The following is a 53,829-nucleotide window of genomic DNA, read 5'->3' on the forward strand; positions in this document are numbered from 1 at the left end:
TTTATATGATATTTTTGTATAATAATATAATGTTGGACTAGGTGAGACAGCATATAGACCTATGTCTTACCGTGCACATAGTTATTAAGGATACCCTGATGTTAATGTTAAATAGTCGAAAATAAAGAAGACATGATAGATGTCCAGATCTGGGTATGTTGAAAGATGGTTAAAAAAACTGGGCCATGGTCGTTTGTTGGCTTGCCTAGGAATGAAAGAATTCTCCATTACTAAGTTGACTATGGTAGCTGAGTTGTAGATAAAGGCCCACCTATTTCAAAATCTTAATTAGTTGACCAAACCCCTCTAATCCCCAACCACTCACGGATTCTCCTGTAAGTCCCACCACACCATTCTCTTTCGGAACATACCCACATTACACAAATGGCATTACCGTAATTCCACCTTGCTTCACTTTTACCTTATTCCTCCTTCCCAAAGTCACATTTCATTCATCTTTAACGTCAAAAACAAGCAACCCCTCTCACTGCAACTTTTACCCTTTTTACGATTCCACCCTCAACCACTGCTCTCTCACTGCAAAACCATTTTCAAATAAAGGGTACTTTTGTGATTTCGATGTTATAAAGAGAGAGAGAAGAAGCAGAAGAGAGAAGGTATAAGCAGCCGTTTTTTCTGTTGGTATATGAAGGTGGTGAACAAAGAAGAACAAGAATGGTGTCCGACCAGGATATAGCTAAAGGGGTCGAGTCTCTATTGCGTCATTCTGACCCCAACTCCATAACCACTGTAAACGCCGTCGTACAGCAGCTCGAGGCTAAGCTAGGGTTAGACCTCTCTCACAAGGCCGCTTTCATCCGCGACCAGATCGATCTTCTTCTCCGCTCTCACCCACCGCGTGCATTTCTTCCTCACCCTCCTCCTCCTCTGCACAAAGACTACTTCGCCCCTCTCCCCCAACACCACTTCCCAACCACTCACTTTCCTTCCCATTTTGCCCTCCATGACGAGATCAACTTCCAGCACCCCAACCCTCCTCCGCCCTCCAAAGTTGATTCCTTTCCTGAAAATGCTGCCACTGTTGCCTCACCTCAAGCGCCCAAAGTAAGGTGCGGTTTTTCATATGCCCTTTTGTTTTGATCTTCAACTTCTTAACTGGGTCTTCCTGGGGCTTCTTGTTGTCGCTTAAATTAATTAGATCTTAGTTCCAAGTTTTTTTTTTTTTTCTGTTTGCTTCGATTTAGGGTTAGAGTTGTCTGCTTTCGCTTTCGTCCGAAGTACGGTTGCGATCTTGGGTTGATCTCCTACTGTATGTAGTTCGAGTACTGTTCCATTTCTGGAAACTCTTAATGGTTGGTTGGTTGGTTTTTGATACTATTTTCTTTATTATTGGTTACCGTGGTTTCCTTTCTTTGAAATTTGACGCCTTTTTTGGTAAAATAGTTGTAAACTTGTTCATGTCATGTCATTTCCATTTGATGGTTTTATTATGTTAAAATAATAATAATAATTTTTCTTATTAAAACACGCCGGTCCCAAATATCTCTTTCGTTAACTATTGTCCTCTTGTGTAGTCCTGTTTCTTAACCCTCTCTTACCCCTATTGTGTATTTATTCCCATTCCATTGACCTGGACGTGTTTCAGAATTTTAAATGCATTTTTAGTATACCGTTCAAAAATAGCTTATATATGTGTGTGTTTTTATTTTTCCACATATACATAATCAGCGTTTGCTAGCCCGTGCTATGTATGACTTTCTTCAAGTTTTCTGGTCTCATGTTCTGGTTAGCTTGGAATATGTAATATTTTTCTCCAATCTGTCTCTATCGTACTAAGAATGGGTTTATGGACTTAACATACGAGATGTTGTGTTGCCGTTCTTTATAAATGGTTTTCCAGTGTTCAAACTGGAGGCAAAAGAAGAGGTGGCGCTGGTGGTCTAAACAAAGTTTGTGGTGTTTCTCCTGAGCTTCAGGCAGTTGTTGGTGAGCCTGCATTGCCAAGAACTGAGGTAGTTTTCTTTTACCGAACTAAGTTAGATCCCTCGCATTTACTGTAAAAGCATGAATCTTCATTTATCTGGAATAAACCATTAATAAAAAAATTCATATGGAATCCAACCCTTTGGTATGCTCAATGCAGATTGTGAGGCAGCTTTGGGCATATATAAAGAAAAACAACCTCCAGGATCCTGGTAACAAAAGGAAGATAATCTGTGATGATGCACTGCGTTTGGTATTTGAGACAGACTGCACTGACATGTTCAAGATGAATCAGTTGCTAGCTAAACACATTATCCCACTTGGTCCCTCAAGTAAGTACTAAATAGCCAATGCCCTGTTTGGATAAACACGTTTCAAGAAAATAAGAAGGTGAAATGAATAAGTTTCTCCCATAAATTAAAAACAACTAATCCACTTTCAACTTTGATGCAATAAGTTATTTTTATTTAACCTTTCTAAAAGCTTTTTTTTTACCTTCTTAATTTTATCTCCTATAACTGCTTATCGAAAAATTTATCTTTCAGAACCCAAATAAAATGAGGATGCTGCATTACCATCTTTTCTACCAGTGGTTTTTGTTGTTTTTTTAGTAAAATAATCTTTAATATTCTTTCAATTTTGTCACTCCAGAGCAGTCACAAGCTAAGCGAGTGAAGGTGGACGTTGAAACTAAAATTGAATGTGCTGAACCTGCTTCATCCACCGTCGTGATATCTGAAGCACTTGCCAAATTTTTGGGTACTGAAGGAAAAGAGATGCAACAATCTGAAGCCATAAGACGTGTTTGGGAGTACATCAAGCATCACCATTTGGAGGTGTGTTGCATGTTCATCACATTATCCAATCTTTCACATGCTCAGACATTCTTTAACCTTCTGTTAAGAGCCAATACATACATGAAAAAAAAAGTATTTTTCTGATAGAGTTTAAACTGTTTCGGACAATGAAAGATTCTTGAAATCAAAATCTGATTGAAAGCTGAAAAGTAACAGAAATTGAAGAAAAGGCCTTATATTCTAATGATATTTGTTTCAAAAATTACTTTGGTGAGCTGTTGCTTTTATTTATGCGAATGTTCCTCCATATTGATTGCAGGACCCTTTAAACGCAATGGTGATATTATGTGATGCAAAGCTTCAAGAGCTACTTGGGTGTGAAAGCATTTCTGCTCTAGGAATACCAGAGATGTTAGCGCGCCATCATCTATTTAAACAGCCAGACACCCACGTAAGGTTAACATTTCCTTTCATCTTATGTTTACCTATTGTGCTAGCACTGTGTTTTTTCCTAATCTCTGGATCATTTCGTCAACAATCTTGTGTTTTTCTTTTCTTTTTTATCTCTTCCCTTCCTGACTCCCTGTCAACGTTCATAAGTTATTTTCTTACACTGACTTTTTAACGAGTCTTCTATTAAAGCCTACTAGGAAATTGACTGACAAATTGTTGTGGTTTTTCTTTATTGTTGTGCAGCGCATGAACCGCAGAGAGGCGTAGTTGTATGTTTCTGGCTGTTGCTAGATCATACAGGAACATTTTACTTATTCCTGTAACTTCCTTAATCTGTTTGTTCATTGACATATGTAAACTGAATGTTGTCTGACAGTTAGTAGGTTCGTTGTTTAGAATGACAATGGATACATTGAGCTAGGCAAGAAGTATATTATTGTATTTAAGATATGGCCCCCCTAGGTTGCCCCTGCATTTTCTTTTATCAATTCTCAATGTCTAACCTCAACTCACTCAAGGAAACTCAACTCCCATTTGGAATTACTATTACTTTTTGTACTTTGAGTTACACCAACTACTCTCAAACAATGCCACTTTTCTGACAGGCTTGCAATTAATCCTTTGTCTCCTTAGAAAAAAGTAAACAACAACTTGTTACATCGTACATTTCTATTTGAAGATGCACAGTTACAAGCATAACCGGGTTTATTGTGTATTTTCCTTTCTTTAAGGATCAATTCTTTACCCAAAATTACTAGTTACAAAGTTATTTCATAATTACTTCCTTCTCCCCCCAAAAATTGGACATGGTGCTACTTTTAGTCGAAAATTTCCAACTCAGAAGGTGTAATCTTTTTCAAGTATTAGGTAAAGCATACGTGTAAGCCATTATGATAGCCTGATCACTTTGGATATCATTACTGGTCCCCAACAAGGACAGAGCAGCCTTTGGAGCATTCAATTATTTGTTACTATGAACCAACATGAAAATACAAGGCTTCGCATCCCAATCTTCCATGTTCTCACCCTGAAGATTCACGAATCTCGATTAACTTGTTCCTACTAGAACAATCAGATAATAAAATATTGCGTAAAGATCAGAACGCGACGCATGTTTCTAAACCATTTTATATTTCTCCATTCCAATTAAAACCTTTTTTGGTTGTATGTTTCTAGTGGAGTTTATCGTATGGCATTATTAATAAAATAATAATATTTTGATAATATTTTTTAATATTTTAACATTATTTATGTGTTATTGAGTTACTGATTCAAAATTATAATATTAAGTGTTAAAACGTTGTCAAACTGTGAAAGTATAGGATAAAACATACTAATCGGGTAAGAACACACGCAGTGGTTCTTAGTACATGTTCGGATTGGAACTTGGACCTCCCCGCAGAGATTTAAGTGACTGAAACTTAATGTATTTAAAAATAGGACTGTTAAGTTTATCGAGGATAAAATTCATAATATAACATTGAGTTTAATTACATAAATGATTCATACGATTTTCTATCTAAAATTTTTAAATAATAAATTAATAGGTTTTTAATTATATATATTTTACTTTTCTTTTTATTTAATGTAACCCTTAAAATCAAATTTAAAATTATAATAATGATATAAGTAGTGGTACCTTCACATACGTGTCAACTACATTTATTTGACATGTCAGGAGCATTAAATTTTAGTACTGTGCTGAAAATTCAGTAAAGATAAGTCTAACAGTGTATCAAATGAATGTGTTAAAGTATTATTTTTGTAATAATATATATTAAAGATACTTTACTTTTTCATTTTTATTAAATATAACACTTAGACTCAGATTTAAAATTATAATAATGATATAAATTAAAAACATAAGTCAGAAAACATTGCTAAGTTCCAAGAAAGAAAGATCAAAGGAAAACGGTACTAAGCGTGTCCCTATGAACGATACTTTCACGACATATTTTTTTTTTTAATTTTAATATCATTTATATATTATTAAGTGATTAGTATATATTAATGTTTATGATTATTATTATTATAAAAAAAAAATCACGTCCATTTCAAGAAAAACATCCTAACATTCTTGAGATTATGTTTATTACCGTATGAACATTAGAGAATATTTTAGTAGTGTAAACATACAAAGGTCGAATTTAATATGTTACAGTGGTAATTTATTCATTTTTACATATATAAAGATAGACTTTTTCATTAAATATAAAATGAGACTTAAAGTGCTTTTTTGCTAAATTAAATTTCTCTTAATAAATTGATTAATATGTAGGAAATCGTAATGGTTAAATGTTTCTTTCCATTCATTATTATTATTATTATTTGTATAATTCATTAAACGACATGAATTTATCAATATCTAATATTTCCCTCAAGACACTACTGGGAAGATATTATCCTATAACTACAATTGAATTATTTAATATTATCAATCACTCAAATTTCAGCACTATGTTTAAAATATAAAGTTCAATTAATGTGTTTCATTAATGAGTGAACTTACAAAATTTATTAGTGTTGATGTAATCTTTTTTTGGCTCATCTAAGTACAGTAACATCCAAGTATATCAACTTTTAATATAGTTTTTTATTTCCACGTCTCTTACATTAATGGGTACAACAACATTCTTATGGAGAAATCTTTGTTAGACTTTTTATTAATATCTGTGGACAAACCTTCAATGCAATTAAATTTTTCTTATAATCATGAAATGAATATAAAAATAATTGAACTAATTCATTTTGATATATTATGAATTTTATTTTGCCTTATTTTTCATTTTATTTATTTTAAATGACAAAACACTGTACAAGATTTTTTTTTCAAATCAAGTTGTGTTTAATAATTTGTCAACTTTTCTATACTTTCCATGCATTGCATAAGGTGAAACTCCTCTATTAGCCCACACCAACTTGTAAAGATATAAAATATCTTCTGTTTGAATTAAATGAAAAGTTTATTACATTATTTTATAGTAATATAAAAATAATTAGTGTTTGGGATAAGGATTGAAATTCTTTATTCAAAACACTCAAAGTTATTCTAAAGACTAGATAAATTTCCTGATCATCCTCCATTATTTAAATTATGTTGTTTACTTTCTTTATTTTTAAGTTGTATGAAAAAAACATTCTGATACTCAAGTTAATAACTTTGTTTGTCAAACATATATTTATATAAATTAAAATGAATTTATAGTTAGGACTGATTCATTAAACTTTTATTATTTTATTAACTGTCATGAAACGACTTTTATTTATTCAATCCATTGAGTTGATAAGTAACCATCCATTACAATTAATTATGAAATCAATATGTTTCAGTTAAATTCTAAAATCAATATGTTTCAATTAAATTCTAAAAATAATTAGAATTGATATATGATCCACCCAAAAAGCTAAACTTGCTGAAGACCACTTATCTCTGCAAGAAGTTGATATCAACAACGCAAATCTAATATATTTGCATTATACACCTTTTTGTTAGAATTTTGAAAATAATAATATTATATTCACACCCAATAAAATTTTAAATATGTTTTACATCTATTATTTTATTTTTTTTAACTTTTACAATACGTGAATAAGATGAAATTAAACAGGAAAAGGAAGTGTACATGAAATTGATTGAGTGACAACATACAAAGAATAAAAAAATAGTCTGAATTTTATATAAATAGAATAATGCAAATAACAGCGGAGGAAAGTAATGAAAATAAGTAAAAGGGAAGTGTGTGACTAGATAAGTGATTGAATATAAAAATCCATAATAAAAAAATATGTTATAGTAATTATTAAAATAGAAAATTATAAATAAATATAAATAAATTTAAAACGTTAGTTGTAATAATTTTTATTTATTTTATAAATAATACGAATTATTATTAATATGTTGCTCATATAACATCTGTTCATCCATGATTTACAGTTTTACATGTGTTACACAATTATCTAATTGAACAATCATTATTATCATGTTTCAAAATAAGTGAAATAGTTAAATTTGAGTTGTTTTCATCTTGTACCTTTTATTTTTATCACTCCTTAAAAATGATTTATTTTTTTATTCTTCGAAAATATACCTATTTTAAAAAAAATCAAAATTTAAAAAATCAATAATCAAAGTTAAAAAAAAGTTATAATTGTATCTGGACAAAAATAACTGATATGTACTGTGCTATAGTTAACTATACTATATTATACTTAGAAAAACTGATCCACTTTTACTAAAAGTTCAGTATACTATTTTATGGTTTAGTTTTTAAAAACTTAACTTATAACAGTCTCAATTCATTTAACTGTGAGAACTGTATCTATTCTTTTCTCTTCTCTAGTTCCCATTCAATTGCTCCGTCTGGCTAAGAAAACGTCATTTAATATAAAATATTAATAAAAGAAACCGTTCAAATAAAAAATTAATAATGAATTTTTCAAGACAAAATTTTTTTATAAAATTTTTTTATATTTTTTTTATCAATAAACATATATTACTCTTTAAATAATATTATTTTAAGTAATAAAAGTAAAATATATTTTTTTAAATTTAATTTTATTAAATGATTAAGTAATATAAATCATAAAAAAATACTATCTAAAAAAATAATACTTTAAATATATTATATTCTTTAACATATTATTAAATATGTAAAAATATGTTAAAAAAACTTTTAATAATATTAAAATGTGTGTAAGCACACACACTAAAATAACTATTTATTTTAAAAATCAACTTACTTTAAAATAAATATCAATATTATTATTTTTAAATGATAGTATTTTATATACTAAAACTAAAATATATTTTTTAACATTAAATTTTATTAAATGAATATATAATGAAATATCATAAAAAAATAGTAACGTAGCAAAAATAATTAATATTATAGAAATATCAAATGACAAAAACATTAACAAACGTTTATTAAGAGTAATTTTTCTAGTATCATTTTTTATTATATTATAATAATTAATAAATATTAGTTTAATTTTTACATAATAAAATATAAATAATAAATAATTGATTAATAAAACAATTTTACGAGGGAATAAAATAAATATAAATAAAAAATTATTTTAAAATAAAATAAGTAGATGAAAAGATAAAATAAATTATATACACATATAAAACAAAAAAATATAAATAAAAAATTAAAAAAATAAATATAAAAGTAAAATAATATTCATGACAAAATAAATATAAATAAAAAAATAAAAAATAAAATAAAATAAAATAAATAAATAAATAAATAATAAAATAATTTTCATACACATATAATAATAAAAGAAATATAAATAAAATAGAAAATAATAATATCAAATAATTAAAAAGTTAATTTGTAAGACACTTATAAATAAAATAAAATAAATATTAAAATAAATTTCAATTAAAAAGAACATGTATTGTTATACTATTCAGTTTAAAAACTAGTATAATTTAGTTTAAAAACTAGTACAATTCAGTTTAAAATTAGTATAATTCAGTTTAAAAGTAATATAGTTAGTAGTTCAGTTTAATTTATATTGTAGTTTAGTACAATTTAGTATAGTTCAGTTCAGTCCAGTTTGATAAAACAAAAAACAGTTTAGTTCAATTTGTCTGAATTGTTTTGCCCACCCCTAATTGTATATAAATTCATTTGAATATTATATATATATATATATATATATATATATAATATCATTTTTTATGAGGAAATGTTATTTGTTATTTGTTAGTAAAAGAAATTGAACCCACGTCTCTCTCACCTTCCTTTCAAATCTATCAAAGCTCAGCAAATACTAATGAGACTTAATTGTCTCATTTTTCCTTTCAAATTTGCATATTTGAAAATTATTTTTATACGTTGATCAAATAATCCATATCAGGTTTCAATGTGACTACAGTAAAAAAATTACACGAGAAAATGTTGAGTTCAAAAATCAATATCAACATACATAATTTCTAACTTTATTTATATTATATTTTACAAATGAAATAGAGGTTTTCTTATTTTACAAAAAGTGCAGTGAACAACACTCTTTCTTCCTTTGTAAGTAACTTCTCAAATAGGATGGTGATATGATAAAATGTTTAAGCCCCTTAAAATGATTGGATTATGATTTTGATATTTGTAGACAATATTTTTTTTTTTATCTTTCTATAATAACTCATCAATTTTGTGTTAAACAGAAAATCGAATGACCATTCAAAGTAACTCAATATCAATTTTGTGAAATAATAAAAGTATGCCACACTTCAAAATAACTTAAAATACGTAAAATAAATGTGATTTATCTATCTAAAAAGGAATATTAGGAACTAATAAAGATAGATATATGATATTTTCCATAGATGAATATCAAAGAAAATATTTTACAGAAAATAAAATCAGAGAAAAATATCTTTTAAAGAAAATAAAATTACTGTAAAGAATTTCAAACATTAAAGATTAAGGATAGATTGACACTCTTAAAGATAATCTACCTTAATAAAATTATAGAATATATTAATATTTAAAGTTAAAAAATATTAAAATATTAATATTGAGTTGTTAAATGTAATTTTTTTTTGCTTATTATTAAAATATAACTTCTCTTTCTTTAAAAAGTGATTAAAAATAAAAGGAAATTTTCTCACACTAGTATAAAATTAGTCTTTCACATTGTATGGTTTAAGACAAACACAGAAAAAATAACGAAAAAAACAATATAAATTTAAGAATACTTTGTTTCTGTTTCCAGCTTCTTGTTTCTCTTTGCCTTTGTCTATTCTCTCTGTTTCGCTATTAACGTGACAACAAAAATATGCAGCAACTAAAGAGCCTAAAAATTTCATACACCTATATATCTTAAGGGATTAGAAGCAATGAAACCAAAACTTGTGACAAAGTAGTTACTATCTATCATAGCTAAACAATTGCATAGAATTCATAACATAATAATAATGACTTTAAAAAAATTAGTCGTTAGACTTGAATGTAATTTATAGATTAAGACAGATAACTTAAAAAGTTTGGTGTTTCTACTGAGGGAGGGAGCAAGCAGCAGGCCTTTAGGCCGTAACCCGATCCATCCTGAGCACTACCATCCTAAGTCCATGGCATCACAAAATAAGCTACTTACCACAATAGCAATGCTAAGATCACAAGTGAGATCAATATTCTTTCTTTAAACCCTGTTTTATTTCATACTTTATCCATATAAACATTTGATAAAGACCAATGCCACTGCAACCCTCCACTACTTTGGAAAATAGAGAACTGGTGAAATATGTCACAGTATCCAATTAGAGAACTGATGGGAACACTCATATAATCTGTACAACGACAATCTATGTGCAGTCAAAACCACTTTTATCCAGATTGAAGGTGTATTTGTTCACCAAGTACCAAAACTGCACCCAATGTGTTCTTGAGTGATGAGTTCGAGACGTTCTTTCATGACAGCCATAGATGAATAAGCCGGGAAACACAGCCGGAAAAAGCATGTGTGAGACGAAGGCAGGCGATCACCAGGTTCAAGGGATCTGTATATGTAGAGTCGTGAAGCCAAACCACGGAAACCTTCAACTGGTAAATATTTTACAGATGTCCAAAAGAATAGAAGAACCTTCCTTTGATCAGCTGTCATACTCCCAACAATCTGTTAAAAAGTGTTTTTCAACAGAAAAAAAAAGAAAAAACTAAGATCTCTCGACAAATCATAAAATACCGAGTTATTTGGAAAGCTTTCCAGAACTAATTGATAACCACCCATATTTACTTAAAAAGAGATCATTGACAAATTAAATGAAGTCGAGGAAGTTAATATTCAGACTAAACAAAAGATGAAATTATATGCTTGCACTACGAAAGATTCAAAAATATATATTGGTATGCTACCATTAGTCATAAAGAGGTGCATATTCAAAATGTATAAAGCTAGATGCTATCAGAAAAAGGGCCAAAACTGACAACCATAACAATTTTGACAGGGTTTCAAAGAAGGAACGCACGGCTACGGCAATGAACAGTCTGCTAGCAAATAAGGCATAATAAGATTTGAGGCTTCGGCAACAAAAATTAGAGAAAAAAGGTTCCGATAATAATGAGGCGCATCAAAGATTGAGCTTATCAGGACTTAAGGGAAGGAAAAATTTACAGTAACAAAGTTGAGGACTCTAGCAGACTAGCATGATTGTTGATCAGAGTAGTTAAAAAGTGGATTCCAATAGCAGTCAATAGAAAACAATTCCCTTAGGGAAATGGACACTTCAAAGTAACCACCATAGTGATGCTTTCCAAGAAGTACCAAGGCAATAAAACACATTTTGTTCAGTTGATAAAATGGAAGCAGAGACAGCCTTAAAGAACATCACATTGACCCACCAGAGGAGGCGTTAAAAAGGAGATAGAACTTAGAGACAAACTTTGCGAGATTTAATAATAGCAGCATGCACATACCTCCCAAAACCAAGAGATCTGAATATCTGTCTCACTGTAACCATTATACTCGGTGTGTGCTTTCCAATCCTCAACAGAAAGGGTGTCTTCACTCCCGTGCAGCATCCAATCAAGATCTTCAAGGTCTAAACTTTGGAAGAAGTACTGCTGGAGCTTGGAGTTTGAAAGAATATCAGCAAAACCTTTGGCAAAATGTGATACCTGCTCGGATATGGATGTTACAAAGCGATCCTGTATAAGAAGTTCAACATACTTATCCCTGTTCTTACTATTAACTACAACGTTTTTTCCCCCAGGGCAGAGCTCAACCACTTTCCTCTGTCCTAACTCCTCCACCTCTCTAACAAATGTCAGTCCTAATGCATCTGAATCAATGAAATCAGCATCCATATCCAATATTTTCTTGCAGCTAGTATACAGACAAGGGTCCGCGCTCCTGATATCCTCTAAAACAATAATATAGCTTCCCGCCAATTGCAAGAAAAACACACGATCAAAAACAATACCCACTTGCACCCTATGCATCAAAGCTAATGCAATTACTCGACCAGCAAAGCTGAAGTACTCAAGGTGCAGAGGATGTACCCTAGATGCTGCAAACAAGTAAACAAAAAATATAAGCTAAACTCGTTATCCATAAATGCTATAATGATTGTAATGAATAGAAGATATAAAACAACATATATCTTAGTCCCTATCTTAGGTGGGAACTAATATTTAGAACCAAAATATTTAGATGTGATAAACAAATATGAGTTTTGAGTAATAGACAAGAAGCTGTTGCGTCCTATTTCAAATTATGACAGAAGGATGCATAGGATTCTGCAAAAAACAAAGTTTATCCTACTAGGAGAGGTCAACTACATGGATCACACAATGTATTCGATTTTTATTAAAGATATTTGACAACTTCAAATATCCTTCTTGGTCTCCTCCTCCCATCACAGAACTAAAAATCATAATATTTATTCTTCTCGGCGATGCCTCCAGTGGATTTCACTGTAAGTTTACAAACCACAACCAATTGTGTATCATTTATACTTAATTGGGGCTACACCAAACATTACTTGTATAATCATTGCGTATTTTGTCTTCTTTTTTCTGTACAGTCACACATCCATCTTAACATTCTCATTTCTATCACTCCCACCCTTTTCTCTTGCAGTTCCGTTAAAGTTCAACATTCATTACCGCAAAGTATAGCCAGTCTATAACAGTATAATAAAATTTGCCTTGGAATTTAACTAATGGTCTCTTTCCCCATTTCAGTAATCCTAAGCAAGATATTTTCTCTCACTTTTACTTCCTAGTTCTATTCCTCGTTCCTCGTTAAAATTGTAATGCATATATTCCACCTTACTCCTACTTAAGTGAAAACAATTTGTTTAAAATGTCTGACTCCAAAGTTGTTCACGGTTGACTAATCCCCTCAATTCCTCAATCAAAACTATATCGCCTTTAGGGAAATACTTTGGTAAGTTCCTGGTAAGCACTTCCAAAGCTAGATTAAACAAGTAAAGATTACAGGCTTGACATAACCCTATCTGTTACGTGCCTGAGTACTTAAACTAGCCAAATACAACCGCTCACACTCTCACAGACAATGAACAATGGTAAATAGCTGAATAAACCTCTTTATTGAATTGAAATAACTGTATCAAAGAAAACAAACAATAACTGGGAGCAAGATCTCTGTCAATTACCTGAGAGCATAACCTCTCTTACAAAACTCACAAATCAAAAGCATGCCCTAAACCCTAGACTTCCCCCTTTATTTAAACTAATTATTTCCCGCCCAACTTGTACTGAATATTAGAAAATAATCTTTATTTGCTATAATTAACTTATTATGAATATATTTATCTTTATTTACTATAATTAACTTTTGCTGAATATCCGCTCACAATATCTCTCTCCTTAGTTTCCCGCCCATCCTAACCGCCATCCTAACCGCTGTGGCTGTTAGGATGCTTCCTCGCTGCTTCCAACCGTTCGGTCCGCACGCTCCCCGCCTCCTACCGATCGGCTTGGTCGCTCCCCGCCTTCCACCGTTCGGCCTGGTTGCTCCCCCTGGTCAACCGTTCGGCCTTTGTCCTCTACCGTTCAGTCCCCTTCTCTTTCTCCCCTATACCTTCTTCTCTCATATACTTGCCAGCCCCTAACACTATCCTTAAAGGAAAATCTGTCTCACCTATTGGAGTTCTCACGTCGGTCATTACTTCATCATTGTCTTGTATAGCCAAAATATATGTCACACAAACACCTTTCCTTCCACAACACACTACTTTTGGAACGCTCAAGTCAGTAAAAACCACAGGTAAGTTTCTTTACCATCCCATCAATCTTCGCCAAAGATAAATGACTTCCATATAGACCTCCTCACACAAAACCAAATAGATTCACTACAATCCTCATCTCAATTTTTAATCCATGCTCCCCTTTTTGCACAATTTCATGATGTGGTTCATAAGTTTTATTTATACCTATAATCCATGGTGTATTAGATAAGTTCTGAAAAATGATATGGCCCTAAAACACCCCCAAATGGTTGAATAGTTTAAAATGAACATAACAAAATTCATTTTCATATGTAAAGTAGTTTTTCAGCAACAACCTTCCTAGCGTAGCAGTAAGGTTGATGCTTCATGACCCAGAGATCACAATTGAAATCCAGGAAACACCCAACCCCCTTGTAGGGGTAAAGGCTAGCAGGCTTACATTTACCCTCACTGGAACCCCTCAAAATTAAATTTAAAGAGTTTTTATATCATGGAAGTATTCTACTAGAGCTTCCTGGAAAGGACGGTGATAGACATCACTTTTTCATCGAGATATGACGCAAGGACTACCTCTTGTTTGTGGTCATTGGTTGGTTCGTTCTCCCTTCTTCATAACACTGCGAAAAGCTATGACAGACATAGGTTCAATTATTTCAGCACCATCATCCTCAAAACCAGTGGGTAATTCTTCCATTGTCTTATAATTCCCCACCATTTTTTTAGAATGGACACATGAAATTCAGGATACCACCGAATTCTGTCCATGTTGCTTGAGCTTCAAAAATACCATTTCTCCTACATCAAAGCTTCTACCTGTTAGGTGTTTATTAGCTTGTGCCTTCATTCTACCTTGAGCTCTTAGCAAGTGATTCTTTAGTTGCCTTAGATCCTGAAAAATTATTTCCAAAACCCGCTCATAAATATTGAATCCCTGTCACTTACAATAGAATTTGGAATGCCATGGAGTCTCACCACCTCTCTTACAAAAATTTCTGCTATCACCCTAGCTATATAAGGGTGTTTCAGAGGCACAAAATGACTATACTTTGTTAATCTGTCCACAACTACCATAATGGCTTTGAACCCTCTTGACCTCGGTAAGCCTGTAAGTTCCTTATTTGCTGAACCTTGATATTCTACCTACATATCACAAAGAGACGCAAATAACAATTCTCCTCAAGGCATCCCTTTTAAAATTGTGGTTCCTTGAGATGTCTTCTTTATCTTCATGGTTTGTTTTTTCCAGTCAACAACCATTTCGCCAGAGAAACCAGCCATGGCATGCCCAAAATCATATCAATGTCCTCTAAGTCAAACAAATAGGCATCTACCATAAAGTCCAAACCTTCTATTTCAATTTTAATTTTACAACACACTCCAAACGTTTCTATTGTGCCCACCCCCCATCAATATTCGCATAGTTGGTGGTCTCCAACTGCCAACCTATTGCCTCTACCAATCCTCTAGAAATAAAGTTATGCGATGATACACAGTCGACCAAAATAAACAGAGGCAATTCATGTACCTTTTCCTTAAATTTAAGAGTTTGAGGTGATTATGTTTTCTCATCTCCTAGGCTGAGTAAAGTTGAGGCACTGCACTCACCACCGGTGTCTCCCTCTTCAACCACACATACATTTCCTGACACATTTTCTCCATCATCATATTCCATCTGGATTTCATCACCCATTAACATGAATCGTAGTTGTTTCACGGGGCATTGTTGCATGGGGTTGTACGATCCACCACATTTAAAATACAATCCTCTCTTTCACCTATCCAACAAATCCTAATAGGCTAAGTGCCTTGTTCCCCTATCTCTAGGCCCACTTCTACTATTTTCACTGAGTTCTTTTGTTGTGTTTGGGCCAGGCCCATTAATCCCTCTACCAGTCCCTTGGTTTTTGGGAATGATGCACCCTGAAATATTTGAGCTAGTCTTGTAACCCGAATAGCCTCCCAATTGTGTTTTTTCTTTCGCATGCCATCCTCTGTTCTTATTCGGAAACTTCATACAATGGCTCTTGCTCATTAATCATTTTTCCTCTCATAAGTGGACTAACAACATGCAAACTTCTGATTTGGGCCCTAATTTCTTCATGCAATCCATGAATAAAGTAAGCAAAGTATTGTTCGTCATGTAATTTGGGGACCTGCCACTAAACATTTAAATCTTTATATGCATTCTTCTATACTCCCTGTTAGTCACAGTGACGTCATGTGCTCGAATACACTTCCCTCACCCAAACCTCCATATCTTTCAATCAATTCTTTCACCAAATCCTCCCAAGTTAATTCATCATAATCATTTAATGGTGTGTTGAAGAAATGAATCGTAGCCCCCTCCATGCATAATTGAGAAAGATTCACCCTCATAGCCGAACTAGTTTCTTGGACCCTAAAATAGATCTCAGCTCTAGTGATCTAACTGACAGGATCTTCTCCATCGAACATAGGTAGTTCAACCTTTTTCATCGATTGTCTGAATTCATCCAGTTCTAGTGATCTAAGGACTTCAAGTCACTTCCACCACTAGATGACTCCTTATTCTTAGACCCAACAAAGCTCTCTCCCTCCATGTGAGGGATTTTCTCACAACTACAAGTCATTAATTCCACTAACTTTGATTGGTTTATCACAGCCTCTTTAAGCATCGTCTTTATCGCTGATTGGTTTTGGATTGCTTGGAGTCGTATCTTCTCCATGACAACTCTCATTCGCTCCAATTCTCCCTTGACAATCTCAACCCTAGCATCCATGACTATTGTATTTTCTAGCTCCCCTGTTTTCACCTCACTTCCCTTTTTCTTTGGTGGCATTCATTGGAAAAAAGGGATCCGAAAGGTGTCACCAAATGTTACAAACCCACACCTTAAAAGCTTAGAAGAAAAAGAAAGGAATGAAATGAACATTGTAGTTCGTATTATTCTATTTACAAAAATAGGATATAGAAGGATAACAAATCCCACCCAGAGCAACACAAGCAATTCCTCTCCTCTATCAACCAAAAACCTGTCCTCAACTCTCTGCAAAACCAAATACAAATAGAATCTCTCTATTCCCCTCCCCGATTTCTCTCTCCTCTAACTTCCTGCCACCTCAGCCCTTGGGTTCTTCTTTCTCACGTATATTTTTTTCCCACCATGTCTTGGTACCTTCGTGGGCTAGTGGTTGAGGAAGCCCAGTCATTCTTTGGGCCTCATCCGCCTCTCTATATTATTATTTGAGGTTCATTAACCATATAAAAAATGTAACTTGGCAGATTGTTTGGAGCAGCTGAATATACCTTTTGTGAAAGATACAATTCGACTTGTTTTGTGGTTTTCCTTGTAAGAGATAAAGTATTTCCATTGTAAAATATGTCTCCTAATAATATTGTGATGCCCATTGTCATAGGAAGAAGAAGAATGTAACTTGGCAGATTGTTTGGAGAAGTTGAACATACCTTTTGTGAGAGATATAATTCAACTTCTTGTTTAGTGGTTTTCCATATATGAGATAAAGTACTTGCATTGTAAAATGATGTCTCCTAAGAATATTGTGATGCCCATTGTCATAGGAAGAAGAATATACAAATCTTTATTCTGAGGTTAGATCTTCTGTTATACTACTCGTTAAATTTTCAGTTTGAGTTCCTCTCGTGCGTGTGTGTGCTTTCTTAGAGTCCTCTGTTTTAAGACATTAACTATGTCATGCCCAATGTATGGTACAAAAGTCCACATTTTTAAGTATAGTCCCCTGCACAATCAAATAAATTGAAGCATAGAGGGCCTACAAGACAATGGAGATCATCCAAGGATTTCACCAAATAGGGGCATATTTCATTTAAGAAAAACCAATGAGTAATGATTCACAAATAAAAGACATGACTTCCACTATGCGGAGGTTAACGAATGGAACATTATGTAAATAAAGATCATATTAAGCCTCAACATATTTTATAATCTTAATAAAGGTCATGTTGTAAATAACAAACATCCAAGTTATTAAAATAAAAAGAAAGAATTCAAAAATGCAGGAGAAACTTACCAGGATTAGGGAAAAATCTCCTTCTGTCAGTTGGGCATGCCACAAAAAGTGCATTTTGTGGATTGAATATTGCTTGGCATACCAGAAGAAACCACTCCCTTAGTACACCTGGGCCAGTAGCTTCCTCATTTTTGAATTCCATAAATAAACCAGCATGTAGAGATTCAGGCTCAGCACGCGCTATGTATTCAAAAGACTCAGCCAATAACTGAGACCTGTCAATAAGCATCTCGTGCAACTCCTCATAGTCTTCTTTGACCTCTGGGAACATCATCATGGCCAAATGCCTTCTAGACTCAAAATTGGTCACAAACCTATGCTCCAGAATCCACTGATGCTCATCAGTTCTCTTTGCATATCGAACAATCAACAGACACAGCACATTTCTATGTCGCCTCAAAACACTCCAAAGCTTTTCTTCAGCACCATCATAAAGCTTAGAAATTTGATACAACTCCTTCAAGATGGAAAGATAATGAGACCACCCAGGATAAGGATTATCCCCTTCCATCATTTCCTGGCCAGCCAAGTTCTGGTCCATTTTTTGAAGGCACTGGTCGATTTTGTTCAATAACTGCATGTACAAACAGTGAAGATATTCAATCTCTTTGGCGTGCAAGAGATCCTTATTACTTTTGTCTTGAGCCATAGAACCATTGACAGCTTGTTGCTCCTTGATTCCAGTTCTCAAAGGCACTAAGAAGGCAGTAAAATCCACAACATCATTAGACAAAGGCCCCACGGCTCTGTGGGATTCCATACTCGAGTCCAAGTCCATCAACAAGCAATTAACAAGCTCAAAAACAAAGGGGAAAATGTCCTTAATCAAAACTAACCCCTTAGCATTATCAGAACCAGCGTAGGAAACCCCAGCAGTTTCCAACAAGGACCCAAAGGTACTCCGGCAATAGAGATACAAAGGGTCATTAGTTCCAACTCTCCTAAGCAATTTACAGAACTCTAAGACCACACATGCACACTGCCCATGCAATGCCTTAGACAAGGTATTTCGGCAAGAACTCAAAAAGTGTCTAACAGAAGACTCAGCACAATCCTTGTTACCTGCATAAGGGGACACATAGAGCATAACAAGCACGTCAGGAGCAGAAGAAGACATGAAAATCTGAAAATACCCAGAAGCAGATTCGTTGTCAATCCTCGGAGTCATGTTCAAGTAACTGGTGATTAACCCCTTGATAGTCTTCAAGGAATCGTGAACAGTCTCACCACAGCAAAGTCGATACACGAGGGAAACCATGTCGTTGATAATTTGCCATGCCTGAGGGTGTTCAGTACTGCGCATGCGACCAACGAGTTGAAGATTGGCGTCGTTTTGAATGGAACATTCAGCGAGAGTCTGTTCCCACTGAAGCTGCTTCCCCCGATAAATTAATCTCTGTTCAAACACCGGAATTCCCTTCATGCTTTGGATACGCTCATGAATCGATTTCACGCTGTCTTCGGGGAAAGCCTGCATCACAATAGTGTTTCCGGCTGACATCATTCGCACAAAGAACTGGATGTGCGATCGCGGCTTCTGCGCGACAGCAGAGCAGCCGCTTCCGGCGGTGCCAGAGGCGCCGGAGGAGCTCGACCATGAATTCACAGCCTCCTCTTTCCGCATCCTCACACAGACTAAGTCCGAGAAATCTCCGTCATCTTCTTCGTCGAGTTTGCGTTTAGACGAGTGACGGTGATGATCGGTGGCGCCCCCGCTGAGGTGGTGGACGGCGGGGGTTTCAATCATAGACATTTAGGAGGCGCCGCCCCGAGTGGCTGTGTCAGACACAAGCCGAGTGAAAAGTCCAAAAAGCCATCCACGAACGAAGACGCACCCAGTGAGTCCTGCGGTGAGCCGAGCCGAGCCAAGCAAGCCAAGCCAGAAACAGAACTGTGTCTCTGCAAAGGAAATTGGGTTTTGCCTTTGATGTTTTACCGTCCTCAGTCTCTCCTTCTAATCCCTTCCTGCTTCTTTATATACTACCACTTTGTGTTGGCTTTTTCAATTGCCTCTCGAAACGGCGTGCTGAGGCGCAAATGCTTGGACTGCTCTCCCGAATAAACCCACTGTGGGACCCTCTGCCTTTTGGAAGCAGCGGATGCTTATTTGGAATTTTTTTAATATTAAACTTTACATTAATGATTTATCATTTTATATTAATATTTCAACCGGAGAGATAATGTATTTGCTGCATACTTAGCAGAGAAGCTGCCAGACTTTTTCTTCTCTCTTATTTTATTCTTAGGTTAAAAGAATAAAATATATCAACTTTTTCTTCTCCTTTTACTTTTTTTTTTATCTACTGTTTCTTTTCATATAATATATCACAAAATTAAAAATAGTATACTTATTTTAGTTGTACCTGATTTTATATGTATCTTAAACATAAACTAGGTGGTAAAATCCTAACGTTTAATTGTTTTTTTTGTCTTGAAAAAGTTTATTCTGTTACTTCGAAAAGATTTTTTGAAAAATCAGCAAGAAACTTAATGTCTTTGTAAATCGTGTGTATCAATTTCCGATTGTGTGTATCAATTTCCGAGGGAGAGGGAGCGTGCAAAAAGGGAATATTTATCAAATAATATTAATTATATTTAGAAAATAAATATTAATTATAGATTTATATTTTGATTAAAATAATATATAATAATATTATAATAAATAGTAGTAAAATAATCAACACATGATATTATCAAAATATAGTTATAATATATAAATAAGCTTAAATTTGAACTATTTGAACTATTTGATAATAAATAAGCTTAAATTTTTTTATTGAACCATACTTTTTAATATAATGTTAAGCTAAATAATACCAAAATAATTTCAAAATATTATATATTACAATATTTACCGGTTCTTCCTAATTAATATATAAAATGTTTTTTTTTCAAAAATTTACTAGAAATTTAGAAAAATATGAATATATAATATATAAATTTATTATTTTGGGTTGATATTTATTATTTAGTCATGATTTAATTTGGATCACTACATAAATAATTTTGAAACTTTATTATAAAGTTTTTATATATTGTATAAGTGGTTTTATAATTAAAAAATGGCTAAGTTTAATAAACGGTCAAACTACAAAATATAAAATTTAAAGCAAGAGTAAAATTAATAAAATAACTATTTTAATTTAATTTTTGTTTATTTAAATAATAAATTTAGAAAATAAATATGAACACGCAGAAAATCTCTTCTATATAATATAGATAAAATTGATACCGAATATTAAAATTATTATCTTAGTATAATTTAAATTATTAACAATAAATTTATTACATAATTAATTTAATATTAAATTAGCATTTATAGTCGTAACGTAAGTTATTAATTTAGACTATTCATAAAGTTTTCTCGTGTATTTTTTTTTATCTTATTATTATAACTTTAGTTACACATTAATTGCAAATTTCGTACCAATAATGAATTGCATTTAAGACACACAATTTTATTAAATCAGATGGTTTGCGTGACCTACAATTGATTATTTATATTTAGAGTTAATTATATTTTGGTTTAAATTAGTTCACTTTTTTCAATTCGGTTTTAGTTTTTTTATTTTTTAAATCAAGTTTAAATTTTTGTTAATTTTATTTAATTAAATATTTTTTTGTAATATTATTTAAATAATTAATAAAATATTAACCATATATGTCATGCACTACAAAACATGTGTCAGTCTATGAATTTTTGTTATTTTTTTTAATTTTTAATCTTTTAAAAATTATTTTAAATTTTATTTTTTTTCAATTCAAATCCTATATTTATTATTTTTATTTATTTTAATCTTATTTTTTTTAAATAATATTTTTATTATTAAAATTGATATTTTTATTGTTTAGTACTTCTGGTGTTATTTTTAAACCAAACTCTAATAATTATATTTTACCAATATAATTAGAGTAAATTTATAAATAATTTATAAATATTAAAAATGAAGTTGTTATAAGTGATAGATGTATTAAAAATAATTTAAGAAATATTAAAAGAAATACATGTGTGTTTTCTCTTTAAAATATCAACAACTTACATGTTATTTTTATCAATTTTGAGTTTGATCACTGATATGAAAATTTTAATAAAAAATATATATTCAATAAAACAAGATGTCGAAAAGCAGTAACCAAAACGACAATAAAACCATCTAAAAAAACACATTATAAGTTTATAAGTAGGTCATCCACATAATCACAGTTAATAAATAAGTCAAACTATGAAAACTAAAATGAGAAAAAAATTAAAAATAAAACTAATGTAAAAAAATTTTAACAACCAAATATAAAAAATATAACTCAAAATTAAAATTCAATTAAGAACTATTATAGGAGAAAATTTGTTAAGGATTATATGTTGTATTCATAATTAAAAATAACAAAATTCTTACTATTATTATAAAATTAAATATAAATAAGTTTATGATTTTGAAATAATTTTTATATAGTTTTATTTTAAAAAGGTAATTTATAATTATTGCTTTAGTCATTAATAATTGTTCTGAATTCTTAACAATAAATTTAACACATCATTAATTTCGATATTAAATTAACATTTACAGAATTAACTTAAGTAGTTTATTTAGATTTATTAATCAAATTTATGAATATCATTATAAATAATTATTCTTACAAGGATTTATTTTCACAATAATATTAGTTGCTCTTTGAACAAAATCTTTAAAATTTACAATTTCTTAATAATAACAAATTCTTTAAAGGGACAATAATAGACTACTTTTAATATTAACTATATTAAATGTGCATCTGTGCTACTTTTTTTATATGATAATAAAAAATAACAAAATTCTTATTATTATTATAAAATTAAATATAAATAATTTTATAATTTTATTAAAATAACTTTTACATATTTTATAGGTAATTATATATTAAAGAATTGTTAAGTTAAAAATTATAGTAAGATTTAATTTTTTTTAATAAAACAATTATTTTAATTTAGAAAACTTTTATTTAAAAGGTAAAATTAAAAAAGAAAAAGAAAAATCCTTTATATATAATATAGATAAAATAAGTAAATATAAATAATCCTTTAAATTTCATTGTAAATAACTTTTCATAGGTAGTTTTATGATTAAATTAATAGTTAAGTTTAAAACATGTCAAATTGTTAAATTTTAAAAAAATAAAATTTAATTTTAAAAAAAACTTTCATTTAAAGGATTATATTGGAAAAAAAATATAGATACTAAAAAGAGAAACCTATAGACAAAAATAAATATAATTAATTATCTATAATTTTACTGTAGATAATTATTTTAATTTAAAAATAAGTAGTTAAATGTAAAAAAGGGGAATAAAAAATACCAATTTTAAAAAATAATTATTTAAAGGATATAAATGAAAAACATGTACACCAAAATTCCATTTATATATATAATAGCATGATTTTACTACTAAATTTTAATAGATAGTAATAATAAATTTAAAGTGGTCTTGATATTAATAATTAATATATAATATTGAATTAATTTTAATATAATAATGAAGTAGTATTGTTGATTTATATTATTATATAATAATTTAAAATATTAATATTAACTTACAACTAATTTGCATTTATTATATCTATTTCAATATATTTTCAAATTTATTATTTTATAAACATTCTAAATTCATAAGAAGCCGGATTATAACTAGTTTTCAGAAATGGAGAGTAAAAATGAGATTTAGAGTTCATTCTCAAGGAAATTGAAAAAACTTAGATATAAACTAAATTAAAGTACAAAAAGAAATCCTAAGAGTAAAACATGTGATCCATAATTCTGTCTATAACGTGAAAAGAGTGTCCATATCTGTAGTTAAAATTCAGTAACTCTAAAAAACCAGATTACTTCAGTAATTCGTTCCTTGAGTTATCCAGGCAAGAAAATCCAAGTGTTCCGATTCCCTTCTCAATCGTGCGAACAAAACTCACTTTCTTCAAACAGAGCACTATCCATGTAAAACTGTACGTGAGATGTACCTATTAAAGTGGCTTGTATTGTATACGTGGGTAGCTTCAACCATTAAATACACAGATGCATACCCCTCACCCCATGGATCAGTGAACTCAAGTTTGTAGCACTGTGTGGTTAAACTTATTACAAACTTAACTGGCCATGGCGCATCTTCTTTATCCTTGTTGTACTTATGTACGGTTTTTCTTGATATTGAACATTCGGAATTTGGAGCACTTTGGTCCCTCTTCAAACCTGAGAAAAACAACATGAGAAAACTCGGGGCAGTAAAGGGAGGGAATTGAACGTCCCAGAAATTAGCATTAAAAAGAGTGGTTTTGTTACTGATCATTCCAAGTGTTTCCCATGAACCAGGGTGCCTAATCTCACAACAAGAGACAATTCAATTCACAGGACAAACCAGTTTCAGCTGTATACCGTGTCCTCTTCTTTTGCTCGAGCTCACAACGTCAATTTGAACCCCTTAGACAGGAAGTCATCCCTGCGAAAAAGATGAAGTAAGCACAACAACAACATCACAGGAAGACGAGGAGCGTTGAAAAATCAAAATTGGCCCACCGATCCATGTGTGAATCAGATTAAACTTTAGGCTAATTCACTATTACAAAAAGATCTCAGGACAATCCCGAGTTCTTTTTTTCTTTTTTTCTAAATAAGATTCAAACATACCGTGAATTTTTTATAGTCCAACCACGGAAAAAAGTTAATCTTAACAAAGAGAACAACACTATCATGCATGTAAAATTTAATTTCAGAAAAGTTACCCATAGTCATAAACATCAAATCTGACAACACTTAATAACTTTGTCAATGATTTCACCTGTCATGAGGGGTGGACTTGGTTCAAGTTATAGTCAACTCACTACTAGACAGAGCTAGCCACAAAACTAAAGAAAACTTGCATAGCCCCTTGTTTTAAATATGACAACAGAGAGTATAAATTTATTTTGTGGGAGACAAAAAGCAATTAGCATTGGTACCTTTTCTTCCTATTCTTCTGGTGGCCCAGTTCGTGCATCTCGCTCTCGTCACGGAGGTTCAGTAGAGTGGGTGGGAGAAGGCTTCCAGCGCAAACTGTGCCTTCGATGGAGTTTCCGATTCCGGGTATTTTAACGAAACTCACATCGCCACTACTGAGGTTATACCAACAGAGCTTACTACGGTTCTGTTCAAGCAAAACCCTGTCTCCGTCTATAAGCAAAGGCCTCACAGATTGTAATTTTGGCAATCCAATGTGAAGATGGTCCTGCGTTATGGTAAACAGTTTCTCCCACGAATCTGAGGATCCGTACACTCTCATAACCCAGAAGTCAAATCCGCTTCCCCTATTCTCCACCAGGCACAGACACCCTCCCAACAGAGCCACCTCCATATCGAAATTTCCCTTCACGGTTGCAGGGAGCTCAACTTCACGAAAGCTCTCGCGCGTGAGGTCAAAGGCGACTATGAGATCGGGTTGGTCAGGTTCGAGTTTGCGAGTGACGACCCAGTGAAGGGCACCGCCGACCAAGACGCCCATGGTCCGCGCGCAGCAGAGGGCGTAGGGCATGCTAGGGAGATTTTTCCAGGCGTCGGATTTGAGTGTGTAGAGTTGGACCTGGGAATCGAAGGTGCGGTTGTGGAGATCGACAAAGTAAGTAATGCTGACGAGCTTGTAGTCATTGGAGGCGGCATCGTGGCCGAAGCCGTGGACGCGGGCTGCGAAGAGGGAGGAGTCCGGGCGGTTGAAGCGGTCAGCGGGGAGAATCCGGTGCTTGCGGAGGTGAGGGTTCCAGAGGGCGATGTCGTCGGCGACGTTGGAGATACAGATGAGGCCGTTGCAGGAACCGAGAACCTTGATGCTGTTGCTGTAGCACATGAGAGGGTGAGTGATTTCGAGGGGTTTCTCGAGGGATTGAAGGTCGACGGTGTAGAGGTGGGAGCGGTGACGGAGAATGAGGGTGGTGTGGGATTTGCTGAGGTGGAATAGGATGAAGTGGGTGGTGTCGATGAGGGAGCGCCACCACTTACAGGTGGAGCGGAGCCGCAGCACTGACTTCACCGGCAGACGGGACAGGATTTCGGTGATTACTTCCACCGGAAGATTTGCCATCACTGGGATTGCATGCAACCGGAATTGATTCCTATTGCTGCCACTTGATTCTCAGGAATTGGGATTGATTTTCTGTCTTTTTGTTGATGCTAGGGTTTCCTTCTGAAGAAGAATCAGTGTTGCCAACAGCAGTCCTGTATCACACGCTTTACATCATTTTTTTTTTACATTATTATCCAAATTTAAAAGGCTGTTTATAAAAGAATTACAACAATTAGCCAGAATTCAAATTTATTTACAAAATAAGTATGATAAAATTATTTTTATATAAAATTAATAATACACATATAGATATAAATATGTTTTATTTAGAAACAAAATTGTAAATATATTATATTTTTAAGAAAAAAATTGTAAAAATGTAATAAATTTAAGTCATATTTTCATAAAACACGTGAGAAAATTTGGAGGTACTCATTGCCATGACACGTTTCAATTGTCCTAATTAGATGAAATTAGTTGGTATGTTGTCACCCATCTGTACTTGTTGTCTATTCACGTAATTCTACATAGTTCGTTTTCTTTTTTATTTGTTTTCATAGCTGAATTTAAATAAATAAATTATTCCACCTAATTCCACTAAAAAATTAAATAACTTTAAACCTTGTTTTCTTTTAATTTATTATTTTTACATTTGGTTTAATAATTAATTAAACTTAGACGGTGGGAATCATGTGAAGTTAGTTGGTGAAGGAATGCAAAATCTGACAAAACTCACTTCTAGAAATCATCGAAAAGCTTTCTCCATTTGAAGAAATCTCGTAGCTTGTCCTGATTCCTGGGTTACGTTAAGCATCTTTCGAAGTCTATCTTCTTCTTTTTTTCTTTATCTATTGACTATTGTTAGTTTGATATTACAATTTTTTTTCAATTTTATTATTAAGTAATTGTAATTTTAAATTAAAATAATTATTATTCTTTTAATTATTAATTCTAATTTAGTTATTTTATAAATTGAAATGATTATTTTATCTTTTTTTTTTCAAAAAAAATAAATAATTATTTATAATATAAAGTATACAGATTATTATTTTTAATTAATTATTTTATAGTTAAATAATTTTTTATTAGAATGTGAAAAAAATAAACACACATATATGTATTTCCACTAATTGATAAATTGAAAAATTATGTTTTGAATTATACAATTTAAAAATTATCATTTGTATAGAAAAAGATTTGGATAGTGTAATTTATAAAAAAAGACGAATTATATTTTCCAAAAGGTCTTCTATGAAAAACAATTTTTTTCGTTAAAAAGTTACTTTTGAAGTACATAATCTAAAAATTATAAATATCGGATAACATAATCTATAAATAAAATAATTTAGATTTTATAATTTGAAAAAAAAAACTGAAAGACATTTTTAACAATAAAATGAAAAGTTTTTATGTTTATGAAAGAGAAGAAAAAAACATATTAAATATGCAGGAAAAAATGGATACCAGAGTTTTTTAATTTCAAATTAATGTTATGTTTTTTTCTCTTTCTATGATAAAATAAGTAACAGTCTTTCAATTCAATTCATTATCTCACTTCATCAAAACCTCGTATAAAACAATACTTTATACCATCTAGATCTGTTAATTTGATCTCCTCGTATGATTTGGCATTGACCCAAATAAGTTTGGATTAAAAAAACTCACAAAAAAAACTCATTAAAAAAAAGCTTGGGAGATCAAAATATTCACAATAGGCCATAACCTTTATTTTTTTAAAAAAATATTTATTTTGAATATAATAAATAAATTGTAATTAACTCATAATACGTTATAAAAGTATTTTTAATTTGTCAAATAATTATATAGAAAGATTTTAATTAGATTAACATAGATTTTATAGGAAGTTTTAATAAATTTAATTGTTTGTTTATACAAGAAAATCATGCAATAACATTCACATCCTGAAATGACATATAAGATAATAATTTGATTTTCTTGTGAAAAAAAGTCATCTAGATCCTAATCAAAATTAAATAAAATATTTTAATTTGAAATTTAAAATAATGAATTTATTAATAAAAAGGATATGAATTTTTTTCTTGTATGTTATTTTTTTAATATGTATGACTTAAATTTATACTGAAATTATACCAATTATTTATTTATTTTTAATAATATATATATATATATATATATATATATATATATATATATATATATATATATATATATATATATATGTGGTTGTCAGCATGTATAAGATATTTTTTTAGTTTGTATATTTTAGTAATGTATATCTGGTTTTAGTAGACAAAAATGTCCTCATATATTGTGCATTATAAGTTTTAAGGTCAAGGATATTTGAATAATTTTCATTCTCAAAACTAAAAAAAAAACAAAAAACTCCAAAATCCTTACTCATCTCTCACACTCCTTTCAACATTTTCTCTTTCATCTCTCTCACTCCAACATTTTCTCTATCATCCCTAGTCTAGTCCCAACTGAAAAAATCAGAAACACTCAGCTAACCCTAATCCACATTTCTCACTTATCCAGTTTGTTTCTCTCTCATCTCCATCCTCTCTCACATCTACTCACAGCAACCCACGACACGGTAATTTATTACTCTTGCTATGTTCGTTCATTTGTTTTTCAATTTAATAACAAAATGATTGATGATGTTGATGTTGTTTTTTGATTAGAGGGTTGTGTTATATATTTTCCCTTCTGATTATAATTAAATTTGTAAAAAGCTAAAATCTACAATAATTTCAAAAATAAAATAAAAAACAAGAAACCTCCCACAAAAAAACGTTAGCATCAACCCATAATAGTTGCAAAATATTTAGTTTCTTAATACCAATTTTGATAAAATCATAGAAATGAAAGGAGTAGAAGTTAAACTATGAACGTGATTGGTAACAAATTTATTAAATTTTAATTTTAATTTGAAATTCATTACGTTTTGTTTTTCTTAATTTCACTTCTGCAGCAAATGATAAATGAGAATCACAACATCATGTTTATAATTTTGATAAAATCATAGAAATAAAAGGAGTAAAAGTTAAACTATGAGCTTAATGGTAACAAATTTATTAATTTCAATTTGAAATTCAGTGCATTTTATTTTTCTTGATTTAAGTTATGCGGCAAATGATAAATCATAATGACAACATCATGTTTATATTGACAAAAAAAGTTGGAGATGTGAATTGTTTAAAATAAACTTACATGATGTGATTTACTTTGGAATGTAGTCTTTTGGTCCGACCTATCAAGTTCATTATGACTAGTTTACTAATTTCTGGTTGATTTTTAATTAATTGGTATATCAATGTAATTCTTCTTGAAAACTACTCAATATTCTCCAATCTGCTCAAATATAGAAGATGTGTAATTTGTTATAATATTTTATTCTTTTTACAAAAATGAAATGAAAATATGCTTATCAATATGAAACATTCGAGATGGAACGAGTGGTGGTTTCTTTTTTGAACAAGGGGACAAAGTCAACAATAAAAATTTTCTTTCTTCATAACTTTCTTCAATAACTTGTTTCGGTTAAATAATTTAGTACGATGTGCAAGAGCTTTATTTTTGCTATGTTTTGAAGTTGGTTATATGCAGGAAGGTGAAAAGTATATTCTATTTTCTCGACAATGATTTACCCCTTCTGAAATCCCCTTTTCACATTACGGTTTTTCCCTTTTGAAAAATATTTTCGAACAACTTAATAGTCAAAATATAAAATCTTCCTTGAGATAAACTACTAATTTTAAAATTTAAAAACGAAATTTTATAACAATCAGAAGGAAAAAGATATAACACAACCCTTCAATTAAAAATCAACATCAACATCATCAATTATTTTGTTATTAAAGTGAAAAACAAATGAACAAACATAGAAAAGCAACAAATTGCGATATCGTGAGTTGTTGTGTGTGAGTGAGAGAGAGTATGGAGTTGAGAGAGAAACAATTAGGATAAGTGAGGAAGGTGGATTAGGGTTAGACGAGTGTTTTTGATTTTTTCCGTTGGAGCTACAATTGGGATGACATAGAAAAGGTCGGAGTGAGAGAAATGAAAGAGAAATGGTTAAGAGGAACGAGGGAGGTGAGTAAGGGAGTGAGGACTTTCTTGTTTTATTTAGTTTTGAGAATGAAAATTATTCAAATATCTTTGACCTTAAAACTTAGAATCCATAATATATGAGGGTATTTTTGTCTACTAAAACTCAGTACACATTGCTAAAATGTACCAACTAAAAAAACCTTACGCATGTTAGCAAATCCATATATATATATATATATATATATATATATATATATATATATATATATATATATATATAAAAGAATGATTTTTTTATCTACAGATAGAGCTGTCAAAACGGATAACTCGGCTCGACCCGGCCCGTCCCACCACGGGTTGGTCACTTAGTTAGTCAACCCAACCCGGCTCACTTATTAGCAAGCTGAAAAAATTCCAACCCGACTTGACCCACCACGGGTTGGTGGGTTAAACGGGTTGACTCATTAGCTCATTTAATTATAAGTTTTTTTTAAATAAAACAATTATTATTTTTTAATTCAAATCTAAATAAAGGTCACTCTAAAACAATGTTAAACTTCAAAGACAATTAAAAAAAATGATACAATCCAAGCTTAATCCAAAACATGTACAAAAGACGAACAAATAAGTTTTTAATATTGTTAATTTTTGTTTGAGTTGTCTATTTATAATATTAGAGTCTTAAATAGATAAATCTATAATATTTTTCTCTCTTTGAAACATCTTTTTATCATTATCTACTATATAATAAAAAAATGTCAACTAAACACAAAATAATAATTAAATTAAATTAGGTGGGTTGAAAACTTATATAAAAAAATACTAACTAAACACAAAATAATAAATATGGCTCACCACGGGTTCAACCCGATAAGCGAGGTTTTAAGTGAGTCAGATTGAAAACTGACCCGCATAAAAAAATTACATTATTTTTAAATTTAACCCAACTCACATCCGTAATGAGTCAGATTGATTCGCAGCATTACCTACGTATACGAAGGAATTAAGGATAGAAAATGATGAGTGATGATATGTGCAATATTATCCTATGACACCGCTTGCCTCCAATTACAAACAGTTGAAAAAAGAAACGGAAGTTATGATATGCGTTGGCAACCATTTTTAATTAGTATTATCTTTCTAAACTGAAAAACTAATGCAATAATTTCATTAGTTATTTTATTGAGATAATTTGAATAGTTTGTCCAATTTTGTGTTGGAAACGTATGGCAAGTTTTTGTCCTTGTCTTTTGAGCATTCTTATTGGCCAGTTGCAAACTTAGTTTTCCATTAGCATGCCAAAAACAATGTTTGCAGTTTCCAAGAGTCATTTTTTTCACTGTATATATACACTCCAAACACTCAAATATAAGAATAGTTAATTGATTAGTTTTTATGTTGATGAATAAAGTTTCTCGTGTTAATATTTAATTACATTTAAAAAAACTCTATAAAATGTCTTTCTCAAATAAAAATATGCATCACTAATTGTTAGTTACTTGAATAAAAAATTTGAGATGTTATGACTTATATTTAAATATATTTTGCTGTATAATTTATAAAAAAAGAATTTTTCTAGTGTACACCTTATCTTGTTCAATTTTATCTTTTATGTATTCATTTCTTTTAAATAAAATTAGTTTTAAAACTGGTACATAAGTATGGGTTGATGTATTTTTGTGTGTATTTTTTATGTTAGTAAATATATATTATAATAAAAAATATTTAGAGGTTGAAGAAAAAAATCATGTTTATAATTAAATTTTGAATAAAATCAACGTGAAAAATTATTCATAGTTTTTAAAAGTAGAAATGTAAAGAATAAATTTTGTAAAAATAAAAAATATATAATATGTGAAAAAAATATAGAATAAACTTTTTAAAATTATAAAGAATAGACTATAAAAAATTACGTTGAGAATATTTGTTATAAATATAAGTTAGTGTACAAATGTTATAATGTATTGATAAACTCATATATTCGACAAACTCATATAATAAAAAATTATATTATGTAATCTTATAAATTTTGTTTTCTATATTCTTTTAATTCATTTAGTAATGTAATTAGTTTATGAAATTTTAAATTTTCAAAACAATATCTAAAACATTAATTATATCTAATAGTTTAATTTAAGTAATAATAATAATGATAAATATATTTATAAATGTATGTCAAAATTAATATTACTTATTTTCACATACCAAAAGAGTAATATGTCAAGCTTAGATTATTTTTTCAATAGTTAATCATCATACAAAATATATATATATATATCTTATGTCAATTTCTCTTAAATAATAAATTGAAAATATATACTTTAATCCATATTGCATTCTTAAAATTTATTTTTAAAGTAAGTTGATTTTTAAAATAAATAAATTGTAAAAGCCTAAAAAATAATGTTTTAGAATTGATAATGTATTTAGAATTATGAGACTCGATTATTTTAATAATAAAAATTTAAATTATAAACTAGTTTTATTATTTTAAAAACACGTATTTTCTCTAAAACCCTTTTTTATGGAGTTTTCTCCTTTTTCTGTAGGTTGTTTTACCTTCTGTTAATTTATTTCAATATCAAAGATCGTTAGGGTGATCTTGTGACGAGTTATTCATTTTTGTCCGATCAATTTCTTCGATAGAGTAAGTTTATTTTCTGTCATTTTATTAGTTTGTTTTGTTCATTATTTCTTTGCATGTAACCCCTTTTGACTAGTATGTAACGTTTGACTTCTTTTAGTTAGTCTTTACTTATCCGTGAACATAGTGGTATGTCATAATTGTGTTTGTGTTGTTTATAAATTTTCTATGTGTTTAAAGGTGTTTTAAGAGTTATTGATTAGTCTATTCTATCACACGTAATGGAAGCTAAACCCGATAATGGATGAAATAACATGTTCAACAAACAACAAATTTCATTAGAAATAGACTCTAACAATGACTTTGATATCATATTAAGAAGTAAACTTTAAACTTATATCAAATTTTAAAGCTAAGTCAAACTCGTAAAATTAACTTATACTCTAAATTAACCTTATGAAACTTCAAACTCTTTCTTCTCGTATCACCAAAACTCACTTTAAGAGAAATCAATACTCCCTTCTTCACAATTTCACACACGCTGACAAATTGTAAAACAAAAATTAATAAAAGAAGTTATAACAAATTTCATTATTTTTATTTTTATTTTTGAGATGTTAACTTTTATGATGATCAACAAATCATTTTTGTTGCCAAATTTCTTTACTGTTTTTTATTTTCTAGTGAAAAGGGAAAAATAAAAGGCAGAGAAAAAGTCTATCAAGTTAGCCATAGATGTTCCTTATTCTCTCACGGAATGATGGCTATTACTTATGCTCATCATATATGTTCTATGTACAACACCTTGAGTTACTTGTGTTTGAAAAAAAAAACTAAATTATGTTAATATCTTTCAACGATGAAAACAATAGTAGGTAATTTTTGTTTTATGTACCGAAAAATATTAGTAATATTTATATTTCTAATTGTGTTCCAGTAATATAATGCAAATATAAGTAAAAAAATAAATATAATGAAGCTGCCACTGTTATTTATCAAAATCATTTATACTACATCCTCTCTAACCATTTCATCCGAACCATATCAGAAGATGAATTATTAACCCTCGAAATGGTATTTTGCAAGATATCACTGTGTTGAATGGATGCCAAAGGTAAATATTCAATTATTTCTTAATATATTTTATGTTAATGTCGTTTTATGATGTCACGTGTAAGCATTGTAAAATATGTTTTCAGTTTTTTTCTTCATTTCCTTCATATCCTTTTTTTTTTTCCATTTTCAGCATTTATCATATACATGCAAATCTAATTAAATTATGATAACGGTGTGGGGTTTGCATTATTTGTTCGATGGTGGTGTGAGAAATGACTAGGAAGGAGATGAAGGAGAAGTGTAAGAAAGAAAGAGAGGAGGAAATGGAAGGGTAACTAACATAAGAGAAAATAAAGAAAATGATGAAAGAATGAAAGAAAATAAACTTAGAAAGAAAACGAAAATAAAAACAAAAATTAGAGCTCTCAAAACGGGTAATCCGCCCGACCCACCACGGGTTGGTCATTTAGTGAGTCAACCCAACCCGACTTAAATTCTAAAGACAATTCAAAATAATAAAAAAAAGTATCATACAATCAAAGCGTAATCCAAAAACATGTACAAAAAACGAACAAATAAGTTTTTAATATTGTTAATTTTTGTCTCACTTATCCATTTATAATATTAGAGTCTTAAATAGATAAATCTATAATATTTTTCTCTCTTGAAACATCTTCTTTATCACTATCTACCATATAATAAAAAAATGCTAACTAATAATATTGAAATAACTAATAATTGAGTTCAACCCGGTGAGTCGGGTTTTAAGTGAGCCGGGTTGGCTCGTGGGTTACAACCCATTTTGACAGCACTAACAAAAATTAAAGATACTAATACCTACATATCATAAACATTAATCTCAATTTAACATAAAGGCTAACATTACACTTTAAACAAAATTGATAATCAATTAAGTTAAAAAAGATATTAAGATATAATTGAATATTTGTGTTTAATATTGACATCAAAATATTAATTAAATTTCTTTTTTTATATATATTAATGAAAAAACATAAGTTATTGTATTGAATGTGGAGTTGCAATTACAAACAAAACAGTTCTTCATATTTTTTTTTCTCCAATTTTTCTAACATCGTTTTCTATTTTCGGGTTCTCCTAAATCTTTAATATTTTAACTTGAAATTATATGGGTGAGTATATGTCAAAATAATTCATACTGAAGTCAATTATATGATTGATAAGTTGTTATACAGTAAAGTTTTAAATTTACAATAAATACAGTCACATAATTACATAGGTTAATACATTATATAAGTATTTATAGATTTTCAAATGAGATTTTTATGTTTTATCTATAAATAGACATTTATGCAAATAAGGATAATTAATTGTAAAATAAATGTATTTTTATTTCTTAAAAAATTTAAAATCTAAATTTAGCATGTATAAAACTTAATACGTATTTATTTAATTATTAATAGTAATGTTTCATTTTCATTAGAAACTACATAAAAATTTTAAACATATTATATATATATATATATATTAAATAATATATTTTGTTCACCTGTAAGAAATACGAGCCTTGTTATATAAGACAAGACTGTACACAATTGTTTGAATAATTCAATTCCTATTTTTCTTTTCGAATACTTGTACATGCATTTTATAAAAATTCATAAATCAGAGCATTATTAATGGTTTCAACTTAAATAACCTATTTAGAGTATTTATATGAAATATTTGGAACCAACTGTCATGTTATGTTTTATATGGGCTTTTATTCTTATGGGCCAAGCACATACAGTGTGATCCAACCCATAAAAACTATTCCCCTTCCTCGAGCTTCTGCTATAAATTAGAATCCTGAATTTTCAAGTTTCAAGTGAAAGAAAGAGAGAGAAGAAACAGTTACCAGTCACTATGAAACCTCTCCAGTGCCTTATTCTTCTGATGTTTGTTCTCTTTGCTTCTGCGGTTGCAAGGAAGGACAATATGAGCGGAGGGTGGAGTCCCATCACGAACATCAACGATCCTCACGTAAAGGAGATAGCAGATTACGCGGTTACGGAGTATGTTAAGCGATCGGGTCATAAATTGAAGTTGGAGAAGGTATTGAAGGGCGAGATTCAGGTAGTTGCAGGGCTCAACTACCGCCTTACCCTAGCGGCCGCCGACGGTTCTTCTTCCAACAACTACGAAGCAATTGTGTGGGAGAAAGCGTGGCAGCATTTCAGGAACCTCACTTCCTTTACCCCTGTACGTGTTTAATGGTTCTGTTGTCTTGTAGTGCCTATCTATCTTCTGTGTATTATTATTATATACACTAATAAAATCTTAAGTTAGGTAAACTAGATGTTCTGTGAATCTTATTTTATTATTCCTCTGCGTGTTAAGATGTTTCTAAAATTGAAGATTTGCGTTTTCAATGTTTTCTTTTCTTTGGGGAAAAATGTTGTAGGAGGTATGTTGAGGAGCCAAAATCTTAATTAAAAGGTTAAATTTGTAAATTCAATCTTCCAAATTGGTTTTAGAAGGCCGAATTAGTATAATTTAGTTAGGTCTTTTTGTACAAAGTGGGAAGGTTGACTGTGTAATGCATTTAAAGGTTTATTTTATTAAACGGGGATAAATTTATTTTAAAAAATATGCATATGGGTTAATTTATTTTAGAAATTACTCGTATGGGACTTGTTTAAAAAAAATTACAGAAGGAATTAAATTGTACTGGTTAATGATGACATTATTTGAAAGAATTCGTTAAAAGGATGCCTCGGTTTTGATCATCATGATACTTATATGCAAGTTTTTGTCAATTTTGATTTATGTGTAAGATTCTATCACTTTTTCTTCGTATAATTTGATTAGATATTTAATTAGATTAAACACTAATTAATTAGAAGGAATCGACGTTAAAATTTTTGCATAAAATAATTTCTATTAATTCATAACGATTTTAGTAAAATTTGCATTTTAACACCTTTCCCTTTAAGGATTTCAGTATTTTGAGCTGAATTTGAGCATAACATTAATGACTTAATAGGTATTGAACTAAAGGTGTCATAGTATAAATTGATTTTGAAATAAAATTATCATTCCCGTAACTTTAGTGTATTGATTTTGAATTGAAATTATGGTACCATTGACTTGAATATAATAAAAACTATTTTTATTATTTAAAATCCAATGATTAGTTATTTTATTTAACTGTTTATTATCTCTAATGCTATTCATTTTATACTTTAATTTACTTAAATAAAAGTAACAATTAAATTATATTACTATATATTATCAAAAAAATATCTATTGCATGTAAATTATCTATTACGTGAAGATTTATTTCCAAATTTTCTTAAAAATAATTTTAAAAAAATACTTATAATTTTTATTGTGAAATATTTTTCATAAAATATCTATAAATATTTTTAGAATTAGTTTTTCAAAAGATATTTACAAATAATTTTAAAAAATATTTGTAGAAAATCAATGTTAATAATTGTATATTTCTTAACAATAATAATGTTATATATATATATATATATATATATATATATATATATTCTACTGTGGACTTTAATAAAAAAATTAAATTACATTTTTTAATAAAAAAGTTAAATTACATTGAAGAGATAGTAACTTTAATTCCAAACTTATTGCACTAATAATTAATAATGAAGTTGTGAGACGATTTTAGTTTAAAATAATTTATACTGAAGTCATTAAAGGTAAGCACGATTTTACGAAATGTTAAAAGTTAAAATTATTAGGTAAAAAGAAGTGTTGGTGGAAAATCATGTGTAAAATTGAAAACCTCGATTATAATTTTTAAAATCAGAATTTCAATTAGCAATCCACATTATCATGTGCAAAATCAGTCAATCTGCAATTCACAAAAAAATCAAAAATCTCATATGTCTTTCAACATTTAGGCAATCATCAACTTATCATTGTCTTCTTCTTCACCTTAAACACTCACAATCAGAAAAAACTCATTAAAAAAGAAAAAATAATAATAAATAATAGTAATTAAAAAAATGTAACAATAAAAAAATATTAAACACAAATAATTTTACTAAATTTATAATATAACATTTAACTAAAATTAACTATAATAATACGGTAATTTTATCAATTCAGTCGAATATTAAAAAAAAATTCATCTATATGATGTTTCTTTTAATTTAAATAATCTGATTTTTTTTCCTATTATATATATATATATATTTTTTTTTTATTTTTTCACTTCCTTATTAGTTTCTCCCTCCAATGGCGACTTAAAAAGCAAAATTGACCTAATTTTTAATTTTCAATAAATAAAAAAAGAGAATATAGTAAGAGGTGCATTGGCAACATATGGATGGAGGGATTGTCTTTTGTCTGTAGATTTGGTTGTTGGAATCGGCAAGGAAGGGAAATATCGAAAGAGACAGAAATAAAAAGAATGTGAGAAAGAAAAAAGAAAAAGAAAAGAAAAGAAGTGAAGATGGAGGGAATGAATGAGACGGTGGAAATGATGAAGGCGATGATGATGACGAGAGAAAAAATGAGAAAGGCGTGAATTCACGTGAAGGGATAGGAGAGTGGGGTGAATTAAGGAAGGTTGAGAACTGAAAATTGAACATCGGAATCGGATAGGGTAAGAGAAGAAGAAGCGGAGATAGGAGTGTGCGCGTCCAAACCCAAGGGGCCTAAGAGGGGCTCTTCGTCGGAGGCGGTGGTTTTTTCCCCTCCGGATTCCCCCGCCATGAAGAGCCTCTTCAAGTCCAAGCCCCGCACTCCCTCCGACATCGTTCGCCATACTCGAGATCTTCTCCGCCTCACCAACCGCGATGACGACAAGGTATTTTCAACTCTCCCTCGCATCGCACCTCTCATTCTACGCCTCCCATTGTTTTCCACTTTTTCTCTTCTCTTCTCTGCAGACGGCCGAACTCACCAAAAACCTCCGGGAGATGAAGTCAATTCTCTATGGAAACAGCGAATCCGAACCGGTCCCCGAGGCTTGTGCGCAGCTCACTCAGGAATTCTTCAAGGAAAACACCTTGCGTCTCCTTATCCAATGTCTTCCCAAGTTAAACTTGGAGGTAATTGCTTGATACAGGCGTTACCGTTTATTTTATTATTTCATTTCTTTCGGTGATTTTTTTTGTGTTGTTCGAATTTTTTCAGGCTCGGAAGGATGCCACTCAAATTGTTGCGAATTTACAGAGGCAGCAGGTTCAGTCTAAGCTCATCGCGTCCGATTACTTGGAGACAAATTTGGATCTCATGGATGTGTTGATATCTGGGTAGGCTACAACTGTTGGACAAACTTTTTGTTTCTTTCATGTTTGTCTTTTTAATTTTTCTAGTTGGCTTTCCAGTCGGTAGGTGCACTCGCTATTTTGATTTAATGTAAATTTAGTTTTGTGGTGCCAGTTGATTATAGTCAATCGTTCTTGATTGCTACATTTGATCCGTTTCTTTAGGTGAAAGTCTGTACTGTTGTGTATCTTATCGTGATCACGTGACTTCTGTTTCTTGTTGTGCTCTTTATAAAATTGCGCTCGCCCTCTGTTGATTCTCTCATGATATTATTGACAAGCTCTGTTGTTTCCTTTTTGTAGCTATGAAAACATGGACATGGCTTTACACTACGGTGCGATGTTGAGAGAGTGTATAAGACACCAGATTGTTGCTAAGTAAGGGGAAGGAGCAAATAGATTCGACGGTGTTTTTTTTTTGTGATTTCAAATTTAAAGCAGTTAATGTTCACTGGTGGAAACAATAATTTTGGCCATGCTAGAATAGTTTTATATCTTGAAGTCATATTGGTGATGCTATTGATTCCAATACTTCCATATATGTTATTTGCTACACGATAATGCTATTCTGTAGGCAGCCCCTATGGAAACTGAAGCATAAATAGATGAAGAAAAATCAGAGACAGCCTATGCATTATATTTGTTTCTAGAATAACTTCTATGAGTTGTGACTTTTGATGCTGTAACTTTTTGCTTTATATCAGATATGTTCTGGACTCACCTCATATGAAGAAGTTTTTTGACTACATTCAACTTCCAAATTTTGACATAGCTGCAGATGCTGGAGCTACTTTTAAGGTATTTTTTTCGTTTTTGGTATCATGCCCCTTCTTTAGGGAAAGTTGAGAGTTATATCATGTCACATCGTTGCAGGAGCTCTTGATGAGGCATAAATCTACAGTTGCCGAATTCCTTTCCAAGAATTATGAATGGGTAGGTTATCCCCCTCAATTTAAATAGAAAATCAATGATTTTTTAGGTTTACACACATGTGTATATTTCGCTTCTTGCAATATTCTTCTTGGTGCTAGATTCATTGGAGGAATGCTTGATTTGTGAAGGTTTAATGGTAATAGTATGTAGTTTGGTACTAAAGGGTCACATTTAGATTATGATTTTAGTTCTTTGGTAACTCTTACATTGATATTATTGTTTTCCAGAGGGAGTTTGAAAAATGAATCATTGTTTTTTTCATGTTTAAGTTATACGAAATTTGTTATTGGAGAAAATACTTTTTAAAATATTGTGTAATAGAACTTATTTCAAAGAACAGCTGTAAATGCATGACAGCATTTGTTTATGATTGTTAACAACCGAAGTGTTTTTCCTCACCCTGTTCTTGGAATCTTTTTAAAACGTTTTTTTGGGAGGGGGACAATACTTTCTGTTAGTTGCATAGATTGCATTAGAAAGTCTATCTGTTTATCTTGACATGTTTTATTTTGTATTGGTTTTATCTCGTATACATAACCACATTTATTTATGAATATTAACCACACAAGTGTTTTTACTTGCCTTGATCTTGGAATCTAGTTTAAAGCTACCACTTTTTAAAGTTTGTTTTGGTAGGGATGATACTTTCTATGATAATCGTAGTTACCACCCGTTGTTACTCATTGTCTTTGTGATTAATTACAGTTTTTTGATGAATATAACTCCAAGCTGTTGGAATCTTCCAATTATATTACAAGGCGTCAAGCTGTCAAGGTATGATCTAAGTTTGTTTGTTATTCATCTCAACTCTAATTTTATAATGCAAGAATGAGAAGTCTGGGATTCTGAGATTATCCTCTTGAAAATGTTTTCATAAATCTTTACTTGTTTGGTTATAGTAGGCTTGAGTTTGTTCAGCTCTTTGCTATTATATGTCTTCTATTGCTACTTTTATTCTTGTTCGATAATTGAATCTGTTCATGTATATTTGTTGAGTGATTTCTTTTATCCCTCTTTTGCAGGTGCTGGGAGATATGTTACTTGATCGCTCAAATTCAGCTGTAATGACACAATATGTCAGCTCACGAGACAACCTAAGGATTTTAATGAATCTTCTACGAGTATGGTCCTTCATGTAGAACTTCATGACTTGTTTTCTCAACTGTCTTGTGTCCCCCCCCCCCCACCACCACAAAAGCTAAAAAAGGAAATATATTATTATATGATATTGCAGTTTTTGAGTCGACAATGTTTTAATTTTTATTAAAATATTACAGTGACTTCTTACTAGTCCATCTGTCTAAACGTAAGGAATTGCTAAACATTGACATGATCAATGTTGAGTTTCTGATGAGCATATATGTGTGTGTGTGTGTATTAATGTTGAAGAGAAAATTCAGAATTTTTGCTATGTTTGTAAAAGCATTTAATGGGTCATTGCTCATATCTTTCTGCAGGAGTCAAGCAAGAGCATACAGATTGAAGCATTTCATGTTTTCAAGGTATTATAGTTACATATCGGTCCACATTTTGAAACGTTATTCTTAACATAATACCTTTCAAATTATGCTTCTCTATATTGATTTGTTCTTGTCATGCAGCTTTTTGTTGCTAACCAAAAGAAACCAGCAGATATCATCAGCATACTTGTTGCAAACAGAAGCAAGCTTCTTAGACTTTTGGGTGACTTAAAAATAGCTAAAGGTAAGGAAAAAAGTGATGTCATTTCTGAATAATTTGTATTTACTTTCTTAGTATTGTGTTCCCATGATCTCACATTTATTGGGATTTTGTAGAGGATGAACAGTTTGAAGCTGACAAAGCTCAAGTTATAAGAGAAATTGCAGCTCTTGAACCGAGAGATATTGCTTGAGCTTCAGATTGTGAGGTGAGAAGGTGCATTGCGACATTTTACTTTATATAATTGTCTATTGATATAGTTCTTTTAGTCTTCATCAAGATGAGACCAACATTCAACACAATTCCAGTGTTTTCATTCTGAAATTTAATTTCGTTTCTGTAATTCGTAGATAAATAAATAAATTACTAAAATTAGCTACACGCAGTAGCAGTATATGGCTTTCTGGTGTTAGAATGGTTTACCTACCAGCTGATTTATATATTGTATTCGGTCATGTAATATTCTTACTCTATTTGTATGACAAATTTCTTCTGTTAGTTCTTCATTTTGGACTTCTGCTGTATTCTAATGATGTTATTAGACATGAGAGAAAAATCTACTTTACATCAAAGTACATGTTATCAACGAAATCTATTTAAGGGTTAGGATCTCTTCAGGTGAAAAAGTCACTGCATAAAATCCTTATACCAGTGAGGGGGCATTTTTTACCTGAGTTGAATACAATGAATGGTCAAAATTTGAAAAGCTTTTTACATTAACACAATCTGTCAAGAAAGTATGTAACTTTCAAAAAATCTAAAATGGTTAGTGCGTTTTAATCTTTACCACTTTTCTCAAAACATAATTGGATGGGTCAATTGCACTAAAAAGTTCATGAACCGGTTAATAAATATTGAGTATCGTTGAAATTCAGCCTTTAATAAGTATTATGATATATTTAATCTTATTCTAAACCGATTAGGCAAGCACTTTGACTTTTAGAAACTAATAATGAAAGTATCTACTATTTTCGTTGAGTTACAAAGTTTGGTATGTTTATTTAATATTGTGCTATCTACCTTTTTGTAATTATGAGTTAGAGCAAGATTGAATTATTGACTCTTGAACGATTTCTTGCCCAGCTGTCTGGTTTTAAAAGCATACATTTTATCTTTCATGGTAAAATATATTTGTTAAATTATTTTCACTCGTTAAAAGGACCTCTTCTCCTTTTCAATGCATGATCAAGCATGTTTATATGGATATATAATCTCATGTTATGAAAGGAAAAAAAAGAATGAGACTTATTAATTTTTATAATAATTAATAAATATATAATATCAATGATTCTTAATTAATTGATCGTGTAAAACTTTTGACACCGACGATATACATTAAGCTGTGTTCTCCATGACATGTTTTTCTTATAAAGTTTACTACTTACGTATAGTCAATATAAAATGTTTATATTTTTCATTAATTAGAAATAATTAAAGATAAAACTTTTTCAAATGACTATTAAAAAATAAGAAATTTATTATTGGCAACTGTTTATAATGTGATGATAGCAATTAATAACTATTTTAAGTAATAGAAAATTGAAATTTTTTTAGACACTCTTGTGAGTTAAGATGGAATTCCTGGCTAAGGGTCCCCCATAAATGGACTTTTTGTTTTATTGCCTTGAAAACAATGTGTACCATTTGGACTCAGAGACAAAACAACGACGCAATTTCAATTTTTGTCTTTTAACTGTTTTAAAAAAGTTATGTATCCTTTTCCCCATCCTTTTCAATCAACTGAAACATTTTCTTGTTTGGTAACACACAATAAATGATGAGAAAGAAATTTTTTTGAAAAAGAAGGTGTCTCGACATTTTATTTTTCGTAAAATAATATCATTATTTAATTTAACCGGACTCAGAGAATAAAATAAAAGTAACAAAAAAGTGGGCTATTAAAAAATTAAGAGTGAATTAAGTTTGGTCCTCAGACATTACGAGTAAATAAATAGATGTTAGTTTTTTTTATTCCATTTCTAACGTTAGAGAAAAACTTATACTTTAGAATATAGTTAGATATAATTTCACAAAAAGCTCATTATAGCTCTTAACACTTTTTATGTTTAAGTAATAATATGTATATACTTCTAATATTTCTATTTATACGATTTGAGTATTAATAAAATCAAATTTTAATGACTTCGTGATTTAATATAGAGTTTAAAAACCTTTTAGAAATTTTTTTATCACCTTAAAAAAATTAATCCTATAACATGAAACCACTCCAAACTTCAAACCTTCACTTTATTTTCCCACCAAACAACCATTGTTTGCGTGAATTTCTAGGAAAAAAAGGTAAGGAGTTTGTGAAAAAGACTAATCTTGTTAAGAGAAAAATATGACATTAATGTTTCAGAGCCTTGATTTCAAATTTGAAGGTCACATTTTTTTAATTTTGAAAGGATAAAGATTAACTTCCAGAAGCATACCGAGAAAGAAAGATGGTTGGTTGATTGGAGAGTGATAGATGAAAGGGTATATGACTTTTGTTTTCACTTTTGGGAGAATAAAGAAATGAAATATTATGAATGTTAGAGACAAAAATAAAATCCGGAATTGCTTCATGATTTGTGGGTGAGAGACAGTGAAAGAAGGTTCGTGAGAGAACAAGAGCAGAATGCTTTCCATGTTTTCTTTTCTTCTCATTCACGGCACCAGGACAAGAATCGATAATAGACAAGAGAAAACGGAACAAATTCATAAACACCATTGAGGAAAATAACAAAACATGAGAAATTGAGAGACAAATAAATGTTAATAAAATGTTTAGGAAAAAATAAAATAATTTAGGGCCAAATTTGAGTTTTTATAAACAAAGTAAAATTCGAAAGAGGAGAAAATGGGAAATGGAACTGAAAATGCTATATAGTTGGGCTTCTGATTCAGAATGAGAGCAGTGTGCTGTTGAAGTTCTCACTCTGATTTGCGAAGGAACAAAATGGGTGACAGTGGTACGATTAAGATCGAATCATTTTAATAACTGCGAATGTTATATGATATTGAAATCTTTTGATTTTCATTGCAAACACAGATTCGCTCTCCCAATTTCTCGCATCTGCGGTCGATGCTGCTCACAAGGCCGGTGAGGTCGTTCCCCACTTAAATCTCTCTCTGTTTATGTTTCTTTAGTTTCATCACTTTCGATCGTCAAAACGATTTTCATTGCAGATTATTCGGAAAGGTTTCTATCAGACCAAGAACGTGCATCACAAAGGACAGGTTTCTGCCTTGCCTTCATTTCTAACTTGGACATTTGCACTGTAAGTAGACGATCGAAGGTACAATAATAATTCTTTTTGCTTTCATTAGGTTGATTTGGTCACTGAAACTGATAAAGCATGTGAAGATCTCATATTTAATCATCTCAAGCAACTTTACCCCTCTCACAAGGTTCATTCATCTCTTCCTCAACTATACACACAATCATATTTGACGGAATATCTTCTTGACTTCATTTTAAGTTGTTTTTTATGTTTAGTTCATCGGGGAAGAAACCACAGCTGCTGGTGGCAATGCGGAACTGACTGACGAACCCACGTGGATAGTTGATCCTCTCGATGGAACTACTAATTTTGTTCATGGGTAAATATTGCTCTGATGTTTTAACTGATACATTGGCTTTTCTATATGGACTGATTATAGTTCTGCTTTTTTAGGTTCCCTTTTGTTTGTGTATCCATCGGTCTTACAATTCGAAAAATTCCTACAGTTGGTGTTGTTTACAATCCTATCATTAATGAGGTGAGAACCTTTCTTTGGCACCACTGTCTGATCACAACGCCATTCCAAAATTCCTGACGTTTGAAACATACGTGCTATTCAATGGTAAACGTTGTTATAAGTAAACGAAACCTATTTTCTATTGAATTTTCATATATCATGTGGATTTTTGTATCTTTCTCTTCTTGAAGATTAAACAGGTAGAATCGTATTAAAATTTATGTACACTTAAAGAGAAAGATAGACCCAAAATTTTCAAATAAGATACTCATGTGAAGGTTTAACATGAGGGAATCCATTCCGGACTAGTGACGTTGAAGTAATTAATTTAGGACCTAAATTCGATAACTTACTTTCTATTAGTAATATTGGTATTGCTGCGGTAGATTAATTGTTTTTGTTGGAAATTCATATCGACCAAAGATGTAACTAAATTATAGTATATAAATATGAGCAATGTAACTAAATTATAGTATATAAATATGAACAAATCGTACTTGTAAGTTGATTTTGTGAGAGGTTGAATTAGGCCTAAAATCTATACTTTTTAAGAGTTTTTATTTGCTTTCCCCCCTTCCTTGGTATGAAAACTGAAGTTTTATGATGGTACATGTAGCTTTTCACTGGAATCCATGGTAAAGGTGCTTTTCTGAACGGGAACCCTATAAAAGGTGGATCTTCTGATCTCTGTCTTTTGATTGTTATTGTTAATTGACTATAGTTACCTCATGGATATTGCCTTAAATTTTTCAGTATCATCACAAACTGAACTAATAAGCGCGCTTCTTGCCACGGAGGTATTTCAAGTTTGTTAGAGTTCATTTTGTGAAAGTTCTTCATTTATCCTTTTTCTATGGACCAATGATATGTGTTCTGTTCAACTCGCTACCCATATTGGGCATTAGCGAGACTTTCTGTTAGGATAGTCATTTGCTGCAGCATATCAATGGCAATAGTCCTCCAGTTCTTTTGGTAAATAAAAACTGCAGACTACATTCTGTCTGTTATTTGGTCTAAGCACCTAAGGAGCATGCATGTATGAGTTTGTGTGTGCCATTACATGTCAATCTTTTTCCACACATTTGTATTCTCTTTTCAATACCTAGCATCGACGTCCTGAGCTGTGTTAGAGGATCTATATAAATCATGATATTCTCCTTATATTTTCCAAATAGATTTATAACCTGACCATTTGGATTTATAATGTTGTATGCTCCTCGACCTTTATATGTGTGCTCTGATTTTGTTTGGATTGCTGCTTGCCTCTCAAGTACTTCGAATTAGAAATGCGTGCTTTGTGTATACATTTCAAAGCCTTTCTATTTCTGAGCTTGTGCAAACCTAGAAGGTACAAAATCTAAACATTTCCATTTATTTAGGCAATCATTGTGACACGATGATGAAAGTAAAAGAAAGTAAAATAGGAATTAAAATGTCTTTTTGGGAGTTAGATTGTACTAATTGCAAGTATGATCATTTAGCAGATTGTGATGTCAATGTCATTGCTAGTTTTGCTTTAAATTGTATTCCAGGTAACCCACAAGGGACGGCCTAGTAACCCGCTAGTAACCTGGGCGGGTTACGGGCAGTTTTCATGATGCCTTAAATTATTGCCACCTATTGTGCAAAAAGAGTTCTATCCCCAGTGACTTTCACCTTTTGTCCATACACATTTTATTTAATTGCATGCAATTCCAGTCCTTGATTATGAAAGTTATCATATTTTGGCAATACTAACGTGAAAGGGGATGACTCAAACGTGTGTCAGTTTCACTGTAAATGTTTCAAATCAAGATAGATTTGAAACTCATCAAGTTCTTTTTTATTTCTGAAAGTGCAGGTTGGAACAAAACGTGACAATTTAACGGTAGATGCCTGTACAAATAGGATTAATAGCTTGCTTTTCAAGGTAAAATTAGGTGTTCTTCCTATTGGAATCCATCGGATTAAAGCTTGATATTATTGCATCATAATAACCATGCCTTTATTCTGATTAGGTGAGATCACTCCGAATGACTGGCTCCTGTGCTTTAAACCTATGCGGAATTGCATGTGGAAGGCTGGATGTATGCTTTGAACTAGGCTTTGGAGGTCCTTGGTAGGAATGTTAACATCCCTTATAACTGGGAATTATGATAATTTGATATGTTCCTAGATTAACCGTCTCTTCCTTCTTATTAGGGATGTGGCAGGCGGTGCTGTCATTGTTAGAGAAGCTGGAGGTGTTTTATTTGATCCGTAAGTGTCTTTAATTTGATGCCTTGTTCTTTAGAATATAACATGTTATATTAAAAAAATGGTTTAAGTCAAACTCAACAACAGTAACTTTAAGGTAAGGATTGTCTTACTTATATATGTTGTATTTTGACATTACTTAATGATCCTTTAAAATCTAAGATGGACATTGTTATCATATTAGAAAGTGGCTTAGGTCTGACTCAATCCACCAAAATTGGTTTATAAATTGAGGTTTATCCTTGTTTATATACTGGATTTTGATATTGTTTCTAGTGATTATGGGACTTGGGTTTTTTGCAATATGTCACGCTGTTCTACTAGACTGGTTGCACTGTTAGATAGGTGGGCTATTTTATTACTTGGGTGAATCTTTATCTCGTGGGCATTTATGTAATTGTAGTTGGATGTTCATGCAATATGGGAAGTCCTTTCTATTCATTCAGAACTATAAAGCACAAACTTGTGTCAATATCTGATGGTTCATTTGCTTCAGGTCTGGGGCTGATTTTGACATCACATCTCAGCGAGTAGCAGCTTCCAACCCTTTCTTGAAGGATGCTCTTGTTGATGTTGTGCGCCAAAACCTGTGAGAAACCTTTATTAATCAGCGAGAACAGGAGAAATTTAGTCAGTCTCATGTTAACTCGTTTCTCCCTTTGGGTAAAATGCTTTGTAGTGTGGATGCGCGTGACTTCAATTATTTTTCTAATTCTTGTATGACATTACCAAAATTTTAGTATTCTATTCTCTAGTTCAAAAATCTCAGATAGTTTAGCCATGCGACTTAGTTTAGAATAATGTATAGTTTAGCCATACAATATGTCATGCTGTTTCATCTCATTTTAATTCCTTTTGAATTTCAGTTTGGTTAATTATTAGATGGCTGAGTCTTTTTTGTAGTTGGTATATTTTAGGTAGTTGGTATAATGATAAAGATAATAAAAATTGACAGAAATTTGAGAAAATTGCAAGTGGTTAGTTATGTCCTATTATAAAGTAAATTGGCATACGTATCTCTGCTTCCGGCTGGACCGTGTTTGGTTTACATTTTCATAATATATGAACAACTGTGATTATGATTGTATATAATATATAAAATGATTGGTCTAGTCTTGTGTCGATAGCAGAACAGAGAATTATAAAAATCCAGTATTCTTGGTGGATGGTGAGGAGGAATTGGAGAACCCAATGCTTTCCTTTAGCCTGACCAAGTCTATTCTAATTCAGGTCGAGTCAATGATTGTGTTTGTTCCCTAAATGCAATGTATTCTAGGAATCTGAGCTGTATGCTTTAAACGTTGAACTGCTACTTACAACTATAATTGAAGCTTAACCAACTTTTAATATAATATTAAATCAGATGAGTTGTTTCAATCAGAAAGAGCTTTATATTTTTCGCTTAGGTCATTTCTTGTTATTTTGTTCAGTTGAATTTCTGAATCTTTTATCAATTTTTTGAGTTTGAAGGAATCAAATTATAGCCTCAGTTCCTATGGTAAATATATATATTAAAAGATTATTTTCAAGAATGGAAATGTTCTTTCATGTTTCGGAAACTATTCTTAATTATTATTGATTCATACAACTCTTTTTTAGCATATTCTTCTACATTTCCATTTCCAAGAAAAGTTTGTGAAAGTGCTATTCTCTCACACAAATATGACAAGAAGGATGTTTGTATTATGATGCCTAAAAGTGCGACTTCCTTTTTTTACTTTTTTTTTTATTTAAATTATTTTAAAATTGTTTTTAATAATATTAGAATGTAACGAATGTCGCCACGAGGCCAAGAAAGAAAAAGGTTGCTGCCGCGGAACGCAAAAGGATATTTGAAACTCAAGATATGTAGAGTGAGTAAGACAATGGTAAGAAGTAATTAATCATTAATCATAAATACAGATATGAAGTAAAAGAAACCGATACAACGTATACCCTGCAGTAACAATATAAATAAAACAAGAACCTGAAAGTAAGTCACTTTCCTATGAAAGAATTACCTCAAAACTGATAGTCTAAGCAGCTGGAGCACTCCCCAGATAACCTCAACATCATACAGAGGAGTCCAACGACATAATAACACACCAATAGAAGAAATAACAAAAGAAAGCAATATCTATCTGGCTACATACACGTCATATCTATATCCTACGCCTGCTATGGCCTAGAACCATACCCGTTAACACCATTTTCTCCGTGTGGCAACTTGTTCTCTGACTTTCTCCTCTTCAACACTATGATCCATGTGATAACTTCCAAAAACACAGCAATGCCACCCAATGCTCCAATAATGCCAATGTACGCATGCTTCCAGTCATTGTAGCGATCCCCTACGTAATTCTCCAAGGTGTCGAACCCTTTGAAAACGTTGGCGATGCTGAGGGATATGGTGGCGTATCCCACCAAGTAGTGGTAGGCATTCCAGTACACTCTGAATTTATGGTCCTTGTTCGGCCTCAAGAACAATGCAAACACCTGCATCCAATCATCGCACATGTAGTTTTCTGTCAGTACCACCAACATCACTTAAGCATATATTGTATATGGTGTCATAACAGGAAAACCTCGTACCTGAAGGGTTCCTAAGCAAACGAGGACAATAGCAATCGCTCTGTGAGTGTCGTATTCGACACCCTCGGAGTCACTGCCGAGTTTGAGACCGGTTCCGAATCCGGAAATACCAACTATGTAGGCAGAGGCTTGGCAAGTGATGTGAAGATAAAACCAAGCCGGGTCAGCAGATTTGAACACCTTCAAGTACCTTGCGATTATGGCACCCGTTGGCATCAGTATGCCCCAGCTCACCGCATTTATCACTCCATGTGTCTGAAATTAACAATCTCCACACTCAATCACATAAATAAACTACAGAGCCTATTCGATTCCTTCTCACTCTTTTGTCTTCAAAATCAATTCTATACAATTAATTTCTTATCCAAAATCCATTATGATTTCAAAATTATTTAAGAAAACAAAACAATTGAGAGATGTTTTATCATCCTTCTCTGTTTTCTTCAAGTTTTTGCGTTCAAATGCTCCAAAACAAAATTTCAGACAACAGAAATAAACTTAAAAAACAGAAAATTGATATGTACGATATGATCGAAAACATTAAGCAAAGATTGGTCCTTGGTGCTTACGTTTCTTCTTCTCTGGCGTGAATTCCCTGTCACCTGAGTGGAGGAACCGGAAAGAAGATTCAACGTTTCCTTGGAGTTTTGGTGGGAAGTCTCGTGGCTATGCTCTTGAGGGGTACTGCCAGAGACAGATCCATCTTGCCAGACGTGGACCAAGGAGGTGGTGTCGTTGGGAAGTGTGAGAGTGGCGAAAATGGTTACCTCGTTGTTCACGTAGGTGGCACTCAACCCCGACACCGGATAACTGATTTCACTCTCTTCCAACTGCGTGCTGGTGCTCGCTATGGATGAAGTATATACCCTTGGACCTCCATTCGACTGAGGAATGGCCACCAGTGCCTGGGCTCCAATCATGGCCGGGTCCAGAGTGTTCCTGGGATTGATGGCCCACGCCACCCACCTGTTTGTCGAGGTGATTCCCGCGTGCACGAATGCTATCTCCAACTTCCCACTCCCCTGGTCGTACGTCCAGTGCAGGTAAGCTGTCAACTGTGGAAGATCACGACATGTGGTGAACAACCTGTTAGAGAATGTTTGGTTTCTACACGTCTGAGCCGAGGATGTCACAACCACGCTGCTCAGAACACACAAAGCCAACACCATCCTCAACATGTTGCCCATGAACATGTCTGGTCCTGTAATTAATCTACCTTAACCGGTGCCAATTGGTAAATGAGTTGACAAGCTGAGAATGTGTATAGGGTTGGTGGTAGCAAATGGGTTTGGAGAATCGAAAAGAAAAATTGTTTCTTGTGATGCAAACAAGAACTTTCAGGTGGAGCAGGTAGTGGAGATGATGAGATTGAGAGAGATGGAAAAGGAGGGGTTAGTTTATTTATAAGATAAGGGTTGGTGGGTTTGGGCAGTTGAGTTGTTTGATGTGCAAGAATCTACAACTGGGACGGACGGACGGAAGGTAGAAATTAAAAAGTTGTTTGAATTTGTTTTTATAATGTTGAAGTTATTGACGAATTAAACAGGTGATAAATAAATGAGGAAACCTTCCTTCCACAGCAATCATAAGAATTAAGTATCCTTTGGGAAGCTTCCTTTTTCCTCGTTAGGATTAAGGTGGTTTGATTTTTTCTACCAAGCAAGGTTCAGCTCTGCATCTATCGTTTTCTGATGATGAATTTGGAGTTCATACACCAATTTAAGAAGCTCCATCATGAGTGGAGCCTGCATGTCCAAGGGGACCAGTCTTCTCAGCCCATCGTGGGAGAGTAGTTGCACGACGTGACTCCATATATTCTCAACCTCAAGATTTATGTACCTTTTATTTTCTTTAATTAATTTTAAAAGTTGTCAAAATGTTTCGCTTTATGGTTTATTTTATAGATTTTAAGATGATATTCTCAATACTATTAGTCTAATTACGATCTAAAGAGTAATATTTTCCTTTAGAGTTGATATCATTTATTTTCAACGCTAATTTTATCTATAGTTTCATTCACCGATCATTTAATGTAGAATTGAAAGGTTTGTTGATTGCACGACTCGTAACTTATTTAACGGTTATATTATACAGTCTTTAATTTTTTTTATGTTTTTAAAATTTTTCAAATTTAATTCTTATAATCAACTCTTGATTAAACTTTAGAAAATTTTAAAAATTGTCTTTTTTACGTGAAACGTTACACCAAAATGATAAGGCCTAATTTTTTCAAGGGTCTTTCTAGCAAATGATTGTCCTACAAGTTTATACATCACAATAAAAAAAAAATGATATTAACAATTTTTTTTTAACAATTTTTTATTAATATATATATTTGAACAGACCAATCATAAGCTATCACATATTTTTATAAAAAATTATTAAAAGAATATTTTCCAAAGAAAAACATGAATAGTATGTATATAAAGTAGATAATTGCTACTACTGTTCAATAAATACATATTAGCTCCAGTTAGTTGAGAATGCAGTGGAGAAAATCATTTGTGAAAATTAACAAGTAATTGAAATTTTTAAAAAAAAAAGTAAAACTCACTAATAACGTAAGAGATTCTGCATCGAGTAATTCGACTGTATATTATAATTTTCTAAATAAAATTTAGTTTATTGATAGTGTAGGAATCTTTTCGCCGCCTGAAAATTAAACTAAAAAGTATTATGCATTTAACTCGTGAAAGGAGAAAAACGTACCATTTTATTAATTATTAGTGCTTTAACTAGCCTAATAAAAAAATATATAAGAAAGTACATGCAAAACAAATATTTATTTAAAAAATTAAAATTTATAATGATAAATATTTTAGAAATTATATAAATTACGAGGATAATGATGATTGAAACAAATGCTCAACAGATAAAAAAAACTCTCTGGATGGAAATAAAAAAAATTGGAGTAGTTTGGGATTTTTTTTAATTGCGAAAACAACTCTTAATATGTAGATAATTAATTTATAAAATACCTTTTATTAAGATTAAACTATAAATTTAAATTTACTGGCGAAAATTGCTGATTTACTCAACATCTAGTTTTACGGTAAAACTGAACTTTTTTTTTTTAATTAAATGTCCTTTTAGGAATTATCATTGAGTGGGCAACATTTGTTTTATATATAAAACAAAACACTAGTTAGGTAAATATCTTAATCATTATTTTAAGTTTTGAAATATACATTTAATGTTTTTTTAGGTGATGTATTGTTAGTTACCTGAGGAATTGGGAATTGGGTTCTTTAAATGTGCGGATGCCAAGGCACTGAAATATTATTTAAATGTCAAATACTTTGGTATGATAATATTATTACTTTTATTAATGTTTAAAATGAGCAATCTAATATGATTATTTTGTTGAAAAGTAGGAACATTATTCCCTTTGCTTAAGTTTGAAGTCTGAATTCAAATAATTAATTTGCATTTTTCAAAAGAAGAAACAAGCACAATAAAAAGTTAAGTTGTCATTAGCAAAAGCCACTTCTTAAGAATGAGTCGGAGAAGCAATTGAAATTAAATAATTGTAGTTACTTATATTTTTATCATATCTAATATCATCTATAAATTGAGATAAAGCATAATTTAAATATTCTTTTTATTTTTACCTTCTAAAACAATTTTTAAAAACAAAATGATAATAATATTTAAATTACTTTCGACTCTGAAAGATTGAATTTGATATTTTGGCAAGAGTGAGCGAGTCAGTGATCATTATCCAATTTAAATTGGTATCAAAACTCAGTCAAAGTGGTTGACCTT

General features: G+C 31.2%; 7 protein-coding genes across 13 annotated transcripts; 4 read left to right on the forward strand and 3 right to left on the reverse strand.

The window, feature by feature from the left end:
* The first annotated feature begins 335 nt into the window (after positions 1–335).
* LOC108331845 (uncharacterized) lies at positions 336–3,762 on the forward strand. 2 transcript variants are annotated; one of them, XM_017566817.2, is made up of 6 exons: positions 336–1,070; positions 1,862–1,973; positions 2,105–2,276; positions 2,596–2,780; positions 3,061–3,192; positions 3,438–3,762. In XM_017566817.2, the coding sequence occupies exons 1-6, from the start codon at positions 676–678 to the stop codon at positions 3,459–3,461; spliced, it is 1,020 nt and encodes a 339-aa protein (XP_017422306.1). In that variant the 5' UTR covers positions 336–675; the 3' UTR covers positions 3,462–3,762. The 2 variants fall into 2 exon arrangements, with proteins under 2 accessions (XP_017422306.1, XP_017422315.1); XM_017566826.2 differs by having other exon boundaries at positions 337–1,070; positions 3,061–3,197.
* Positions 3,763–10,341: 6,579 nt separating this feature from the next.
* LOC108346337 (E3 ubiquitin-protein ligase UPL5) lies at positions 10,342–19,886 on the reverse strand. Of its 3 annotated transcripts, none has more exons than XM_052871683.1 (4): positions 19,156–19,886; positions 17,929–18,990; positions 11,621–12,213; positions 10,342–10,820 (listed from the first exon to the last, which is right to left on the reverse strand). In XM_052871683.1, the coding sequence occupies exons 1-4, from the start codon at positions 19,679–19,681 to the stop codon at positions 10,557–10,559; spliced, it is 2,445 nt and encodes an 814-aa protein (XP_052727643.1). In that variant the 5' UTR covers positions 19,682–19,886; the 3' UTR covers positions 10,342–10,556. The 3 variants fall into 3 exon arrangements, with proteins under 3 accessions (XP_052727643.1, XP_052727644.1, XP_017440893.2); XM_052871684.1 differs by having other exon boundaries at positions 17,929–18,624; positions 18,991–19,885; XM_017585404.2 differs by having other exon boundaries at positions 17,929–19,886.
* A 3,712-nt stretch (positions 19,887–23,598) lies between these two features.
* On the reverse strand, positions 23,599–26,276 carry LOC108323230 (F-box protein CPR1). 4 transcript variants are annotated; one of them, XR_008246478.1, is made up of 3 exons: positions 24,893–26,276; positions 24,237–24,393; positions 23,599–24,146 (listed from the first exon to the last, which is right to left on the reverse strand). XR_008246478.1 is itself a non-coding variant. In XM_017555638.2 (3 exons), the coding sequence occupies exons 1-2, from the start codon at positions 26,002–26,004 to the stop codon at positions 24,354–24,356; spliced, it is 1,152 nt and encodes a 383-aa protein (XP_017411127.1). In that variant the 5' UTR covers positions 26,005–26,276; the 3' UTR covers positions 23,599–24,146; positions 24,330–24,353. The 4 variants fall into 4 exon arrangements, 3 of the variants coding, with proteins under 3 accessions (XP_017411127.1, XP_017411119.1, XP_017411112.1); XM_017555638.2 differs by having other exon boundaries at positions 24,330–24,393; XM_017555630.2 differs by having other exon boundaries at positions 24,313–24,393.
* Positions 26,277–35,481: 9,205 nt separating this feature from the next.
* LOC108339167 (cysteine proteinase inhibitor 1) lies at positions 35,482–36,266 on the forward strand. The gene has a single exon (XM_017576313.2). It carries the CDS (start codon positions 35,543–35,545, stop codon positions 35,888–35,890), a length of 348 nt encoding a protein of 115 aa, XP_017431802.1. The 5' UTR covers positions 35,482–35,542; the 3' UTR covers positions 35,891–36,266.
* Positions 36,267–37,970: 1,704 nt separating this feature from the next.
* On the forward strand, positions 37,971–42,041 carry LOC108341649 (putative MO25-like protein At5g47540). The gene is made up of 11 exons (XM_017579334.2): positions 37,971–38,459; positions 38,542–38,703; positions 38,789–38,907; positions 39,226–39,300; positions 39,627–39,720; positions 39,796–39,855; positions 40,561–40,629; positions 40,878–40,976; positions 41,313–41,357; positions 41,457–41,559; positions 41,652–42,041. The coding sequence occupies exons 1-11, from the start codon at positions 38,364–38,366 to the stop codon at positions 41,726–41,728; spliced, it is 999 nt and encodes a 332-aa protein (XP_017434823.1). The 5' UTR covers positions 37,971–38,363; the 3' UTR covers positions 41,729–42,041.
* Positions 42,042–44,096: 2,055 nt separating this feature from the next.
* Positions 44,097–48,376, forward strand: LOC108332122 (inositol-phosphate phosphatase). The gene is made up of 12 exons (XM_017567251.2): positions 44,097–44,489; positions 44,570–44,625; positions 44,707–44,757; positions 44,848–44,928; positions 45,017–45,120; positions 45,195–45,279; positions 45,875–45,929; positions 46,012–46,055; positions 47,099–47,167; positions 47,256–47,356; positions 47,440–47,496; positions 47,990–48,376. The coding sequence occupies exons 1-12, from the start codon at positions 44,477–44,479 to the stop codon at positions 48,084–48,086; spliced, it is 813 nt and encodes a 270-aa protein (XP_017422740.1). The 5' UTR covers positions 44,097–44,476; the 3' UTR covers positions 48,087–48,376.
* A 971-nt stretch (positions 48,377–49,347) lies between these two features.
* LOC108331992 (cytochrome b561 and DOMON domain-containing protein At5g47530) lies at positions 49,348–51,718 on the reverse strand. The gene is made up of 3 exons (XM_017567061.2): positions 50,634–51,718; positions 50,065–50,319; positions 49,348–49,968 (listed from the first exon to the last, which is right to left on the reverse strand). Exons 1-3 carry the CDS (start codon positions 51,255–51,257, stop codon positions 49,651–49,653), a joined length of 1,197 nt encoding a protein of 398 aa, XP_017422550.1. The 5' UTR covers positions 51,258–51,718; the 3' UTR covers positions 49,348–49,650.
* Positions 51,719–53,829: the final 2,111 nt, after the last annotated feature.

This window comes from Vigna angularis, chromosome 1 (assembly GCF_016808095.1).
Source record: "Vigna angularis cultivar LongXiaoDou No.4 chromosome 1, ASM1680809v1, whole genome shotgun sequence".
NCBI lineage: Eukaryota > Viridiplantae > Streptophyta > Magnoliopsida > Fabales > Fabaceae > Vigna > Vigna angularis.

Excerpts from the sequence above, each read along its gene's own strand:
- LOC108331845 (XM_017566817.2), top strand. The coding sequence starts at position 676 with ATGGTGTCCGACCAGGATATAGCTAAAGGGGTCGAGTCTCTATTGCGT. Across the intron at positions 1,071-1,861 it reads CCTCAAGCGCCCAAAGTAAG|TGTTCAAACTGGAGGCAAAA; the intron begins GTGCGGTTTTTC and ends ATGGTTTTCCAG. Across the intron at positions 2,277-2,595 it reads TATCCCACTTGGTCCCTCAA|AGCAGTCACAAGCTAAGCGA; the intron begins GTAAGTACTAAA and ends TTGTCACTCCAG.
- LOC108346337 (XM_017585404.2), bottom strand. The coding sequence starts at position 19,681 with ATGTCTATGATTGAAACCCCCGCCGTCCACCACCTCAGCGGGGGCGCC. Across the intron at positions 12,214-17,928 it reads GAGATTTTTCCCTAATCCTG|CATCTAGGGTACATCCTCTG; the intron begins GTAAGTTTCTCC and ends ACTTGTTTGCAG. Across the intron at positions 10,821-11,620 it reads AGATCTCTTGGTTTTGGGAG|ATTGTTGGGAGTATGACAGC; the intron begins GTATGTGCATGC and ends ACTTTTTAACAG.
- LOC108323230 (XM_017555638.2), bottom strand. The coding sequence starts at position 26,004 with ATGGCAAATCTTCCGGTGGAAGTAATCACCGAAATCCTGTCCCGTCTG. Across the intron at positions 24,394-24,892 it reads CAGAAGAATAGGAAGAAAAG|GGATGACTTCCTGTCTAAGG; the intron begins GTACCAATGCTA and ends TCTTTTTCGCAG.
- LOC108339167 (XM_017576313.2), top strand. The coding sequence starts at position 35,543 with ATGAAACCTCTCCAGTGCCTTATTCTTCTGATGTTTGTTCTCTTTGCT.
- LOC108341649 (XM_017579334.2), top strand. The coding sequence starts at position 38,364 with ATGAAGAGCCTCTTCAAGTCCAAGCCCCGCACTCCCTCCGACATCGTT. Across the intron at positions 39,721-39,795 it reads ATGCTGGAGCTACTTTTAAG|GAGCTCTTGATGAGGCATAA; the intron begins GTATTTTTTTCG and ends ACATCGTTGCAG. Across the intron at positions 41,358-41,456 it reads AAGCATTTCATGTTTTCAAG|CTTTTTGTTGCTAACCAAAA; the intron begins GTATTATAGTTA and ends CTTGTCATGCAG.
- LOC108332122 (XM_017567251.2), top strand. Across the intron at positions 45,280-45,874 it reads ACAATCCTATCATTAATGAG|CTTTTCACTGGAATCCATGG; the intron begins GTGAGAACCTTT and ends TGGTACATGTAG. Across the intron at positions 47,497-47,989 it reads GGAGGTGTTTTATTTGATCC|GTCTGGGGCTGATTTTGACA; the intron begins GTAAGTGTCTTT and ends CATTTGCTTCAG.
- LOC108331992 (XM_017567061.2), bottom strand. The coding sequence starts at position 51,257 with ATGTTCATGGGCAACATGTTGAGGATGGTGTTGGCTTTGTGTGTTCTG. Across the intron at positions 50,320-50,633 it reads CACGCCAGAGAAGAAGAAAC|ACACATGGAGTGATAAATGC; the intron begins GTAAGCACCAAG and ends TGTTAATTTCAG. Across the intron at positions 49,969-50,064 it reads TTTGCTTAGGAACCCTTCAG|GTGTTTGCATTGTTCTTGAG; the intron begins GTACGAGGTTTT and ends GATTGGATGCAG.